The sequence below is a fragment of the Triplophysa rosa genome, linkage group LG9, assembly GCF_024868665.1.
Source record: "Triplophysa rosa linkage group LG9, Trosa_1v2, whole genome shotgun sequence".
Taxonomy (NCBI): Eukaryota; Metazoa; Chordata; class Actinopteri; order Cypriniformes; family Nemacheilidae; genus Triplophysa; species Triplophysa rosa.
The window spans coordinates 22,963,361-23,035,449 of record NC_079898.1 but is presented as its reverse complement, the minus strand read 5'-3'; the positions used below and the strand labels follow the sequence as shown (position 1 = coordinate 23,035,449).

General features: G+C 38.6%; 2 protein-coding genes across 3 annotated transcripts; both read right to left on the bottom strand.

Annotated features, from left to right (window-relative positions):
• Nucleotides 1-22,370: 22,370 nt before the first annotated feature.
• On the bottom strand, nt 22,371-24,723 carry dkk1a (dickkopf WNT signaling pathway inhibitor 1a). Its single transcript, XM_057342552.1, has 4 exons — nt 24,305-24,723; nt 23,853-23,994; nt 23,614-23,763; nt 22,371-23,340 (listed from the first exon to the last, which is right to left on the bottom strand). Exons 1-4 carry the CDS (start codon nt 24,485-24,487, stop codon nt 23,090-23,092), a joined length of 726 nt encoding a protein of 241 aa, XP_057198535.1. The 5' UTR covers nt 24,488-24,723; the 3' UTR covers nt 22,371-23,089.
• Nucleotides 24,724-26,889: 2,166 nt separating this feature from the next.
• On the bottom strand, nt 26,890-67,117 carry prkg1a (protein kinase cGMP-dependent 1a). Of its 2 annotated transcripts, none has more exons than XM_057342846.1 (18): nt 66,654-67,117; nt 59,333-59,499; nt 53,000-53,113; nt 42,656-42,761; nt 40,437-40,500; nt 37,576-37,653; nt 37,390-37,484; nt 34,759-34,824; nt 33,963-34,037; nt 30,815-30,911; nt 30,149-30,288; nt 29,877-29,966; nt 29,619-29,760; nt 29,343-29,506; nt 29,130-29,252; nt 28,975-29,037; nt 28,604-28,670; nt 26,890-28,466 (listed from the first exon to the last, which is right to left on the bottom strand). In XM_057342846.1, exons 1-18 carry the CDS (start codon nt 66,905-66,907, stop codon nt 28,368-28,370), a joined length of 2,004 nt encoding a protein of 667 aa, XP_057198829.1. In that variant the 5' UTR covers nt 66,908-67,117; the 3' UTR covers nt 26,890-28,367. The 2 variants fall into 2 exon arrangements, with proteins under 2 accessions (XP_057198829.1, XP_057198828.1); XM_057342845.1 differs by lacking the exon at nt 66,654-67,117 and adding an exon at nt 63,504-64,088 and having other exon boundaries at nt 27,200-28,466.
• Nucleotides 67,118-72,089: the final 4,972 nt, after the last annotated feature.

Genomic DNA, 72,089 nt, shown 5'->3' with positions numbered 1-72,089 from the left:
TCCGTGGCGTCATACAGAATCAGGCTGTAATTTCACAGTCTTTGATGTGCCGTGTGTAGCATTACCTGACTGCAGTCGTCTCGTACTCTTCGTCTTCCCATCTCTTCCGTCTTCCTGTCGTCTGTTCCGTCTCTGTCTTCCTCTGCCCGACGGGTCTTTGATGTCATCTCTAGCGTGACCTGTAGACTGCTGAAGGTTTTTTCTCCATCCAGCTTTTTCTGTCTCTCTTTTCCCAGTCCTCGTGGCTTTGATGTTTCGTGCGCCATTACCTGTTGACGTTCTCGTTTTGTCACGTTTTCTCATTCACGTCGGCTCCATTCCTCCTATAAGACGTATAATGATGTGTAATTACGCTGTTATATAGTGAAGAGTGGAGACTGTGTGTGTGACAGAAAGACATGTGCCCAGAGGAATATTTTATTGCTCTGAGGTTGGTGCTTCATAGGTCAGGAGACCTAATTGAGTTTGACTATTTTAGCTTAAAGATTTTATGAAATGTTTTTTTAGCACACTTTTTCCCCTGTTTTGATGTGTGTTAACTCATTCGAACGATTTTATATTTTTTATAGATCTTTGTCCTATTTTGTTCCTGATTTAATCTAAGAGATGATGATATTTTTGTCTTCCAAGTAGTGTGGTTAGTGTTGTGTTAAGGGTCTATGCATCTCTGACACAAAAGAGATTATCCCTTTCTAACACACAAAATGTACAAAATTTCCATGTAACACAATCATCATTTAGATCACACTCTCAGCTGACCTTTGACCTCTAAGACTCCAATTCCACAAGACCCATTGATGACCTCAATCCAGTTCTGAACTCACACGCGCACACACACACGGATTCCGTGTTTTATGAGGACATTCCATAGATTCCATTGATTTTATATCAGGTGTTATGATATATTCTTTCCCCTAACCCTACCCCAACATCATTAATAATCAATCATTTTCAATACATATCATTCTGTATGATTATAAGCTGTTTTCCCTCATGGGGACTTAAAAAATGTCCCACAAGGTCAAAATCTACTGGTATTACTATCTTTGTGGGGACAGTAGGTCCCCACACAGTGATGAATACCAGTCCACACACACACAAATGGCAGACCATTAATTTCTGTCTGTGGCTCCAGTATCACAGCAGGATGAGGTCACCTGTTTCCGTACAACAAACAAGAGCTTCTGATGATGTCATATGACATTTGGACGTTTAAGCTTTACAACATCAAAGGCATAGTTTACCCAAACATTTTTAATGTGTTATTTTTTATTCAACCTGAATATTTTTTTTTTCTGTAAAACACAAAAGATGATATTTCAAAAAGTGGTTTTGTGTCCATACAACGCAAGTCAATGGAGGCCAGTGTTGTTTGGTTACCAACATTCTTCAAAATATCTTCTTTTGGGCTCTGCAGGAGAAAGAAAGTCATACAGGTTTGGAATGATATGTGAATGAGTAAGAAATGGCAGAATTGTCATTTTTGTGTGAACTATCCCTTTAAGACAACTTCTTGCGATCTTTAAAGACAGATTTAAATCTGTCCTGCCCACACCATGTTGTCTGTGTGTTTGTACAGTTCATGTTAAGTAACATGCTGCATGGATTCCAGACATTCCTCAGATGTTACTGTCCTGTTTTCCTGTGAGTCACCTGCATATTTCAGACGTCTGTGGCCGGGAGGGCGCATGCAGGAAATGACAAAACTAATGTCTCACAGGGGGTGTGATATCACCACAAAGACTTTTAAAGGTATTTCCACCAGTAATCTCCCCGTTTTGTGCAAGCAAAATTGTCCCTTTTGCTGCATCTACCACAGTTTTTGCTTAGACATTTATTCAACTACATTGTATTGTACTTTCTGAAACATCCATCTTTGCGTAATGACACTTTTCATATACATTTGGGGCACGAGGCACCCATTTATTACATTTACGGATTTGGCAGACGCTTTTATCCAAAGCGACTTACAGTGCATTGTACTATACTATACATTTTGCTAGCGCCATACTCTAACCACTGAGCCACAGGAAAGCTGAACGTCATTATTGTTTAAAGAGAGAGTTTATCCAAAAAGAAACATTTTGTCATTTATTCACCCTCGTGTCATTCAAAGCCTGTATATGACTCGGTCTTCTGTGGAACACAAAAGAAGATATTTAGAGAAATGTGTCAGTGGTTGTTTCCATGCAGTGAAAGTCAATGGAGGCCATGTTGTTTGGTTACCAACGCTCTTCTTAATATCTTCTTTCGTGTTCTGCATAAGAAAGAACGTTCAGGTTTGGAACAGTGAGGGTGAGTAAATGATGACAGAATTGTCATTTTTAGGTGAACTATCCCTATATAAACTTGAATCAGCTGTTTATTCTTTTATTTATTTTTGTTTGTTTCTCACTGACACAATCTCTTTCTCGGAATGGTCTCGAGCCCTAAAATTGACAGCAAACTAGCTGCGGGCGGCTTAACGCAAGGACAGAGCGAGGCATGTGAAATCCATTATCATGAGGTTTTCTGCGGTTTGTCCTGTGAGGAGTCTGGCTGCTCTCGCTTCCATTATCGCTCTGATTTTAACTTTCCCAGATCCCAAATCACTCCCTATGTCTTCCTCCTCGCTTTTTTCTCCCCATAATTATCAGGAATCCTTCTGCTTTTATTGAGTTTCCCTCCAGGGATCAATAAAGCATTTGTATTCTATTATTGCATGAATTACACATCACGGCTTATTCAAACATGTTTTAGTGCTTTAGACGAGAGATCTACTAAATCTTAAAGTTAAACTATAAACAGGGCCATTTTAGATGTTAATCGAATTGTCCACGTGCTGCAAAACTATATCTGTGTTATATCTTGTATATCTGTGTTAATTTTGCTAAGTCTAAGATGTTTTGAGTAGTTTTAATGTATTTCTATGGTTTAGTTGGTATAGTTGAAAGGGTGTTCTGGGTGGTTATATGCACTTGGTGTGCTTAGAATGCTGAAAGTTCCTGCCGTCTGAACGTTGAAGACAAAGGTCAAGTTGTTCTGGTCTCAAGACAAACCACAGACAGAACTAACGCTGCATTGTGAGCGCAGAGTTAAGCATCAGTCGTTTGCCAAGGGTCACGGCAGACCGCTTTCAACACACGCCGGTTAGGGCACGTGTGCGTGACAGGAAATGACCGCAGACTTTTCAAAGGGAATGTTATAGTCCATCTATTCGGAGATGAAAGAATGAGCTCTCATGCAGACTGCAGGTGATTGTTGCAGCGTTTCTTCAGACAAGTCCGTTTGGAGATGGATTTGTTGGGTTAAGTTTTTCTTTAGTATTGTTTTTCTCCAACAGGATTCATTTAGGACAAATCGAGATGTTCTTTCATTTTTCATTTCACGTGTGTCCTGCCAAGGTCGGAAAATCTACAATCATGGGTCATATATTTTTAAACAAACCCTTAGTAAGTGTGTGTGTGTGTGTGTGTGTGTGTGTGTGTGTGTGTGTGTGTGTGTGTGTGTGTGTTTCTTTCTCCCAAGAGAATTTAAGAGAAACATCTGAGATAAAGTGGATAGTTGCACTAAGTGTGCTGAACTATGAAAGTGCAAATACAATATTCCACCGGGTTTAAATGGCTAATGGTGTTGATTTAATTGTGGCTTGTAAACAGGTGACGATAAAGATTTTCCCCACTCACGTCATTGTTTTCTGGTAATGTAATCCACTGATGTAAAACACTGTTGTCTTGTATAAGCCACACATAATGAGCTCTTATCAGATTCTCTGTAAAGTGCAAATGTTGTTCTTAATGATGTGTTAACTAGAAAAGCTGTCGATGGTTAATGAGAACCACACGCTGTTGATGTGGTGAATACAGTAGATCATATTAAAACACAGCAGATTGAAAAGATAAAGAAGCGTGACGTTATGTGAAGTCCCAGAATTAAGTACCTACAGTTCATAATGTTGTACCAAACACAACAAGCATGCAAACAGTTTTGCAAGTATGCAAAAGATAAACTCGTTCATTCTTTTGAACACAAAGAAAGACATTTGGAAGAATGTTAGCAACAATTTTTCCGCCGTAGTAGGAAAAATTAAAATGGTAGTCAAAAGTGCCCTAGAACCATTTGCTTTCCTGCATTCTTCACAATATCTCATTTTGAAGGGAAGGATAGTGAACGGTCAGTCTATTGTTATTGCCTTTAATAAACCGCATTAGTTCTGTTCACTCTGTCTGGGTTTATTTTGCGTTAATGACCGGCTGACAACCAGAGAGGATTTACATGCCGACATTTCCACAAGTGGAAAAAGTTATATAGAGACATTAACCCAGAGTTCAGCAGTGTGAAAGACCTATTGTGGTAAATGAGATGCTTGCAGTTTCTCTGCACCTCATTTCAGTCTCGAATCGATTGAAAGTGATTATGATGAAGCTTTTATCCCAGGTCAAACAGCCCATCACGCTGAAGGGTCTGCCGTGGCCTCCCTCGGGCTGACGGTCGCAGAGTCGCCATGGCGACGCTTTGCCCCGCTGGTTCCGGCGGCTGACTGGCGCGTGTGCGATCCAATGGGGTCAAAAGGGCAGGATTTAAATGAAACTTTAAATAACTGCCAGGCTCTGTCATTACAAAGTATAACGGGCCATGTGCGAGCGGGGCCCGAGCCACAGTAATGACTACATTTCCTCCATGTGACGGTCTTAAAACAGGCCGGACTAACCTTTAATAGATCTTCTGTAATTACACTGCGCCGTGTTGTGCTAACAGTCACATCCTCTGGAGAAACATGAAAATCATACTGTCTGTGTAAGCGTGTGTCTCTACAACTCAACTTTTCAGCCCTTTGGAAAGATGTTATATATCTCGTCGTGCATTGGATTACAGTGTCAGGAAAGTTGTATTGCTTTTTCACTTCGCTTCAGATGTTTCTCTTAAATTGTTCCTGTATCTCAGTCGGTAGAACATTGCGCCAGCAATGCAAAAGTCCTGGGTTTGACACCCGAAGGAACACACATACCGGTAAATACCTTGAATGGACTGTAAGTCACTTTGGATAAAAGTGTCTGCCAAATTTGTAAATGTCAATGCTGTTGAAACACATTAAAGAGATGGTTCGCCCAAAAATGAAAACTCTGTCATCATTTTCTGAGCTTCAGATTGTTCCAAACCTGTATAAATAAATAAAAATTCTGATAAACACAAAGGAAGATATTTGGAAGAATGTCAGTAACCAAACAGATTTCATCCCCCATTGACTCCCATAGTATTAATTTTCCCTACTATGGCAGTAAAGGGGGGGGTGACATCTGACAACCCGAGGGTGAGTAAATGATGACAGAATTTTCATTTTTGGGTGAAGACTATGGAGCTATAAACCTAACATAGTTTGGCATACTGTAGTGAAAGTAATCAGATTTTGCAGGCATTCGATGAAAAATCTTTGAGCTCATATTAAAATCTTTGAGCTCATTAAAATCTTTGAAATATTGACTAGATTGGAGACTTGGTTATTCTTTTAGAAGAAACATCGTGGATGCAGGAGACCTTTCATTTGATTTCCATTTAGGGGGGTTTCACATCAAGTTCGATTGCCTGGTCCGAACCCTAGTTCGATTGCTCCCCACTGCCCCCGCTAGACTGCATTCATATTATTTGATTTGGATCCGAACCGCAGTTCATATGCCTCATCAAGCCTGCAGCTGTTTACCCTGTCGCTTGTAACGACCACGCAGAAGAAGGTGGCAAAATGCATAACATTGCTCGCTTCACTTTTATACATTTATGTTTTTGAACCGTTTTGTTTCCAAAGCTTCAGTACATAATGGCACTTTCGTCTGTCGTACGAATGTACAGTTGATATATTAAACAGATTTCATCAGATTTTTCTTTCTTGACACTTAAACAGCAAACTGGATGTTGCTATACAAAAATACTAATCCGCTACGATTGCTGCATACTGACACACTTACTGACATACAAATAGTACATTTACCAGTTAGCCTAGAGGATCGGAATTATATTAAAACTAATTATGAAAAACATTTTTATCATAAAAATGTAGTTAATACTAAAGAATAAAAAAAGTTAAGAAACATATTCTGCTCAAATCCTAGTATTTTGAAAACAGCCAAAGTTATGAGTGCCTCTGAGAGACACCTGAGTCAAAGAAGAATCTGAGCCAAAGTGTTTTGCATGTTTCGCAGCGCTGTGGTCGGCCCGCTGAGCCATCCAGCTTCAGTACAGATTAGAATGACTGACTGATGTGTTGAGATTTTAGACACAATGGTGGTGGTTATTTCTCAGGCGTGAGGATTGCTCACAGCTGTCGTCGGTATGGGTTTAAGTGAACTAGTTATGATGTGGGAAATGTATGATGTCAAATCTTTGATATCTTTGGATTTGGTTTACATTTATCTGCCGTCTGTTGGTTGAAATGATTGGGGTTTGGGGAAAAATTGCAGGTGTAGGTGACTGTAGGTGACAGAAATGGCGGTATTAGACATTTTAAATATGATGGGGGAAAGTGTCATGTAGTGCATTACTCCCAATGTCTCTAGATGCAACCTTTCAATATTACATAATACGTCATTTTATTGCAGACCTCTCTGGGTTGTGTTGACCTGTTCCTGTCACATCACAGGGCTTGCTTGGCATCATGCGTTGAATGGCAAAAATGCTTCTTAAAACATTTCTACTTTTGTGTTTCACAGGAAGAAAATAAAAGCAAAGGAGTTTTGAACAACATGAGGGTGAGTAAGTGACAAAATTCATTTTGGGGTAACTACGTGTAATATTTTACACACTCTGATTACTTCAGTTCAATTATCTTCCTCTTGTGTGCTGATCTAGTTATTGTGAAGATTGGAAGTCAATGCTTCAGTGACCATCAGGAGACAGGGTAAAATGTTCCGCTCTCTTTGACACACGCACGCACGCACACAGTTTTGCAGATGAAGGAAGTCATTTCTCTAAATTAAAGCCACTCACGGCTGCTTATTTCATATCCACCCCGATAAGAGGAGAAACAAGAGGTCTTTTATTCTGGCACAGAGGCTCAAGCAGCGTCTTCAAGGATATTCACATGAAAACACTGAAAAGTCACAGTGTAAACACATTTCTGCTGCCTCATTCTCATCAAGAGAGAGAAAAACCTTTTCATCTTCAGAAATGCAACTCCAGCTATAAAGAAAGCTATAAACACTTACTATAAAGAAATGTAAGTTGTCTTGGAAAATCACCTTTTTACAGCCGTGGAAAAAATGAAGCGATCATTCCAAATTGTGATTTAATTAGCATTTCTATATGTATTGTGGACATTCCAGTCCAGTGTCTGTTGAATTGAAATAAAATCAAACCTCATCCAACAGCAATGTGAAAGACTGGCAGCATGACAAGACACAAAAAAAATGTAGGTTATCACACTTTTTTTTGAACTTTTCCTAAACGCGTTTATAAATAGTACTGTTGTGTTGCTTAAAAGTGAATATGAACTTGTTTTCTTTGCAGTATTTGAGGTCTGAAAAAACACAGAGCATCTTTTCTGTTATTTTCACCTGTTTCTCCAGTTTTCGGTTTCTGCAAATAAATGCAAATAGAAACATTTTCATTTGAAATTTGGGAGAAATATTGTTAGTAGTTCGCGTAATTAAACAAAAATGATCATTTTATTTTAACACAAACCTACAGTACAAATAGTATATTCTGAAAAACTGAACACGGTCTTTGAAATGGTCTCTTCATTTTTTTCCACGGCTGTATATTCTGTTCAATACATCACACAGTTCTCTTCACTTCTTGTGCTCAGCATTATAGTAAAAGTGAAAGTATATGTCGGATAAGTGCATCGCGGAGTTGTAAATGCGTTCCAGAGTGCGGTTCTGGGAAAGGTCCACATCACCCTGGTATGCTCGAAATGATCCTGGTAATTGGTGTGTGAAAATGAGAGGGGAGAAAAACGAGCGAGGGCAGGTCACATTCTGATTTCCAAAAACGCTGATCCCGAGCCCAGAGTAAAAACATTGACTTAGCACTTTTCATAACGCCGGTTTACGCAGCGCACGCACCGCATGGGGCCGAGGTAACACATTTTAAGTGCATCGGCCCTGCTGTAAATCACATGCAGGGAGAGAAACACAAAGGCGGATGGCTGGCAGTCGCCGTTATTTCAGAAAGCTGCATTGTGGCTTTCTTGGATAACTAACGGCTAAGTGTTCAGTAAAAAGCTATTGCCCTGGTATTCAGACCCAAACAATTACAGTTGAACTGAGGCAGCTGCAGTGGTCTGGATGGGTCCCAAACTTGCTCTTGGAGAGGTTAAGGACTGTGTAAACATGTTTGCGTGAACGTGCGACAACTGTATACAGACGACTACTTGAGATTCTGTCATGGTCGTGCCAAAACCTCTGAGTATTATCATTTTAAATACTAAATGCTTAAATCCCTGTTGAAAAAACCAGCATATGCTGGTTAGGTCGGTTTTGAAGCAGCATGGTAGCTGGTTTATGCTGGTTTAAGCTGGTCCTTAGCTGGTAATGTGCTGGTGTAAACTGGTCCTGAGTTAGTTTAATCTGGTCCTAAATCCATTTAGGACCATCTTAAACCAGCAAATTACCATCTTAAACCAGCACAAACCAGCTACCTAACCAGCATATGCTGTTTTTTTTTTCAACAGGGATCCTAAATACTATCAATGTACTGTATTATCAGCACAGTTTACTATAAACTTGTGGATACGACAGGGGCTGTGATTTGATTTGGCAGATTAGTTGTGAAAAATCTCAAATGTTCTCGCCCAATACAGCAAGATTATTATATTCATAACCCCCCGTAAAAACATGAGCTATACAGTTCTCACGTATATGGTTTCTATTAAAATGTCCAGAATGTTTGTGGTGCTGAAAACCACTTAGCAGAGCAAAATGACTCCGGCATTTCAACCCAGACAAAGTTACTGGCAGCTGAGGTATCAGTGGCATATTAGCAATTATACTCCGACAGAATGGACGACTTGGGGTGACCACACATTAAAATTCCCTTTGCTCAGCTACTGGACGATTACAGGAACAAAATTGCGACTTTTCACACCTCTGAACTGCCTGATTATTCTGGCCATTACGGCGTACTGTACCTGAAAACCCTGGCTGTGGTGCTGAGCGTTTGGTATGCGGAAAGGGATAGTTATTTATTTACCCTCATTTTGTTCAAAACGTGTATATACATTTTTTTCTGTGGAACACAAATGAAGATATTTCGAAAATGTTTCAGTGGTTTTGTGTCCATACAATGGAACTCAGTGGGGGCCGGTGTTGTTTGGTTATCGCAATTCTTTATAATATCTTCTTTTGCGTTCTGCAGGAGAACGAAAGTCAATCAGGCTTGGAATGACATAAAGTTGAGAAATGAATTTTAAAACATATGCGCTTAAAAATGTATAAGTCATTTTTTCATTGTTTGATAAGTCAGAGGTTGACTGTCCTAGTTTACGTCTTTATTTGTAGGAAAATGTTGACGATATTATACAATAATGCATCTATTGTGTTTCCCAGTAGAAAGTCAGGATATACAGGTTTGGAATGACATGAGGGTTAATAAATGATGTCCGATTGTGAACTGCTCTTTTACAATTCTTACTATACGTCTCATTTTTCAGGACACCTGTAAGGAAAAAGAATGACATGACTCAAAACATTTGCTTGCTGTGAGTGAGAAATTGCGATTGATATGTATCAGCGTGCCCGTCCGTGCGATAGTACAGAACGCCTCGCCTCTTGGCTCCCCGGTCTCTTTTTTTCTCATATCGCTCAATTCTAATATGGCTCTATTCTGGACATGTACGAAGCGATCGCTCGTGTTTGATGCTCCAGGGAAGAGCAAATAAAAGAACCAATCTGTCTGGCAAATGTTTCCATATGGACACTAAGAGCTGCGCATTCCTGTGGAAATGAAGGCAGTTCCTTTCATCACAAAGACATGATCGATTCATGATAAGGATGCCAGGAGCACTACAAAGCCAGGGAAGAGAGCGAGATAAAGAGAGAGGGATGCATGAGGAAAGATTAAAAAAGCGGGGCTTGAAGTATGAGGCCAGTGAGACAGTGAGAGAAAATAAGGGCAGGATTGAAGTGCTACTTGAGGGAAGAGAACAGGAAGAGAGAAATTGGCGGTGTAAAACAAGGGCACCCAGATGTGAATTAAAACATTATGCAGCAAGTTTCCCTCTAATCAGGAGATGCCATCAGCCCCTGAGGTCACTTCCTCTGAGGCCAGCTTCTCTCTGTCCACTGATCATCATTTTATCAGGAAGGAATGCAAATTGCTGTAAAGATCTACAATGGCACTGCTGTGGTATGTTAATGGCGGACAGCCGCGTGTCATGAGCGCTCCTCCGGATCAAGAGAGCTCTTCACTACCACCACAAGCAATGAGGCCTCAACGTTTCAATTGTAGCACATTTTTGATTTATGTATTACAAATTAAGGCAGTATCACGTAAAATACAGTGGCGTCTGACACAGCTAGCAAAAATGTGTACATTTTTATCACATTTCTTATAAATTATATTATCAGCATTATTAAGTACGTTAAACTACGTTAGGCTATTTATAGCTTTGTCTCGCTCTTTTTAATATCGCCAGGAATTCGAGCTGGCTTGGACTACCAAAGTTTAGGATTTGGATTGACATGAATGTGAGTAAATCATGACAGAATTTTTATTTTTGGGTTGACTGTGCCTTTAGTCAAACGCAGTGGCGGCTGGTCAATAGGGGGCTCACCAAATTATCCAGAGAAGAAGACTGTTAAACATAAGTTCAACGTATATTATAAATTGCAAAATGATTTTGAAATAAACAGATTTATTCACACTATATTCGCCTGGTAGTTGTGTTCACATTCATTTAAAGTATTATTTAAAATTGTATTTGGTTAATTTCTGTGACAGTACATACTATATAGATTCTACGTGCGCCCCGCCGGACAAATGAGTGTTTATGTAGGTACACAGACTTTTGACAGGCAGGTGACCTGAGGCTGCTCTCTAATTGGCTCTTTTCGCCCTAGACCCTCCTACTTTTGCTGATAGCGTATCAATATTGATTTTTCATGTTTGACCTCATGTGATTGGACGATTGTTAACCGTTTCACAGAGAATCCTTTTCTCACCCAGAACCCCGGCACGAAACATTATGAGGTTTAGAAGTATAGACTGCATGAACGTGATTTTCAAATTCACAGCAACAGTGATAAAGGATGAGCTTTACTCGCCCTTAGTATAAAGTGTTTACACTGCACGCGAGCAATGCAACAAAAGCAGAGAACCCACAATAATCAGTCTTAGTTACTCTCTCTATGATCATTATGAACAATTCCAGAGTTTCACTAGTGCATTGATAAACTGTAGAAAATACTGTATTATACCTTAATATTTACTATCGTACGGTTCAAAAACACGGTAGCACCTAGGAATTTTACTACAGTTTACTATAAGAAATAATCAAGTAAACTGCAATATTTTTTTCATTTGGATAATGGTTAATAATTTGGTTAATAAACACCCTTACATGCTTTGATAGTTAAACTTTTTTTTAGCTAAACAGTGATGATACGTTTTCATCACGTCAAATGGTTTGTTGCGCCAACAAACCATTTGAAAAAAATTGTGCACCAGCCGCCACTGGTCAAACGGTTAAAAATGTATGAATTGCATTGCATAAATAACAAAACATCAAACCAAGAGGCGTCTGGAACCAGATCGTTAATCAGAATTTAATTTAACTGTCTTAGCTATTTTTGTCGGTGGCGAGTAATTCTAATCTAATGAAGCACCTCACATCGCCACATGTTGCCACAAAATTAGCTGAGACCTTGACCATACGTTTCCCTTTGAAAACTGAGTTTTTGTTTTAAAACGGTTTTCGACCACACTAGTGTTTTTAAGTGTTTTCCAAACTGCCTATCCACACTGAAACGTGCTGAAAACGTATACATCACTGCTGCGCTGTCAAACATGACGCTACAGCCTGTGTACGTTTGTTTATTTTCTGCCTTCATGTCACGACAATGTGAAGCAAAGCACAGAGACTTTTTTAAATGTATGGAATGGGGCAGTGATGCTGCTGCAGGTAACAAAACTATAACATTTCGAGTTATGAAACTTCGCGCTCCGCTGTCAAACAAAAAGTAATTAAATATTCCGTCTCCTAAAATGCAATCTAAGTATGCACGAACTAACATTCCACTATCGCACTGGAAAGCAGTCAAAACATTAAGAGCACTTCTTGTTATTAAACTCTTTACTTTTTTGTAAGAAACTATGAAAAATAAGTAGTACAGATACAGTATGTCTAGCAGTTGTGAAGTTGGTACATGTCTTTAGAAGCATCATTTATTTTTAGACTTATTTGTTGACCAGTTGTGGTCTGTGCAATAAATAGTAAAAGTTCCGAACTATTCTGTTGTTTTTTATTGTTCCATTATAGTAATGATAATATTTACAATAATAATATATAAAATATTGAACTTAATAGGTGTCGCTCACATTGACCCACAGCAACAATCAAATAGTGTAGATTAGTGTACAATGTTTTATTTTATTTTATTTATTTATACTATTTAGTTTCCATTTCATTCATTCATTAAACATATTAAATATTAGTGGCATCCAAGTTATTTGACATATTTGAACATTTTTTTAAAAGGTAACGCAATAGTTACGTTCCCTGGTAATTAGTTACTTCTATAATATTGTAACTCAGTTACTAACTCAATTACTATTTGTGGGAAGTAACTAGTAACTATAACTAATTACTTTTTGAAGTAACTTGCCCAACACCGGTTATGTATATCACATTGCACTTCGGTCAATAGATCCTCCAAAAACCTTTAACTGCAAAATGTACACATGTTTTCTGTTTCGTCTCCTTTTTGCTTTTATGTCAGCTGGCATTTGAGCTGGCATGGACTGCCCAAGTTTATGGAAAAACCAGATGATCAATGTTATCCCAGCATGATTTGAAAGTGTTCCAAGGAACATCTTGTGTTCTTCAGTTGAAACAAGGAAATCTGACCTTTTGTAGAAGTGCTTGGATTTGATTAGCCACCTGCAATAAAATAAAGCAGAACCTTAAAGTTTTCTTCATTTTATGCCCTAACATTTATTTATTTTTTAGAATTCTTAAACTTATAACATTTTTAACACTACACTTGTTTAGTTGATCAATTTAAATATCACACTGTGGGATGCACCCTACTGTATTTCCTAGGGCACAAAATGAAGAAAATTTCAAGGGTCTCCTTTTTGATTTGTAAAAACAGCTGAGAAACTCATTGTCATTCCCAAAGGAAAAAAAAGAACCAAGTTAGGTTACAGTTTAGAAGCTGGAGCATCAGCTGCAGTCTGACTGGTTCTTCTAACTCAAAAGTGATGATGTGATGGGTGAATGTTAATTGTCTCGTGTTTGATCTGTGTGTGTCCCTCCGTATTGAGGTTTTGCCGTCTGTGTGTGTTCTGTCAGCTTGGGTGGCTTGAGTTTCATCTCTCCCTTGAGATGTTACAGTAAGTGTGGCCCATTCATTCAGAAAAGTGACGAACACACAAACCAAAGCAGACTGGAAAAGTTTCGCCCCAATTTAGGTTCTTCATTACTTGCATGGATTAGTACTTTGTATAATTTACTGACAATTCATTCCAAGCAACATAAAAAAACACTCTGCTGCCTCAAATGTTCTAATCACATTTTATTAATACATTTATTTAAATACAAATTTTCTCCTTGGAAAAAGACCCTAGCAGTTTCTCACTTATGTCCACATATGTCTCACATATTGCTGCCGTCCTTCTGAAACCTCGTATCTCCATATTTCATGACTTTTTTTGCCATATACTGTATCATTATTATTAGTCATCCTTTATGTTTGACACTGGGTTGTGCTTAAAAACACAGTATTAAATTATTTCTAAAGTACAGTGTTTTTCCATTTCCTGAAAAACAGCAAATTTGGACATACAAGGTTTCAAAAGGACATCAACTATATGTATTTTTAGTTTAGGAGAAACATATGAGAAAATGATTCCTAACCGAGACCTCTATTTAATCCTAAACAATGAAAAAGCATCATCTGGACTTGGTCGAATATGGGCTGTGCCCTTAACCAGTGGCCAACCTGAATGTTTGTCTAGTGGCACTTCTTTTTGATAGGATTTCTCACTATCTGACTCACTTAAAGCTAAGACTCATGGGAAATGCCCTCTGTCTGCTGAATTGGGCACCCAGGGGTCTGTGGGTATGAGTGCCGTGTGGTTTCTCTGAGGTTTTTTAATGAGCTCTGGGTCTCTGTGTGTGCTCTGGGTCTCCAGACTCATATGAACTTGTGGCGCCACTATTAGTCTGTGATCGTGCTTGACAGGAGCTGTTAGCCAGGTATTTCTGAAGCAGGTGTGAATGAACAAATGTTTTCACAGCGTGATGAGATCTCGATGGCCGCTCCGCGGATAAACGCCTCGAGTTTAACCTCTCGCTTCACCCTGTGGACAAGAGAAGGAAACCCAATCAGCTCCTCTGTGAGATCAAAGCCAGAATGTGTCTGACATTTCTCGCTGTCAAACAAGACGAAAGCTAATTTCTTGGAGGGGGGTGCATTATGATGTCATTAAGAGATGAGAGAGTAAAACTTGCTTAATTAAACGCCACCCCTGGACACAGAAATGACTTAAAGGGATAGTTCACCCAGAAATAAGAATTCTGTCATTCACCACCACGTCATTTTAAACATGTTTTTGACTCTTTCTGGTGTGGAACACAAAAGAAGATATTTTGAGAAATGTCACAGTGGTTTTGTGTTCTTCCAATGGAAGTCAATGGGAGCCAATGTTGTTTGGTTACTAATAAGATTTTGTATCAATATGTTCTGATTATTTCATTAAAATAGGCTATAAACAACTGAAATTCATAATATTTCTTATTGTTTGGTTATTTTTATTACACGTATAGATTGTTCTTGTTATGCCAAGCTGTGGAATATTTCATATTTTTATTGGGTAAAATTGTGAGGGGGGTTGGAGTGCTCCGCTGATGTACAGCATAGTTTGTTTAGGTTGACACGGTTATGAATTGTGCATTTTTTGCACGTTTGTTCCAGAATGCACATTTATGTCTACCTGCGAGTGAAAAACAGCTTTTGCGCTGACCGATATTGATATAATTAATGGCATATGGAATATCACGGCAGATGGCTTCCAGAATCTCCTGTCTCATGTTTTGGTTATACATCTGGATGTTTTTTTGGATCAGATGTGAATTATTCGCATATTTTCATAACTGCTGCAACGATGCATTTTAAAAGAAACATTTCAACACATAAACCAGCAGCACAATGTGTCTTGTTTCAGATTTATGTTGGTTTTTATGTCAAAACTAAGCTTTGGAGGGAATGCGCTGTCATTTAAATCTTTTTTAAACCAGTTTCCTTATTTTTGGGATGTATTGATGCTGACGTACACACATACCAACACACATTCACTGTATTACTGCGCATATATCATAGACTTCCACTGTTTTCATAGCAGGACATTTTTTACCCTCAAATCACGTATGAGCATCCGCTTAAATTTGAATGCTTCCTCGCATGAAGGAAGCTTGTTTCATGTCCACCCTAATAAGAGAAGAAACGAAAGGTCTTTTATTTTGGCACAGAGGCTTCAAACAGCGTCTGTTTGTTACGCCATATTTGGAACATAATGTTCCCAAGCAATTCTACTGACAGGTGATAAAATGTCATCGGTACTTCCTTATATCAATTCGAGCCCGGTCTTAGTCAAGTCATGTTACGAAGTGACGTACATTCGCCGGGGTGTGGTTACACGAGGCGTTTCAGGCAGGTCTGGGTGAGCATTCGCTTTTAGATACAATGCATCTTTTGTTCCCACACTTTCATTTTTGCTATTTTACGCGTCTAATACATGCATGGGCAACTTATAACACACCAAAGACACAGAAAAGCACGTATTCGCGCCATATGACCCCTTTAAACCAGCTGTTTAGAATAGAAGACCAGTTTAAATATAGCACAGAATGTATTTTAAAATACAGAGTCCTTTGACTAGGAACTAGAAAAACAAGTCATTTTCTCTACTGCTGTCACTAAAATGTTTCAGCGCAGCATATAGTATCACACCTCAGAAGGCATCGGCCTGCGCAGCCAGTAAACAGCAAGCTCACCAGGTCCTGGAACAGAGCTATCGTGTGTGAAATGAAGCTGAATTCTGTGGTTTGTTTTAAAGCTGGGATGGGCTCTTTTACACTAAATGTTGCTCTGCTCGTGGCCAAGCCAAAACAAATGCGAACGTGCTAATTCACAGCAGGCCTGGCAGCAGCGGACCCCAGGAGCTCCACGTTCGCTCTGTTTCGTCTGGCAGCAACTCCAGACAAAGAATATTGTTTTATTATTTCAGTAAACAATGTACAGATTGTTGCAGGGAACGAGGGAGCTAAACACGACCTTGGGCCATGCACCAAACTCACCTGAGGACAGCAGGTGGGACAACAGTTATGCTGCAGCCTTTTAGGGGAACAAAAGTATTTGGACACTTAATCCACACTTCAAATTTTAATACTTTAGATTTTAGTAATAGACTTTTAGTTTATTATATTACTGACTGTGGACAAGTTGTACTAGGTGATCAAGCACTTTTGATTTTTTTATATCTATATTGTTTTATCATCACACCTGCTGCTAATAGGGGAACATCCCAAATTCTTAAAGGGATGGTTCACCCCAAAATACAAATGTTGTCATCATTTATTCATGTTATTCAAAAACTGTATATTTAATGTCTCTGTGGTTTTGTGTCCATGCAAGTCAATAAGTCAATGTTGTTTGGACACGGACGTTATTCAAAATATCTTCTTTTGTGTTCTGCACAGGTTTGAAATGACATGACGGGGAGTAATCGAAGAAGGAATTTACATTTGTGTGAGCCATCTCTTTAAAATTCACAAATACACATAAAAGGTTTTGTGGTGCACGGATCAAACCAGCAGCTCTGCTGTCCTCCTGTTTTCCTCCTGGATGCCACATGAGGGTCTGATGTCAGAGACACCCGTCCAGACTGACATTCCATCACAACAGCTACACAGCGCGGAGGGTGAGGAAATAATTATTGTAAGTCATTCATGAGTAACAACGGCTTACTGTAAACGGTGTTCAAACCCTTAGGAAAGAAAGCACAAATCTCTTTAATATCTTAATTGTTTCTCCGAGACACCAGTAAGATTAAAGGATGAGACTTTTGCCTAAATTTCCTGCTCCTCCTGAAAAAAAAAGCAGCCCAGTAATGATTCACTTGTCGAATCTTAATAACGTCTCAAACCTCAGTGTGCTCAGACCTGCCAATACGCTTTTCAATATGACCTCAAAGAGATATTTTAGCCACATTAAAGCGACAGTTCGCCCCAAAATAAAAATTCAGTCATCATTTATTTACCCTCGTGCCATTGCAACCCTGTATATGACAAAAGAAGATATCTGTGATGTTTGAAATATCTTCTTTTGTGTTTTGCAGAAGAAAGTCATGCGTGGATGACATGAGAAAGCACTTTCTCTTTGGTTGAACTATCCCTTTCATCTCTATTGAATGCCAGAAATTGTTTCCTTTGCATCCATTTGGATTTCTCTCAGTGATCTTGAGACAATGTTTCTTCAGTAAATTCTTACCAACATCTCAATTAAACATAAGCGAGAACTCCACTGGGTCCAAGCGCTACAAGAAAACCAGTTCCCTTGTGAAATACAAGCACTCCCTCCCTAAGCTGTTTACAGTTCACGCCGAACAAAAGTCGCTGTAATTGTTTGTTTTGATAAGTAAGTTCAGACGGCTGTCGAATGAATGGGGTTTAATGAGCGACTCCATGTTCCGAACTGCTTTCCTTCACCTCCCTCTGACTGTCATTGAGACCACAGCACAAAGATGAATGGAGCGTATTGTTCTGCTGGGTGTTAGCATGACACCCGTCCTAATATTGTTTTGATATGCACAGTAAAACCCAACCTGGCCATTTCCACAGAGAACAAGACCTGCTTCTTCTGTTCAACACTTGTGTTTGTGTGCTATTCGCAGATCACAATGGCAGCTTCCTTAAGATTGTGAATTAGGATTGAATTGCTGAGCACCCGTGCCAACGAAATAAAGTGCATCAATTATTCAGCGATATACGAGATGCAAGGTTATCTCTGAAATGAACCGTCGTCTTTGTAATTTCTTGCCTTGCAGGCTGTAGCGTCGTACCGAAATGACAAAAACAACCCACCCGTGTTTTGCGGTCAGGTGAGAGGTGACGCAATTGTGTTTTGAGCTCCGGTGCTTAGAACTTGTCTCGCGCGGGTGAATGAGATAATTGTCGTCGTGTAGACCGAATATGATGCAGGGCTTTTTTCGCCTCGGTTTTGGAGTTCAACTGGTGTATTTAAGAGAAGATCCCTCCCGTTTCACCATGGCCACAAACACACTTACACACACACATGCCTGTGGCAGGCAGAGGTTTGTGGTCAGCCCAATAACAAGCAGTTCAGCGTAAACATGGTTTCTAGACTGCCCCAAACCCAAAAACCCTGCGCTGCTGAAATGTTACTCACAAAACCATCACTGTGTGCGTGTGTGTGCGCACGTGTCTGTGCTGTAGTTGCGATCACTAATGGGCATATGAAAGAAATATATAATACACAGAGTTGAGCAAAAACAGATTTCCTTAAACACCAACTTCATTTGTCAAGTGTCAACTTTTTTGAGAGCTCAGTCAAAAGTCAGCTGTTGTGCTTTTGGTTTATTTGCTTGTGTTGTTGAATTCGCTACTTTTCCATTTGTAATATGCTCACCTCGCACCTTCAGGTGTGCGTGAAGTCATCGGTAAGATTATGGCCGTTTCTCAATTCCAAGATCGCAAAGAACGGACGTGTGTTCTCGTGGAGACCGGTCTTGCGAGGCAGCCTCGGAAGAACGAACTTGGATGGACGCGCCGCAGTGACTTCTGGGACTTCAAGCGGGTTCCGTGCGCGCTCAACGTTCCGTACATTCGATGCATCCTTGAAAGCAAGAACACATCCGGGTACTTTCATGCGTTCTCTGTTCTTGTGTTCTTGAGTATTGGAACTGGACTTTGACAGCTATTGATGACGTAGAGCGAGAACGCGAGGACACAAGACCGCCGAAGAACGCATATTGAGAAACTCATGGAGCTGTTGTCCATACAATGAAGGTGAATGGGGACTGGGCCATCAAGCTACTAAGTCAGCGTACAACAACAGCTTACAACAATTATCCAACATTTAATATATTAAGCGGAAATGACATTTAATACGATTATGCTTAAAAAAATGAAGACAACAAGGACTTTTATAATGCATGAACATAAAAGGTTGTAAAGCAGTAAGGCAGATTTTTACAGTGAAGGTGAATGGGGACTGGGCCATCAGGCTCGGAAACTGAAAAGAAGTATATAAAAAGTATCCTTTTGGACTCTTGTTCCACATTTAAAGTCTTATGAACTGTCTCTTTAAAATTAAATGTAGTAAAAGGTGAAAATATTACACACACACGCAGTGTTGGCAGGCTGTGCTGAAGTGAAACAGAATGCTTTTCTGTGGTTTTGTTTGGACTTGCATTTGAGTAATTTGCTCATTTGGCTGAGATAGGAGGTGAGTAACTTTGACAGCACATAAGAAGAACAGCTCAGACAACCAAAGCTCAGCTTCTCGCTCTGAAAGTGGACATGTTGTCGTAGTGTGTGTGTGTGCGTGTGCGTGTGCGTAGGCCGTCTCCTCCTCTAGTCTCCATGCGCAGTTAAAATAGTCAGTCTTCGTGAGGCCTCGAATCTGTGACGCCTGACATCATTACACAGATCTGACTGTCTGTAATTTTCAGCCACAGTGTCTGTCACCAGAGAGAGAGAGAGAGAGAGAGAGAGAGAGAGAGAGAGAGAGAGAGAGAGAGAGAGACAGACAGACGGGTCAAGGGATGGAGAGAAAGGTTACGTTTTGCCGTAGGAGCATGAAGGAGTGGAAAATTCACTCTTTTATCATCCTCCTAATGAAGAGTCTTGTTCTGATGTTTGACAGCTGCTGCAGAACGCCATTGACTAACGTACAAATGACTTCAGAGAATGGACACTTTAGTCACGCTTAGTATGCACTTCATTGGAGATGAGAAAATATTAAACCAAGTGGCATCTGCAGACAGATTGTCATTTTCTTTGCTGTTTTTGCAATTACTTTCAACCAGCTCTGTATTTAAAGGTGCAGTGTGTAATTTTGTGGAGGCTCTATTGGCAGAAATGCAATATAACATACATAACTATGTCTTGCATAAAGACCCTACATAATGAAGCGTTATGTTTTCATTATCTGAGAATAAGCTATTTTTATCTACATACACCGCGGGTCCCCTTGGAATTCGCCATGTTGTTTCTACAGTAGCCCTAAATGGACAAACTGCTCTACAGAGCATGTTTCGTAAATAAGCAAAAATGTGAAGACATCTTAGTCGTGTGTCACCCACCGTTGTGTTTCGAAAGGAAGCGGGGAAAGGCGAAGTGAGCCGTTGGTTGCAATTCGCAACCTCACCACCAGATGCCGCTAAAATCCATACACTGTCCTTTTAAAATTCATTGTTGTGAAATGTTTTGCTTGAAAAGCTAGTGCTATAGTTTTTTCAAATAAATGAAAATAAACATTTGGCTATCAAATGCAGTGACATTAATATATTTTAAGTGCAGTTTAAGTAACCTTAATTTTTACTGGATTTTTATTACCTTTACATATAGTGACCAAATTCATGTAAACTGTTTTAGGTCTGGTTTTGGGGCCACTGTATTTCAGGTAAAACAATTTCATCTGTATTTCAAAAAAGAAACTTTTCCCCGTGCATTTACATCTAGGAGGCACTTCTATCCAAAGTGACCTATCCAAAGAGTGAGGACAACATGAATACAATACAGTGTCTTCCATTATGAGTCCTATACCTCCTTTTGATAGATAGATTGTATTGATCGGGTGTAGTTCAGCAGTACCAAAAACATGCAGAGCGCACATAAAAAGTTGCATCACAGTCAATAACTCTCTATCCTACTAAACTATTCATGTTACCTGCGTGCCAAACCGGCTACATAATAAAGTAATTAAAGGGTCAGATATCTATGATTAACCTGCAATTCAGGCCTGCCTACAGGACTAATTAGAAGTTAGCCAGACACACCAAAGCTTTTCGCAGATGATCCTCTTGTACTTCCTCGGGATCCGTCCCGTTTGATATTCTCCTGTTGGCTTTGTACTTCCCTGCTGTTATGGCCCATTCAGTCTTTCATGTGGTCAGGTGTTTTTCGGCAAACAGCGATCCAGAGGATCTCATGTCTTCAGCAGAGCTCTCAGCTTGTTTATGTGCCATAATAACTTCCGCCAGGGGTCAGAAAGCAGGCGACACGAAAGTGGGTTGACAGCAGTGTCAAATGAAAAAGGCTCTAGGGGGAAAATGTCTCGGGCTTAGTAGAAAATATGTTAAAAATGTGTTTGTTTTGTTGTAGTTTTGAGATTTTAAACTACAGTATTTGATACTAATGGATGATGCAGTGTTTTAATGGTAAATTAAAGGGACAATATTCCTTAAATGTCCAGTGTGTCATTTTTCAGAGGATCTATTGACAGAAATTCAATATTATATACATACAGTAACTATGTGTTCAGAGGTGTATAAAGACCTTGCATAATGAAGCGTTATGTTTTTATTAACTCAGAATGAGCTATTTCTATCTACATACACCGCGGGTCCCCTTACATAGAATTAACCATGTTGTTTCTACAGTAGCCCTGAACGGACAAACTGCTCTACAGAGCGCGTTTCGTAAATTTCGTAAATAATAATTATCTCCTTCGGCAAAGAAGCAAAAATGTGACGACGTCTTAGTTCTGTGTCAGCCACCGTAATGCTTTGAAAGGGAGGGGTGAAGTGAGCTGTTGGTTGCAATTTGCAAACTCACCACTAGATGCCGCTAAATTTCATACACTGTACCTTTAAGAGGAAACATAGGGGATAAGTGGGTATTCCCCTTTAAATTGCATTGTGATTGCACTTCTGTACACATTTTCTCCTTGTTGTTACAAACTATACTTTTACATTTCCAATTGTATGCATATGGCAGAGGCGTATCCGAAGTGACTTCTAGATGTGCATTCAAGCTACATTCAATCAGTGTGTCTCCTGGGATGAACCCATGTCCTTTGCATTGCTCTTTTTGACTTTTTTTGCCACAGAAGCACAGCTCACCGTGTATTTAATCCATAGTATGTATAAGGAACAACAGCTCATGTTTTCTACTTGAAATACATGCATTGAAGTAGGAAGGCACATTTTTTCCTCATTTACATTTATTCATTTAGCAAACGCTTTTAGCCAAAGCAACTTACAAATGTAATGCTACACAATGCTACACAATATATAGCGTATTTTTTGCAAAGTTTAGTGTCCCTGGATGCTGGAAGTTTAACCCGCGGAATATAGCGAACAGTGTAAGACATTAGATTAAAAATATCCCTAAGTGGTTTCTTTAGATTGCAGCTGTGGCAGTCTGGATCAGAAACATCCATCAGAGAATACAGAGCACAAGTCCGTCGGTTGTTAATATTACTTCAATGATATATTTTAATCACACAAATATCTTTACAGTTTCCTTAAAATAAAAAAACAGAGTACTGATAACAATTAAATCATACTGTTTGCACATTTACAATATGTGAATCATAAAATAGACTATTATAGAATCCATATGCGCAGTGTTAAGTGCAATTTCTGACTACGTATTTACAATACAGTAATTTACTGCAAGAAGAATAAAAAGTTCCTTATAAAGGGAAACAAAAGCAATCTGCCTTTTGTGATGATCCAGGAAATAAAGTCTTACATAGCAGAGTGTACAATAGAAACATCCATACGCTGCAGTTTCTCTGCGACCGTCCGGGAAATACGATCGGTCCTTTTAATGGCGCATCCTTCCGTGGAGTCAGTTCTCATTTGTCGCAGCTGCACATGTGTCTGCATGCATGTGTCGTGTGGCGCACAGAGCGGTTCTGCGTCTGCGGGGTCAGCGCGGTTGGCAGGTATGCAGGTTTCTAGTTTCTGCTCCTACTTTCTCTCTCTGGCCCCTGCAGGTCAGACCGACCCCGCAGTCGCAGCGCTGGAAAATCTCCAGACCGTGGGCCCCTTTCCTCCGGTGGCGCGTGCACACCTGCCCTTCCGTCAGCACGGGTTTACAGATGCGTGACCAGAAGTGCCGGGCGCAGCACAGCCCTTCCAGACAATCGGAGGACCGCAAACACGTCTCGCCCTCGCCACCTGACAGAGAGAAATGACACTGATGTCAGACCGGTGCTGTGAAGACTCACAACGTGATTCATGACAGCCAGAGTTTTGGAATCCCACTCGAAGAGCAGAAATGGAGACTGTGGTGAGAAAATAAGTTAAAAAAAGAACGTGAAGGCATGAACAGAAGAGACCGAGAAGACAAGAAACATGAAAGATGAGAAGAGATCGAGAAGATAAAAAAGGACTAAACGGAAACATGATGAGAATGAAGAGAGATAAGAGGTCAAGAGACAGATTTGTCACCTTTCAGTGACTGCTGCGGTCTTGTCAGGACTGTGTTTCTTTTTGGATGTGGCATCATGGTGAAGTTCTGCCCTCGTGTTACTGCTGCAGTAGGCGCATCCGTTTTGCCAGCCTGTTGAGTGGCATCTATATCAGCAGGTTGGCACACACCTGAAAAAAAAGAGATACATGTGGTAAAATTACACCAATAGCCAGCAGTCAATTAAATGAGGTCTTCAGAAAAATAAAACGGATTTTACCGTTAATGCATTTGTTTCCTCCGCAGCACATCCCGTCTCGTGCGCAGCGCTTCCTCCGCCGGCGACAGGACAGACAGACTCCCCGGGACCCGTTACAGAACTCACCGAGTCTGCATTCAGAATCAACCGAGCAGTACGGTAACTGTGAAAGAATACATTTTCACTTTATTAACCTTAGAGTCCAGAATGCACATACGTCACATTTTTAGATTTACGCGTTTGGCATGCTTCAATCCAATGCAGCCTATAGTGCATATTTGACATGTACATTTCAGTACACGCGTTCCTTGGATTTGAACCCACAACTTTGGAACATCTACTATATCCATGATAAACTACATAGACATACATGTGGAAACCACATAAAATGTAAAACGACAAGGTCAAAGTCTAAATTCATATATCTGTGCGTTCTTAGATCCTTTGAGCCTCAGCATCCAGTAAACACGTACCGCCGGCGCGGCGCTGTCCTCGGTGCCGGTTACGCGCGGGCTCGCGCTGACCGCATCACTCGGGTTGGATGCGGCGGGTTGATGTCTGATGGAGTTCCGTAACACAGATCCAGCTTGAGCATTTGCAGTGATTCCTCCGCAAACGGCAAGATAAACAGTCACAACGGCGAGCAACGAGACCATTCTCGTGTCCTTCTTTCACAATATATCTCAGAATATGATGATGATGGGTGAGTGAATATGTCCAAGAGCACTTCGTGCGTCTCCAAGAGTTTGTGTTGGACACATGAGTTTTATACACGCGGGACTGTTTGTATATTCCCGCCCCATCCACGCGCTTTCCACCTCCCCTCTTATCGCCTGCGCACACTCAGCGCAAACGTCTGCGCAGGCAGGTGGAATAGTTACGCAGAGGCGCGCTACACCCCCGGCTTATGCATATTCATTTAGTGGCTCTCCTGTTTTTGCCAAGTGGTTGATGTCCTTAGGGCAACATCATGTTGACCCTGGGGCAACATTTAAATCAACCAATCAGATTTCAGAAATAAGTTTACAGTTTGTTTTAAATGTAATCTTCCAACCAGGATTAGGTGCTTCTAGACCATTGTTTTTCACTTATCATTTCCCTCTGTTATGGTTAGGGTTGGGGTCTGGTGTGGGTTTAGGTTTTATTTATCAAAAATGTTGTCCTTAGGTCAACAAAATATGTTGCACTGAGGACATCAACCACTTGGCAAAATCAGGTTGAGCTTCATTTAGTCGTACGAAAGCTGTCGGTATCTGGAGCGTACAGTTGCGCAATCAGATGAATATGCTGCATATTCACTACTCTTAATATATTATAATAAGAATTGGTTAATTCGCATCATCTTTCGCAATGGTTGTGCGTAATTACCGCCGCGCCCTCTCCAAAGCAGACGGCCAAACAAAGCGCTTCAAGTGGAATTTAAAGGATGTCATTATACACGACGGGGCCTGTCAGCAGACCTCAAGTCCTGAGGCCTCATTTATAAAACGTGCGCAAAAAATCAAGGCAACGGTCATATTTATAAAAACAGTCTTTGACGTGGAAAAGTGCAGCGCCACGTCAGGGTCTGAGCAGACGTACGCACTTTTGCTTGTCCGAGTGCTGCGGGTTTTTGGAAATATAAGCCATTCGTATCGGATTTGGAGGTTGACATGTGCTCGTTCATATATTAATGACAATAATTAGACATCGTTAAAAGGCGGAGATCTGAAACTGTTCAGCTGCGCGCAATTTCAAGATCGTTTGTGATTTATAGATTTCACATCTGACAGAGAGGCCTACACGCATTTTCTATGAATAACACGTAGACCTACGCACTTTGCGAAATGACAAATTTAGGACGGTTTCTACGCAGCGTTTTATAAAAGAGGCCCCTGAACTCATAACTCATCGTTCACCTGTCAGCGCATAATGAAAATGTACTGTTTATGAGTTCATCCGATGTATTGCAAAGAAAATTCATTTCTGTAATGCATATATTGAAGGCAAAATTACTGGCTATCATTAAAATAGATTAAGATGAGTAAAATTCCTCAAGTCAGCGATTGCAACGAAAAGGTTCGCGCCCCGGAGAACACAGTAGACTGAATGCGTCTGTCAAATGCATGAATATTATTGTGAAATAGTTTTTTAAGGATACAAGTAGAAAGTAAAAATCCCAATGTCAGTTTTGTTTTACCACACCTTTGAGTAGACTACTCACAACACTTTTAGGCTATAAGTTCGGGAGATGCTCGATCAGATTTTCTTCAATGAAAAGGGTTTGATTTCGAAAGCCAGTGCGCGACCTGATTGTTCATTGGCTATATACTAGAGCTGAAGAAGTATTATTTTGAAATCAATCGTTTTCATAGTCAACGTCAGTCTGTGAGGTGAGTATTGTGATTTTCGTATAATTTTTGCGGATGCGTCTGTCTAAAATTACCTGGTGAACTGTCGCCCCCTACTGATCACATGCAGAGTTGCTCATCAAACAACTTCAGAAACACTTTATTTTAAGGGGCACTCGTGTGTCTTCATAGAAGATCAATTATATTTCGGTTTATAGAGCATGATACTTCCGGTGAAACTAAACAAAAAATCTGAATGTTTCTTTGTTGGTTTGTTTTTTTGCTTTGTCAGAGTTTGCATATGAATGCCTTAATAAGAACAGATGAATTGATTTTCTTTTACCTAGAGCTGAATGTATTTGCCTGGCTGCAGCAAGACATGAATGTCTCATGTACATCCTGCTATATATAATATCAAACCGAACACAACTTAGCTTGAGGTAATAGAGCAACATATCAAATTTTTGTTTGTCACACAGCAGCTTGGTTTATAGACTTGTCTAAAGGACTATAATATACACTACCGGTCAAAAGTTTTTGGACACCTCAATGAAACGTTTCTCATTGTCTTAAAAAGGTTTTCATCTGAAGGTGTATGCTTAAATGTCTGAAATTAATTTTATAGACAAATATAATTGTGCAAATATAAACTTTTTTCATTATAAACTAATACAATTTCATTTAATTAAAATGACTTTGAAATGGATGACTTTGACTAAATAATGAATAAAGAGCGTTCTGTAAAACCACAGAATAGATGGGAACTCTAATACTGTATTAAGCTGCTTGAGAAAATGGCAAGAGAACATTTCTGCAAATTTTAGACTACATTGAAGATGATAAATTATGACAAGTTTTGTTTTGTTTGAATGGAAACATAATCCTCATGGTTCCCTTTGTGTTATTCTACAGTTTTGATGAGCTTACTTTTTTCTAAAATGTAAAAAAACATGCGTAATAAGTCGGCGAGTAAGTGTCCAAAAACTTTTGACCTGTAGTGTACTTTGATGTAGTTTCCCAGCAACTTTAAATGATAAAAAACGTACAGTTTCACTGTTTTTGTCCTCAAGAGAAAACCATGAAAGTGATGTTGACAGACGTTTAATTTCCAGCAGCGCTGTTTCTTAAAGTTTCACAGGCACACAGAGGAAGCTGTCGTGAGGACACTGAGTGTCTAAAACAGTTGCTTTATTGTATAAAAAGGACACCGAGAGCGTCCGTTGGACAGCAGCAGGCTGAAGGGATTGTACTGAAGGCATGCAGCACGACGAGCGGTTCGGGATGCCGTTGGTTTAAGGCACTAATACTGTTCATATTCTGACACAGCCGAATCTCTGCAGAAATGTTTACAGTGTACCTGTCAGGAAACGGCCAACCAATCCAAGTTTTCCTTCTCTGTTTTAACTCTTCAGGTGTAAAATCTGGCCATTCACAGTGATTATTCCTCATTATAAATGCAACTAGGGCAATAAATACAGTACACTCTTATCAATGAAGCTATGATTTTGAGGCACGTCATTTCATAGAATAACAGTTTGAGAAAACCAGCCCTGGGCTCAGAACGTTATGAACCGTAATGGCCATCGTACTTGGCAATAAATTAACAGCAAAGACAGGTGAGATAATGCGTCTAATGATGCCGGTGTGTGTTTGAAGAGAGATGATCGCATGGTGAAACCGAGCCATACACGTGAAAGATGAACCGTTACATGTCGAGAACGCCAGCGTATGCGTGTGATTTCGGGGTAATGATACTATGCTAGTATGTACATGTGCTATAATGAATGAGTATTACTTTAAGAGTAACATTCAGGTCTGTCTGGACTCCTGTGACGTACGTCACGCGGTCTTCAGAGTAGTCTGCACACGGATTGGTGCATGAAGAGTTGCAGCCAATCAGGGAGAAGAACAAATCACTGAGGTCACAACCTTTTCCCTAAATGGACTGTCTCTTCAATTACCTCACAGTTGGTTAAACATGAGCACACACACACACAAACACACACAGGATTATGTTTTGCGTTACGGACAGTCCTTCTAGAGTCGCGCCACAAGAACATCATGTCACGGCGGACAAACTTCATTGCTTCTTCTTGTTTTTTTGAACAGTTCTCCTGACGTCCATACAGTAGTCAATCGTCCCAAGCAAATCCTATGTGAGCAGTGTTAAGTGTCTATGTATGTGTGGCCACGTGTGGAGGTCAGTTTAAAAGTCTATGTCCCATCCTGAGTTATCATCAGGCGGTGGGTCTTCGTTGTCCTCTGGAAAGCTGTCAAAGTTACTGGTGTCCGTGGATGACGTTACCTGCATGACACACCAGCAGTTAGTGTGTTAAAGGGTTTTTCTGTGTAAATTCTACGACACAACACATATCCACGTGTGGAACGTTTGTCTAACAGATTAAAATCTGTATAACATGAGTATTTACATTAGATACTTACATTAGGAATGATGGGGGGCATCAATGTCCCTTTCCTCAATCCATCCCAGTTGAACCCTTCAAACCATCTGCACACACATTTTTTGACATGGAATGATTCATAAAGCTATACGAGTGTCTTTATAAAGGTCATTGTTTTTAAGGTGATGTAAACAATTCCAATTTTTAACCATTAGACCACTTTCATCTCTTCAACTCAATAAGACATGTCAGCAAACCTGAAGGTGTAAAATAATCGAGAGTTTTTCTGATAGGCTAAAGCAGTGGGCCGCTCCAGACTTTTATTTAATTTGTTGCTGTTTATGGCATTTAATGTGTGGTGTTACAAAGAAATATCACTTGCAGCACCTTTATGGCACATCTCGAACTCACTTGTGCTTTTGAATATCTTTGACACCATTCTTCAAGTTTCCAAGTCTTTCAGAGGGAGCGTCTCTGAGAACAAAGAAAAGATAGAAATCATTGTGGGTACGAGTGGATAAGAGACAAATGTGCGCTATATATTTCTGACGTTTTGATGGTCATACCTGCATAGCTTTTTGATGAGATTGGCAGCATTTTTGGTAATCTTTTTTGGGAACTCTATCATGTCGATGCCTCTGAGAATTATGTTGTATGTTTTCATTGGATCAGGGCCTGAGAAAGGGGGACTGAGAAACAGAAATAAAAAGCTTGTTTTTGCATTGCTGGTATACACAATCATTTGTCATTTTTCGTAGACGTGCACCCCTCCGTCTTACCTGCCGGTCAGTAGCTCGTACATGAGGATCCCGAGCGACCAATAATCTGCTGATATGTCGTGTCCTTTGTTCAGGATGATCTCTGGGGCCACGTACTCTGGCGTGCCGCAGAACGTCCACGTCTTCTTGCCAAAACCGATCTTCTTAGCAAAGCCAAAATCCACCTTGAACAGATTTACGCAAGAAGGAAGTTAGTTTCTGTCACACCTCTTTGATACAAGGAGGCAAACTTAGACCTGCTCTAGTTTTAAGAGTTCATTCAGACCCTTTTCTCACCAGTTTGGCATAACCTCTGTGGTCCAGTATCAGGTTCTCAGGTTTGAGGTCTCGGTATATGATGCCTTTGGAATGCAGGTAAGCGAACGCCTCCACCACACAAGCCGTGTAAAACCGCGTTGTTGAATCATCAAAGTTGCCCCTGTGATTATAAAAAGGTTGTGAAATTCTATTCCAGTCGAATATATATCAATCATGACAAAATGAGAAAACATACTAATAAAGAGTTAACAGATTTTTATTATTGTAATATCGCACCGGTCTCTGAGGATGGTCCACAACTCTCCACCCAAACACGCTTCCATCAGCATGTAGAGGTATTTACTGTCTTTAAAAGTCCTATAGAGTCTACAAAAACAAGAGGAAAACATTTTCGAATGCTGATAATACAGCAGCTACTGTAGCTTTAGGAGCATAAAATAACATTCTATAAAAGAGTAGAAGTTCACAACATAAACAGAAACACTTGACGTAAACCAATGAGCATCTGTTGCAGTTTAACAAAGTGCCTGGCGCTGGCGGGACAGTACCTGACAATGAAATCTGAATGTGCCTCCTGCATGATGAGCTTCTCAGAGCGGATGTGCTCCTGCTGTCTCGTGTCTACGATGTGACGCTTCTTCAGGATCTTCATGGCAAACGTCTTCATCTCATCACTCTTGAGCTGCACCTGAAAACAACATTTTTGAGCTTTTAGCTTATTTACATATTAAAGAAGTGTTACTGGTAACAATGAATTTTAATTGACAATTAATTACTTAATTAAAAAGTTAATTTTATTAAGTATACTTAAGCACAGGTCAAGTACACTTTTAAGTACATGTATAGCTTATGTCGTAAATATACGAATGTATCAATGTACTAGTAGTATAACTTGTGTTTAAGTGAACTTAACATAATTCTTATAGCTTTTTTTAGATATGATTTTTTCACTTTAATACTATGTTCCTATTTAGGTATACATTTTTATAAAGTATACTTAGGTGTAATTTCATACCTAGTAGTACATATATACATATACGTATATTTCTGAATAGTGCATACAATTTAGAATGAAAGCATACTTATTTTTAGGCATGCTAATAGCACACTTGAAAAAAGCCTTTTTTATAACAGAGTAATAATAATAAAAACAAAGACACTTATTTATATAACAAAAATAAATATATATATTTAAAACTAAAATTTCATTTTACCAGTTCAACACGTCCAAATCCTCCAACTCCAAGAGTGTCAATGATGTTGAAGTCAGAGAGGTTTAGGTTGGAGAAGAAGGCATTCTCTGCCTCATATCTAAAGTTTAAAACAGCAGAAAAACAGTAAAGGTTCAACTAAAGAACACATGGACGTTCTTTCCTTTTTCTTCATGTGGGATATTAACTAAATCTGAAATTCTTCCCAAAAAACTCCCCAGGAAAACTCTACAGCGATATGAAACAAGTGATATATGGCCTTCAAAAAAACCCTGTCCGCTACTGGCATCAAGTGCTTTTTAAGCAAGTGAACACTGCTTTTAGCTTCTCTTTCATTGCTTTTACTCTTCAGATTGTGAGCCAGAGATAAATCTGTCATAAAATATATCATAAATCATCAGGAGAGGTTAAGACACATAAAACCTGATACTATTCCAAATAAAACATTGCTTAGTGTTTGTTTGCAAACTCAAGCTTGTTCTAGTGACCAGTGAACACAGCCGTGTATTGTCCTCCACTTAGAACCCATAGAAGGGCCCACAAGGCAGAACCGCCAATCAGATTCCTTGAAAATAACTCACTTGAGTGAGTTTATCTTGTTGGCTTGGCAAAAATTGCTTCCCAGTGTCAGAGGTTAGGATTTTCCATACACACTACCAGGTGTCCCAAAGAACAGCACAAACACATCAGTTATTAGCCAGTCCCTTTCACATAATAAGTTGCTTGGCTAACCAATAGAGGAGAAAATCTTTTCTGGGTCAGAAATGTGAACGCGGGCTGTTAAACGCTGGAACGATCTGCAGCAAATAAAGCAAAGCAGAATTCACAAGAGTAACACTGAGTGCACACTGGGAGGGAGGCATGGACACAAGTCAAAACAGCTGACCGTACTGACCCAAAGAAATTAAGTTCTTAGCTGAAATGAAAAGACGAAATGTACGGTCTGGATTAGGAGAGAGAACAGCAGGATACCTGGATAACAATAATGTGAATTGTACATAAAGATAAATTGATAATATTCCATGAAGGAATATTAAACGAGTTTGTATTTGATGGCTGCAGGGATCTGAAATTACCTTCCAGCTTGTTTTTTGCTTTCCTGGTCAACTGATATTATGTCCCCAGGAGTCAACAAAGTAATTGGTTTATAAATTGCTTTGATTAGAAAATAAACCCTGGAGCCCCCGCTGACTGTGTCTGACACTGCCCCAGGCTTACATTCCCACGTTTCATTATTTATAAAAAGAAGCCTCTGCTAATACACGAAAGTGAATTTAACTGACCACAAGGTGGCACTACAGACCTTTGTACTGTAAAAACAAAACCAAATAGTTGAACATTGACTTTTCTGTTAATGTTAAAAAAGGAAAGAAGATTAAAAATGCATATTGCTTTCCTCGAGTGAACATACAAGGTCATGGATTTGTATTCCATGAAATGTACATACTGCTAAAATGTGTAGACTGAATGCACTTTATGTTGTTTTAGATAAACATTTCAGCAAATTGCATAAATGAAAATGTCTCAACAATCTCTTTTTGCTGAAACAGAGCTGTTGTGATCAAGACTGTGAGAATTCTGGCAGTCATTGTGCTACCTTCATGTCAGGATGCTGCCATCCTACCGCTGAGATCTGAAGAATAACATCATAGCTGTTTAATATGTCAAATATTCAATATTCACGGGCTCTTTATATCCTCTTCCTTAAACTGTAAATTTAATAAGCATCTATTATAAAGCGCGATTTAACATCCTGGTGCTCTTCGTTTAGGGTTCACACTCGTACTCTTCTGGGCAAACTTGATTGAACTAACTTTGATTATTTTCACTGTAATTAATGTTATATGTTATGTTCAAGAATACTTTTTTAACATTTTTGGATTTGTAGGATTTTTATGGTTAAATGTAGTATTTATTAATTAAGGTCCAATGTGTAATTTATTGGAGGATCTATTAACAGAAATGCAATATAATATACAGTACATAACTGTGTCTTCAGAGGTGTATAAAGACCTTACATAATGAAGCCTTATGTTTTTATTACCTTAGAATGAGCTATTTCATATACCGTGGGTCCCCTTGCATGGAATTCACCGTGTTGTTTCTACAGAGCGCGTTTAGTAAATAGGTTATCTCCTTCGGCAAAGAAGCGTAAACGTGATGACATCTTAGTCCTGTGTCAGCCACCGTAGTGATCCGAAAGGGAGGGGTGGAGTGAGCCATTGGTTGCTATTCGCAACCTCACCGGTTGCTAGATGCCGCTAAATTTCATACACTGGACCTTTAATAAATTACTTACAGTAAATAATTATGATTTTTTTTTTTCAAAATGCCCCAATAAGTTGTTTAGCCGCTTTAGGCATATATATATATATTAAGAATATACATTATAGAATAGAACAGAATATAGAAATACCATACATTGCTTTGGCGTTTGATGGCAAGTTCAAATAAAAATAAAATATTTCCAAAAAAAGCAACATTATGTGAATAAAGTTGTCAAGTATAATCTTATAACAGACCCTATACTAGAATAGAATAATCAAGGAAAACTCCTAACATAGTAAACTGTAGCACTGAGATGTGTGTCTGTAGCGCTCTGTATGTGTCAGTGAGGCAGCTGGAGGTTCAGGTTTGTAGTTTAGATCACAGAGGAAGCAGAGCAGGAGTTGACAACTGCAGATGTGTCTTAATAAGCTTTAATCTGTGACAGTCGCACGCTAGCTTTCTATTATTTATCAGCGCTGATTTACATTGCAAATCAACAGATAGTAGGAAAATCCCTCGTTCTGTCTGTGCATGTCTGTTATTCTCCCTATGAATTCTCGCCGTGATAAGGTTTCATATTTCTCAAAGCGGATTATTTTCTCATCGCCAATCAATGATAACATCTCTCTCTCTTATCGCGTTTCTTCTGATTATAAACAGTTGCCGGCTGCCCTTACATAACATGTCCTCTGTATATGGTTCTATAGAGCTAGAGTTAAAGTACAGTACATCTTTTCCTGTAAGGGGAAAAATTGGCTGACGTCACCAAAAATTGCTGCGACAAAACTAACTTATAGTGATCAGTTAAAAATAGATTAAGAATAGTATGAGACAACATTAAAAATATTGATTCGTGCAGAAAGTCAGAACAGATTTTACTCACTTTGCATTGGCTTCAGCATCCTCACTGGTTTTATTCGACACGTCCTCCAAACCTCCAATCAGGTGTTTATATGAGCTGCAAAGAAATATTTACAACATTTTTATATATTTAATTTATTTAATTTATTATATTGACTGATTTTTAATTAAAAGTAGGCCTACGTTTTATATTACCAACATGTTTATGGACTGCACACTACTTTTAAAAGGACCTTATTTTTCACTGTAAAAATCCTGTAAAAAATCTGAACGTTTCTGGCAACTGGGGCATTAGTAATATTCCGTAAAATAATTTTTGTAAAAATGTTTTTCTCAAAAATAGCCCGTATTTTCTGCCAGCTGCGACACCAGAAATATACTGTAAAAATAATATTTTTTCCTGTAAAAAATTACATGTCTTTCTTGTAAATTTGCAGTCTTTTTATGTAATTTGATGGTTTTTGACCTTTTGACCGTATTTCAAAAATATGTGAAAAATCTAAATCTATAAAACAGTAAAATTACTTAAATTACATTTACATTTGTTTTGGACAAATAATAAACTATGGTGAAACTTTTAGTACAAAATGAAATAACTCATAAAAATGAAATGATGGTTTCTTTAAGACTAAAAGAAGCCTTTACAGTCTCGCTGGTCACATGTCTGTCTCATATATACTGACTTTTACATCTGCGCAGATAAGCACCTTCATACCCACAGATTCACAACTACAAAATAAAAACATTATAAAAACTGCAAATTCAATGCAACAGAGAACCTTAAGTGGAATATCTCTGCAGGTGTGATATGTACTCACTCTCTGTCAATCACAAGACAGGTGACAGTCTCTGATGCGATGAAGTTTGCCGTTCTGATTTCCTCACTAATGAAAAAGATACAATACAATATTGTGATACAGTGCGAATAATATGTGTGTACATCCAGAAGCATAACTGGACAGACAGACAGATATAGAAGTCATAAAAGTTGCATGAATGACCATTAAAAACGGAGAAAAATGCAATTTTAAAAAGAGTAAAAAAAACAGGGCTAAGAAATATTATTATATTCAAACCTAATAAACTATGAGCGATTTACTTGTGCCTCAAAGTTTCTTCATTCTCTTCTTCCTCACTGTCGCCCCAGTCACAGTCATCAGAGTCTGAATCCCAATCTGACCTCATGATGCTCTGCACGTGTTCACTCGCTATCTGACCTAACTTTACATACTGTACACTAGTAGCCTACCGTACAGTAAAATCTCACCAAGACTACAACAATCACTCTGTGACATCCGTCCCACCACTGAAAGATCTGATCAGAGAAAGAACTCGCACACATCGACTGTCCAAAGGCAAAGACATTAAATGCACAAGTACGCCGCCGTCTGCACCCGTGTCCAACAGCAAATAGTGCAGGACACCACACACACACACACACACACACACACACACACACGCATGCGTGGTGATGGATCCATTTCCAGCTTAGCACATGTGCAAGCAGAGGTGAGAATTCTTCACAACACAGCGGATCTAAAGCTGTCACAGCACAAATACACAATAACACTACAGCCAAAGGTCACAGCTGCTTCACAACAGAGAAGACAAGAAGAAAGGCGAGGAAAAGAAGACGAGAAAAGGTCATGGGTTCAATGCAAAATGAGTTCAATGTTAAAGCTTCAGACAAATGAATAAACTGCAATGTGTGTCTTTACTAAAACACGCCCACTTGCTTAAGAAATTACAGCACAAAAAGGAAACCAATATAGCTGCCAAACATTTGTCCCTGATCCGATCATTGTCAAATGCTTTTAAATACACATACATACATACACGTATGAAATTAATCCTGGGATCAAGAGATTCTTTTATCAAGTTCTGGTCGGTAATGATCTCCACGTGACACACATACGCACACAGTATCAGGGCACTGTCTCTGCTCCTATACGAAAGTGTTTAATTGGTCTCTGAGGAATGGTGCAAGGAACCCGAGTGACCGTGTAAAATGTTCTGATCTTCAGAACCGTGGCCCATATTTTACCTCAGATCACACCCTCACAGCTCCAGAAGAAGACTGTCGAGCAGGACACCTGATACACCAGAGCATATCAACACACTATCAGGATCACTGTTTCCCGGTAACACAACTCAACGCAGGATTATAATCGGGGTAAACAGTCCCCATACACCAGAATAGAATAGAATAGAAATATAGAATTAAGCAAAGCAGAATAGCCTTTATATAGGAAAATATAACAGAATTCAGATCTATATAATAATAGAATAGCATGGAATACCGTTTTACATAGGCCTAGGATTTATTTTTAGTCATTTTGAAACAGAAATGATCTCATTACAATAGATGCTATTTGTGATGGATTTCTCATATAGAATAGAATTATGCAACAACTGAGGGCAGTTGTGGCCTAATGGTTAGAGAGTTGGACTCGTGACCAGAAGGTTGCCGGTTCGATTCCCAGGGCCGGCGGGTAACAACTGAGGTGCCCTTGAGCAAGGCACCTGACCCCTACTTGCTCCCCGGGCGCTGCAGTGATAGCTGCCCACTGCTCCGGGGGTACGTGTGTTCACTACTCTCTGGATGGGTTAAATGCAGAGGTCACATTTCGTTGCCTTGTACCTTCGTACATGTGCAATGACAATAAAAATTGAATCTAAATCTAAATCTAAAAAAAAAAATAAAGTACATCACCAACCTCAACGTTATTTCTAATATCTCTGTAAGCTAACTAGCTTTCATTAAGAAAACCATATGTGTTTTCTGTGTCTTAAAGATTATAGGAACAGATGAACTTTGAGTTTGGGGCTGTAAAAACAAACTTGCTTCGTCCAAATAAAACACAGGTGTAACTGAAATCTGGATCATGGATTCACATGTTCAGCACTTTATCTGAACTGATAAAGATCAATGAATTAAAGGTATCCTAGAAAACACTTACTTTGTTTAGAGTAAGAATGAATATGCTTTAAAGTTCATTTTAACATTTTGTTTTTGCTCCCCTCATAGAAAGTGAGACTAATCTTTTTTAGATGGTTTGCATCTATCAGGTGATCCGGTGGATTTGTTACAAAAACTATTTTAATTGTGTAAACATGTTTATGTTAATATAAATGTTATAAATTCATGGCCATGCCTCACTAAATAAAAAGCAATGCTTTTAAAGAAGAATGAGATGTCAGTGTTTGCTTTGAAAGTGCAAACACCAAACTGTGTGTCACGACTTTTTTAAATTCCAAGAGCGCTTCTTCTCAGCTGCCACAAGATGGCAGCACGTCCTTTAAAAGCTTAGAGACCTACAGAACATACCTCCAAACATTCCTGTGTATTTTAGGTTTTGCATTAATTTCAATTCGTTTTATGCATTTTATTTGTAAACGAGCAGGAAGGTAAGGGATCATAACAGTAGTATAGTAGAAAGCAATCTCACCCTTGTAGCGCCTTTTCCCCGAACGAGTCACCTTTCCCCAGAGCACGCAGGTAGACGGGTTCCTGACCAGGACAGTCCTCACGAGTCAATGTCACCTGAATGCAGACAGCATGGACATTAGTGTGATGTTAACATGGAGTCATCTTCATTTCATCACAACCTGCATTCATCTAAAAACTGACTTACTTTTCCTTTACTGATAATAAAGAAAGTGTCTCCTCGTGCCCCCTGTCTGATGATGTAGTCGCCGTCCTCATAGTGCGTCTGTGAGAGAGAGAGAGAGAGAGAGAGAGAACAACATGTAGAGATACAGATGAGGGAGAAGAAAATTAATACTCAGAATTCATGTTCAGCTGTGTCCCTGCTAAATCTAAACAGACTACATTTTGTAACCAGACCGTGTTATATTGGTCTACATGCAAAAACGAAAGAAAGTGTGGCCTGTAAAAACAGAAGATGAACACGTCGACGTGCAAACACAAAACCCAGCTGATGTAAACGTCTCGCTGGAGAGACAGCAACCCCCAGCTGACATCCAGCATCTCTCTGATCCCCAGCGTGCTAGCCGAGACCTCGACCTCCAGACGTGTCAGTCTGAAATCAGATATGACCAGCAGCACGGAAACTGAACCCCACCCACTCCGACACAAGCAAACACTCTGTTCCAACATCACCTCCAATCTGACCTCCAACAAAACACACACACACCTCCTGCAGTGTGAGATCTGGGGGAGGAGAGAGAGAGAGATGCTTGCGACGTCTCCTTTGGTTAGGGTTGGGAAAAGGAGCAGAGGTTAAACGGCCATGGGATGAATGTTTTTGTATTTTTTCTTCCGAGTCATTCCGAATAAAAGCCTTTCTCTTATATATTGAATAAGATTTACAGCAACCCCGAACGCAGCCCGAAATGTATGAATGTCAATGATTTACACAAATGTGACTGAGTCTGTGAACATTTTGAGCTAACAAGAATCAAAGTTTGCTATAAATAAATAAATGGATAAATGAATACATAAATAAAAAAATTGTCAAAAATATCCACCATTTTTGTAATACCACATTTATTTATTAATTCCTACATTTATTTTTACATTTCTACATTTATTTATGTCTGTGTCCGTATGTTAATAAGGTAGGCGGTCCTTCTCAGTGCAAAAGCCCTTGTGGTTTCGTGGTTTGATCGATTTAGGCAACCATAAACAACGCAAAAGAGGCATTTTGAGCTTATGTAATTCCTATGTGCAGTACTGTAGAAAGCACTGGGTGCTACTGAAACACAGTAACTTGATGTCAGGTGCAAACAATCTACCCTGCATTGAGAACGACCCTTATTAACATAGGGACACAGAAATAAATACATTAAGAAATGCAAAAATAAATGTAGAAATTCATAAATAAATGTAGAAATACAGAAATAAAAGTGGTATTACAAAAATGGTACAAAATTGATATTTTTGACAAATATATTTAATTAGGTATTCATTTATCCATTTATTTATTTATTTAATTATTTATGCATGTATTTATATATTTATTTATGCATTTCTGCATTTATGCATGCATTTTTTGTTCATTTCTGCATGTATTTATTTATTAATTAATTTATGCATGTATTTATTTCTGCACCTATGCATGTTTTTATTTATGCATTTATGCATGTATTTATTTATTTATTTCTACATTTCTACATGTATTTATTCATTTATACTTGAGTCATTTTTTGTCTTCCATATACTGTACGTATGATGTAATTTATTACATTGAAAAATAGTAAGATCCATAACGTGTCTAAACACTTTTTGTCTTCATTTTAATGTGTAGCATATGTTCTACAACTTAATGTTAGAAAAAATATATTTTTACAACTTTTAATGTTTTAAAAGTGTGTAGTGTTCCAGGGACAAAAATAAATGCCACTTGGTTTGCAATTTTGATATCTAAAGCCAATGACATTAATACATTTTTAAGTGTGTCTTAAGCATCCAAATGATTTTTGGTGCCACTGCAGCTAAACTGTTTTAAGATAAGTGATGAACTGAAACGGAAAGTACTCAGGCATGTCTGATATTTTAAATGGCAGTCGGCTATACAGTGATTGTGGAGCTGCTTCAAATATAAGTCCGTGTTCAGAATAGCACTCCCCAAATCAATGCAAGGTCAAAATTTCAGCGTCTCATTTAAAGTCGATTATGAGGCTCTTGACTCCACACTTTCATAACATTTATTTTAAAAATCATCCGTGGAATGAGAGTTTGGCTGGTGTTTGATGTGACGTTCTGTAATATATTAGCCAAGGTCTGGACCACAGTCACAGGATTATCAACAAATCCACAGACTGGAAAACAACAACCTTTCACCCTTCAACACACAGAACGGCTGGCACAATCCCCAACGGTAAACTTTCGGTTCTGATGGGGTGAGATAAGGTGATGTAGACCATTATGTCTGTGAATGACAGACTGAATGAGGACTAAGATATCCACAACGACTATGGCCCATCCTCCTTTGCTATACTTAGTTTAAAACATCGATTGTGTCTTTTTGATGCCTTGTGCAAAGTACAAGTGGACGCCAGACGCCTGCTATCTGAGAAGTCATAAAGGGAGTAAAATCATCTCCAAATTGAGTTATTGAGACAATGAGTACAAGAATCCAACAGGTCCCAAAAAGTACACAACATCTCGTACACTGCTATCTGGGAAGTCATAAAGGGAGTAAAATCATCTTCAAATTGAGTTATTGAGACAATGAGTACAAGAATCCAACAGGTCCCAAAAAGTACACATCTCGTAGCGCAGCCTAAAGGTATTCACAGGTATTACGCTATGCTAAGAACAAACTAGGGTTATCAAAATGTCTTCAAAGTAACCGAGTGTTGGTTCTTCTGTCTAAACAACAAACATACAGACAGCCGATACCCACAGAGTGAATAAACAATGATCTATATCCGCTAGAGAGCTGTTTGCAGAGTCCGACTGTTCGGAGATCAGTTCAGGCTTTGGTTTAATAACGTCTGTGTTTGCTCAAGGATCAGGAAGATCTCTTACCTCCTCAAGGACGTCAGCCAGCTTACTCAGTATTTCCTCTGGAAGTCCTCGAAATGTCGGGACACTGCAACCGAGACAAACCTTACATTATTACGGAGGAAAAATGAATCTTAGTTTTTGTAAATGTAAATGAATGAGGACAGAAGTCCTTGTTTAAAGATGGAGTGGTCTTGTTATATTCGGGTTTAATTGGTCAGACACATGTGAGAATGTGAGCAGGACACGTTGCAGGCCAGACTTGAACCCAGACGGTCTTTATTCCGTTTGAAATAATGTTAACGTCTCATTATTTCACAGACACATTCAGCACTTTTTATCTTTTCTCATTCTCTCCGCATTGATTAATATTCCGAGCGGCGGGTGAATTTCCTCTCTCGCCCGAGACAGTGGACACAGCTGGTCACCATCACATTTCTGAATAAACCCAGAGCCACAGAAACAACCATATCACTTAATCACCATAATATAAAACTTCTAAACGCATCCGGTTACTTACGTAACAGAGGACAAGGTTTGTGTCTGGCTAATCTGTGCGCACAGAGAGTATAGACCTTACTTACATGACCTAATACAAGCTGTAATTGATAAAATACTAAATTAATCATGTTTATCATCAGACAGCAGGACAGGGCATCTGATCTGCCGTCCTGCGGGACTCAATTGTGCCTGATGAGATTTGTACATGTTTGTCTGTTGCATCAGTGAATGCGGGCACACTCGCAGCTGCATCTCGTGTGTCATGAGATCCTCATACATCAATAAGAGCTCATGCATAAATTTTTCACATGTCATAAAAAATTCACGAGTCCATTAAAATCTCCTATTACAGTATGTAAGAACTGAAGCAGTGCAGCATTAAGGTGAGCTGGAGAGGCACAGGTACCAAAGCTGTTGCAGCCAAAGGGAGGATTCATTTTTAATAGCTGGTGCTTTAACTATTATTGTGTGAATTATATACTGTATATTGTTATATATAAAGTGAAATTTGAATCATAAAATGATTTAAAGTTACAGTTTGTAAAAAAACGCCACTAGAGGGCGCACGATCAAAACAACAACAATGGCGTAGCTTGTTGTCTTCAACTCCACCGCTGATGGCCATCAATCAGACGGGAACGAGAAATCATGTTAGCGGATGAGGTAAAGTAATCAAGTTTTATAAATGTTGCGTGTAATTGTGGTCCACCGCTCGAAACAAGCTAGTGGCTTGCTAGACGCTAGACACCACTTCCGCATATGTCCACAACACTGTTGTCATGCGGTTTCTGCGACTGCACAGACCCGTGTCACTGTTTAGAATGGCGATTTTCTCACGATTTACAAGTTAGTTGGAAACTGTTGAGGTATTGTAAGTACTCAGCTAAACAAAATATATAACACTGGCCTAGTGGTTTTTGGATATTTTACTCTAAAATTGTTACAAACTGCACCTTTAAAGGGATAGTTCACCCAAAAATGAAAATTCTGTCATGAATTACTCAACCTCAAGTTGTTCCAAATCTGTATCAATTTCTTTGTTCTGTTGAACACAAAGAAAGATATTTGGGGCCATGAAAAACACATAGTGTTACATCACAGGCATGTTTGCCTGACAAGATTTCCTTTGGGCTAAAACCGAGTCCGAAATGACTCAGCAGACACACAAGCTTGACTCAGCGTCTGACGCTTCCACATGCACTAAGCTTTAATGTGAACAGCTGGTGAAGCGTCAATGAAAAACATAAAAGTCCTGCTTATGCATTCAAAATAAATAAATATAGCAGCAGGAATATGGTAATATTAACATTAAAAGAAACCGCATTAGTTGATTCATTGAAAATGGTTTCATTACTGTTCATTTTAATTATTTCATACGCAAGACTGACAGCAAGCTCATGAAAAGAGACGGAGGAGACCTCAGGAGCTTAAGAGACTATTTGTTCCAATGAATTACTGACGCCTCCAAGAAACTCTTCTGTTCCATCTCAAAGTCTTTGATGAAGATTTCTTTCATCCAGTTTTGGCTCAGGATCCAGACAATGACGAATTCCATCTTTAATATGTAAAATGTGCCTCGTGTTCTCTAGGTGCCATTATACAAACTATATCTGATGATAAAATGAAAGAAATGAAAAAAGAAAGGAAGGATGGATGGATGGATGTGAAGAAGGAAGGCGGGGGATAAAGAAAGGGGAGGCGTTTCAGCGAGCACGCACTTTCATGATGAGATATCTGCTCACCTTTTCAATAACTCCATGTATTCGGCGTGTTTGATGAGTCCCGTTCTCATCATGATAGTCTGGAAACACTGTCTGTCGATGGCCCATAACTTCACAGCGGTCACAGCTGAAACACACATCAGAAACACACAGCATCAGTTCTTTGCCTTTAGTCTTCTTTCTCATTCTCTTCAATATTTTGTAACGTACTTAAAAAGAATTGACTTTTGAAAAGATTTATTTCCTCAAGAAACAAAACTGCATTAGACATTTAGAGAGAAAACCATTAAAAACACATTTTAGTAAATGTTATGTTCAAGCAAGAAAAAGCCAATGGGTACGATAAATAAACTTTATTTGACATATATTCTCAGACAGCAAATCTTAGCACTGTTTTGTTTTTCAAGTAGCTTGTTTAAAGAAAGTTTAGATATTTTACTGCAAAGACGACACAAACAATATTTAGAAAACATTTGCTGTATACTACACATCAAACAAGGTCTAAAATAAAAAAATAAGACTCATTCTGAACCAGTTATGGAGATGTTACTTTGAAGTTGTATTTCTTACTTTAGTGTATTAAAAACATAGTCCGAACTATGGCCGTTTCTCAATTCCAAGAACGCAAAGAACGGACTTGTGTTCTTGAGTATTGGAACCGGACTTTGACAGTTATTGATGACGTAGAGCGAGAACGCGAGGACACAAGACCGCCGAAGAACGCATATTGAGAAACGGCCTATATCTACCCTTTTAAAGTGTACTTTGCTAACATGCTAGTATGCTAATAATAAAAAGTAGCATACCACAATACATTAAAGATAATTGGGAATGGTAACGTGTTAATTATTTTAATCAGATATATAATCTGGTTGTATGATGTTAGTAATAATTTACACTTACACTACATATAACCAATTAAAGCTAAAAAACATACAATCAAATCAAAACAACAAACAAAACAGTTATTCCACTAAATATTTACTGATCTAAAATAAAACGCAAAAAGCCAGGCAGGGAAATATTAAGTGGCGACACATTCAATCACTTTCAGTCTATTGACAAGAAGAATTTTTCATATCTGCAGACACAAGGTGACATTGATGTATGTGAATATGACTTTAGAAAGCTGATTTAATACCATGACAAAAGTAATAGTTTACAGTACTTGAATATGCATAAAAAAAGATGTGCAAAACACAGCACAGGGACAAACGTTCCAGCGTTAGGGAAGAACCGAAGCATAAATAAATAAACAGACGTGTGTTGAGATGAACCGATAGCGGCGCGCCCGCATCAGAACACAGTCACTGACTCACCTCATACAGCACAACTCATCTGACTTTATGATGGGCTCAAATCTTTTAACAGAGTCTGATAACGAAAGGAAATAAACAGGCTTCGAAACAAAACTATGCTGCACGTCAGTTATTTATCAATTGAGGTGATAACATTCATCATTTATCACACTGACACACACACAAGTATAAGGATTCACAAAGCAAGTAACATTAAAAACCCTGGTGACAACACAATATTGGCAATATAGCAATATTGGCTTGCAATATGCCATTGACCACCAGGTTTCTAATCTAGCATAACCAATGGGATTTCTATGGTGAACCAGCTTCCCCGGCTGTGTTTTTTCCACCAGCACCAAACCAGGACTAACTTGCATGGAAATTCATGGTGGTCTTTTTTATCAGGGCACCCAGGTGGTCTGTCTGGACTTGAGATGATACTTTTTACAATAGCTTTAATAATCAAAATAGCAGTTTGCTGATTGTTCCATGAGATAGGCCTGTTATATTGGCTCTACTCTCAATAACCTTCAAAAACAAAACCTAAATCTCTTTAAATACACAAACAGATGAGGAAAGATCATCACATACGTGCGGAGTATGGTCATGTTTTCTTTTTAAAGTCTTAAAACTGCTGCTGTTAAGATATTTAGGGATTCTATATCTTATGTGTGTTTTGAGACATCTGAGGTGGTGATTTTTTAAATAGTATTTCTAAAATACAATAACAAACTACCCTTTTGGCTACGTCGACTGTCCTCTTTTCCTCTCTCTGTTCACAGCAAGCCAATATCTCTAAACAAACCTGAAATGAACTCAAGTATTTTACAGTAAAGCCCATTGCACATTGAGTCCGAAATTTGCGTCCGAAATTTCCGCACGTTAAAAAATAAATACGACCTCACGTTGTGTCAATCACATTTACACACTGCCTCCGATATTTTCGTCCGTCATAAAAAAATTCGGACCGGGTTCGATTTTCTGCGTTTTTAGCAAAAGTCAAGCATTTTGAGTGGCCTTTTTTAACAATTCAGAGACACCGTACAAACGAGAGGCAAATACGAAAAAACGCATACGAAAAATTCGGACTGTATGTGCAAAGACCTTTAGACTGACAACTTGCGCCAATAGTTTTAATGACAGACAGAATGACTGAGAGCTTTTTATATTAATACCAGATAAAGAAATCTGACATTTCATAAGAATAAGAGATAAAGACAGCAATTAGTCAGTTTTCAGGTTGAGCACAGAAAACAGGACAGAGCACATACTGCAAAAGTTGATCTAACAAGACTTTATAATCAATTCAATTCAATTTTATTTAAATAGCGCTTTTCAATAATGTGTTTTCATTGTTCCAAAGCTGCTTTACAGGAGAAAATAAGAAAAACACAAAAACACAAAAAAGGTAAAACACAGCACAGTGCGTGGTGTTTATAGAACAAGCAAGATTATTCTAGTAAATATGTAATAAATGCATTCTCCCGGTGGTTTATTTAGCATATTATGCATTTAGTGAATGCTTGGCTGAAAAGATGCGTCTTTAATCTAGATTTAAAATTTGGAGAGTGTGTCTGACCCTCGAATAGTATCGGGAAGGCTGTGGCTAAGGATGTGTTATCAGAAGTCCGGAGTTTTCAGATTTTAGAGAGCGTGGTGAGTTGTAATCACAGAAACAAATCAGATTTTTATATTTACTAAAATGTCAGCAGTGCCTAAAAATTTGCTTGAAAACTCCATTTCTAGTATATTGTAACAAAAGGCTAAAACTTTGTAGATGACTGATGGACGATTTTCCATTCAAAGGTTGACCAGGAGGGTATAAACAAAATTCCCTAAATCCCTCAATTCGTCTATCATGAGGGGTAGCTATGGCTGGAGTTTTCTGCCAGACTGACTTCAAGCAGGTATAAACTAAATACATCAGACTTTCTTCTGACACCTGTATTATTTTCTGCCTCTGGGAGTGACAGAGAAAGGGAATGAGAAAGATACATGATAAAAAAGCAAGACAGAAACCTACCAATGCTATCCGTGTATATTGTGTAGCTCATCGTTCATTGCTTTTTCTTTCTTGCCTCTCTGGCAAACAAAGAAATTAGCAAGGACCAAAAAGAGACGAGCCACATAATGGATAAACAGATATCCCCAGTAGATTTAGCTATTGTTTAGTGCAAAACCGCCGTTGTGCAGACGGGTGACTATTTACCCTCTGAAACACCCACTCAGCGCTGCGTATTAAAGAGCAAACTCAGAAAATCGGCTCCTGTTTGGACCCATAATGACATTCAGCCCCCTGGCAGAACAGAATTTATCAAATGTACCCATCAACTAAAAAACATCCACCTACACAGCCACAATCCAACATATGTTCATAAATACAAACATTGCTTGTGCTGCATTTCACATTTACTCCATATTCATCTGAATCTGAATCCCTCCATACAGGTAGATCAAATGTCCATTTCACTAAGCCTAACACAGCTACTATCCATTAATTTACGCATGCATATCACACCCGAGGAAATTCCGGCCATCACTGAACCTGGAAGAGATCTTATTTCTAATCAAAGACTGTGTTGTCAAAGAGAAATGTGACATTAAATGTGATGTATGGATGGTATATGATTGAAATGGATTAAAAAGGTGGGCTTGATTTTTACATAGTTTTCCATAGCAAATACAAAAATTGTTTAGACTCATTTTATTGCCTGTGTGATGTAGGACATTTTTAAACAGTACACCATCAGCACCCAGCGGCGCTGATTAAAAGATGTTCTCAATTAACATAGAGTCGTAGAAGCTCTGTGGTCAGAAAGGACGCATGTCCCAGCATGCTCTCTGATAGCACATGAGTTAATATTATTCATGAGGGAGAGGGAATATTTCACTACAGAACCTGCCCTGACACGACCCGTTCTCTCCCAATCCTATAGTGACAGATTCATCTCTCCCCCCAAAATCAGTTATGGTTTACTGGTGGTTTTGTCACATACACAGACCTTTTAATTTACAGTGAGATAATTCAAAACTACATTCGGACACAATGTAATATATTTTAAACTGATGTGCAATTTGTGAAGTAAATACCAGTGCAGAAGAAGAATAGTGTTTAGTTTAAATATATATGCATGATAATTGATCCAGAAGAGATGGGTCAGACAGACAGACATCAGCAGCAGCCAAAGCAGACAGGCCATTATGATGTCATCACTGCCGATTAGATTTTAAATGCTTAAATCCACCAGCTGTGTCCGACCGTAAGACTCCATGGTCAGTATCTGCAGTCATCAACGTTTCGCATCCTTATGCTATTACTGAAAATTGACATGCAGAAAAGGATTCTGGAATTGGGCTGTGATTTAAAATCAAATCATAGGGTGCTCTAATATTCCCACCCTTAGTATGAAGAATCACTATAATAACCAGGAAGTCCCTTTGTCTTATCATTCAGATTCATAAACCTTCAATAAGGACTGCAATCGTCAGGTGGAAAAGATTTTAGCGTTCAAGTGCAGCCTGCCTCCATCATGACAGAAACCGTAAACCTCAGGGAAAGAGAATACGAGCACAAGATATTCTCAAAGCACAAAGCCACATCAGCAGCAGTATCCTGGAAACAGAGAGATTTCCATTCTGCTTCTTCTCCGGAGAAATGCTCCCATCACTTTAAACTTTACAACATTTCGCAAGGACAATTTCTATTCATTTCAATGGTAAGAAGAAAAACAAATCGATGCAGTCTTGATCCAAAACATGATAGGAGAGTCATTCTATTAGAGAGAGAGACAGGCGGGCAGCTGTTACACACCAATGGCCATCTGTGCCATATAGTTTACAAACTATAAAACAGAATACTGCATGTAGATATAAGCTTTTGAGTAATTTTACTAATAACCTCTCAAAATAACAGACATTAGAGAGAAATTTTCAAAGGGATTTTCAGAACAGGGCAAAACTAAAATAAAATAAAAATTAAGACTGTAAGGCAGACTATCACTATTGCTATTAAGCATATTCTTCAAAATTGACTCATTTGGATAAATCCACTGACTAGTTCTTATTTTGACAGCCTAAGAATTTATACAAAATGGCAAATTGCACAAAAGCCAATGAGAATGTAAGAGTAAAGCTCTTGCCATTTCTGTCTACATCATACGGCCAGTGCTTCACGATGGCAACACTACAGTGCCGGCGGCTCATTGGCTAGAAGTTTCATCAGGGGCCAAACACCTCCAGCATCGCTGCTCAATTCTACGCTGGATTGTTTCAAACAGAAATCGCCCCCGAAGAAAATCTCATTTCTGGTCCGGACTGATGGGCTCCGCTAAATTCGACTTGACCAAAACAAGTTCAGTGTGAAATGAAATGCAAACTTGACCCCTAATGGGTATTTTCTCTCAGCCAAACAGAGAAAAGCACATATCAGAAGTAAAACTCCAACTGTTTTATGCAGTCCTCATCATCATGACTGCTGCGGGGCGGCAGTGTGATATATCGGCTGCACTGACATGAAGGTCATATTCATTCCTCAAACTTACTTTTTCTGTTTCTCTTGCTATCCACGCCTCTATGATGGAAGCAAACAAACCACAAATCTAAGGCTGGTAATGCAGCAAATTGAGGTAAAATGTCAAACTGTCTGACTGATGAAGTAATGTTGGACAAAGGACCTTAAAATCTCCAAATTCATCCACAATACATCGTTGGTATACAGTATGTTAGATCAACAGAATCTATCCTGCCAGTAACTATGCTAATATTAAAAAACATTTCACGTTCACATAAAAAATGCGAAATACTACAGATCCACTCGACTAGTTCAAACTGTCAGGTCTCGGGTCTAACCACCTGTCTGCCTTTCTCTGTCTCTGTGTGTGTGCTCGTTGTCCACGTGCTCTCCAGGTGTCTCTGCTGTCTGCACGGGCACTGGTCTCTCGGTTGCGAACTGTGTCTCTCGCTTGGGGGAAATCCTCTCCCAGCATCTCCTCTCCCCTCCGCTCGGGACCGGCACCCCAGAGGGGGTTCCTCAGCAACCGGCAGTCAGCTCATTCCTCCTCGGGCCGATACCACCTAGCCTGCTGTCCCCCACGAACTTCCCATTGCACTCCCTTTCTTGACTTTGCCCAGCTGCATGTTTCTCAATAATCTGTGTGCTCTATCCGTGACACTAACTAGATCTTTCTCCCTGAGATTGTCAGAAGCACAGGGTAACTTTTGTTATTGAGAACATGTTTCCAAAGCATTCTGGATGTATTAGAAACTTCATGAAATAGGGTTGTCTACACACATTGTTTTTCTATCACTCACAATTTTCTCTGCACTCACTTATTTACAGACAATTTCTTGATGTCTGTTGTAAACCCATAAGAAAATTAGCATTTTCAGGAATTGAGTTCCCTCTGGAAATTATCATGGAAATTATTACGCTTATGTTCCTCAGCACAAAGAAATGATGCCAAGTTGTCAAATAAGCATCAGTGCTACTGCTCGCAGACATGAACACAGACAATTACAAAAGAACCTGATCTCAGGTGAATCTCAATATTCATGTATTTGCTGTGAAACTTTCTTAAAGTCAGAAGTGCTATTTACAATACAGCCACTGAAAAAAATAAGTTTTCCTGATTTTAAAATGTACTACTTACAGGTATGTGTTTAGGTAAGATGATCGTTTTTGTTTCATTCTGTGAACTACTAACAACATTTCTCCCACATTTCAAATAAAAACATTGCATTTATTTGCAGAAAATGAAAACCGGAGAAACAGGTCAAAATAATAGAAACGATGCTCTGTATTTTTTCAGACCTCAAATAAGCAAAGAATATAAAGAAAACAAGTTCATATTCACTTTTAAGCAATACAACAGTAATATTTCTACATGTATTTAGGAAAATTAAAAATATATATATTATATAGATGATGATTTTTATCACAGTTTTCCATGTGTTTTGTCATGCTGCCAGTCTTTCACATTTGCTGAAGGTTGTCCTGAGGTTTGAGTTTGTTGAAATTCAACAGACACTGGACTGGAATGGCCACATCTAGAAATGCTGATGTGAAATGAAAATTAGAAATGGTCTCTTAATTTTTCCATGGCTGTATATGCCTTAACGTTCTACTGATAACAACTAACCAAACAGATAGACTTAATCTTAATAAACACATAAAAGCAAACGCATCATGATTTTCACATCGTTTCTTAAATTAATATCACCAGCAATGACAGCAAAACATTTGCAAATATATTGTAAATAATTTATATATCACCCAGCTGTTACACAAAACATAGTACAGCAGCGTTTCATCAAATTTGTCAGATCTTATTTTTCTCTGTTACTTTTCATCTTTCAGCTTTTATTGTCAATCCTCATGTTCCCTTTAATCCACTAAGATGTTCCTTGATTCCAAACGATCACCGGCACTCTATGAAAACCATTACAATCACTGATCATACACACATACACGTGCACACACAGGTGGCACACAACTAAGGTGGTTGTACACGTTTGTTTGTGTTAAAATTGTTTGTCTTGTTTAGCAAATAAGAACATAAAAACTCATTTAAACATTAATATACTTATAAAGACTTATGAATATCTGCAGTACAGACTTAACTCTCTAAAGCACATGCATGCCATATTAAACTTTTATTTTCATAGTGTTTGTTTTCCTGCAAGCTTATAATAAACTTGCTTAGATGTCTCTATGTTTCGCTTATAATATCTGAAGAGCATCCACTGGGGTTACAACAATGCAATAGAATGTGATAAAAAGGCTTCCTAGTCCTTTTAAAGGAATGAAATGTTTATGGCAGTGAAAGGATGGGACAGCGGCAGGGTGTGTGAGATCACTTCAGGTCAACACCACTTTAAGCGATGACACATTTGTGCCACTTGCCCTGCTCGTCCATAAGCCACGGCTTCTACAGAGAACTCATTTACATGCAAACGCCACTGGAAACAAACTACAACAATAGGTTTGAAAAAGATGAGTGAGAGAGACTAAGCAAGAGAGAGAGAGTGACCATACAGCTATGCAAACACAACTACATTTTCCGAAAACTGAATAAGCATTAGGGATCAACAGGTGCTTCAGGATGCCATAGAAGAACCTTTTTTTGTCTAAATGGCTCTATAAAGAACCTTAAACATCCAAAGAACCTTTCTGTTTCACAAAAGAAAGAAAGACAAAAATTCTTTAGATTATGAAAAGGTAAGAAAGATATGGTGCTTTAAAGAACCTTTGACTAAATGGTTCTTTGTGGAACCAAAAAATGGTTCTTCTACACTCTTAAAAATAAAGGTTCTTCACCGTGATGCCATAGAAGAACCATGTTTGGTTCCACAAAGAACCATTTAGTCAAAGGTTCTTTAAAGCACCATATCTTTCTTACCTTTTCATAATCTGAAGAACCTTTTTTCACCACAAAGAACCTTTTGTGAAACAGAAAGGTTCTTTGGATGTTAAAGGTTCTTTATGGAACCATTTAGACAAAAAGGTTCTTCTATGACACCAAAGAACCACCTTTATTTTTAAGAGTGTATGACATCGCAGTGAAGAACCTTTGAAGCACCTTTATTTATTTATTTTTCTGGAGTGAGATTAGAGCACGGCTGCACTCATGCAGGTCGCATGTCATGTTATGTATTTGGCCGCGTGTAGAGAGATCAGACACATGCATGCCTTCTAATCCCACGCCAGCTCACTTCCTGTCCCAGACGCTAACCAGAGACAAGGAACCGTAAACACAGCCAGTGGAGAAGAGCGAGCAGGAGAAAAGAGGACGAAGAAACAGAGCCAAACAGAGGAAAGAAGAAAATATCTATAAAGGACACAGGGGACAAAAAAATGAAATGAGAAATGGGATAAAAAATGAGGGGAAAGACTTGAAAATGGTTTAGACACAACAGCACACAGGCCTGTGCATATGAGATGATCTGGTTAAAAGGAAACAATAGGAATTATGGGATAACAGAGCTCATTATAGCTAGAATTTTGCATTTTGTGAACAACAGGCGTAGCCACAATACAGAGGTTTTTGGAGGTTGTTTTTGGCCTGTTTTATTGTCCACCAAGCAAAAATTCTGCATCCTGATCACTTAGAAAGTAATATCACACCTCTCCTAAGCAAACTCCTAATTTGAGATCATTCATTTTCATAGTGCATATAAGCCAAGGTACATACTGAAGCTTAATACTTAGGGTTTGTTTAAATGCATAACAGCAATAATACTACCGATGCTTGTCTCAGCACATACATTACTTCTGTTAAATTCACTTCCACATACAGACACACAAAACCAGTAATGTGTAAGTGTTGTGTGTTCTCTCTGAAAGAAAATCTTCCATTTCTTTTATCTTAGTTTTGCTCAACCCTCGTGAATCTCTCAGACTGGCCTCCTTATTGATGAGAGCACAATTCACTATCACAGCTGGAGCGAAGACACTTTTGTCTTCAGACACATCAAGAATTATTTGCCCCAAGAGGGAATCCCACAACAGGAAGAAAGCAAATGTGTCCTGGGATGAACTCTGAAATCTAATCTTTTTAACTTTAATATCATATTTTTTACTATAATAAACTAACAATTAAGACAAATCTATCTTATGCTATTTTATATCAGAAATATAAATAATATAAAATAATATATTACTAACAGTTTGTTTTCTAAATTTTTGCTGATACACCACAGGACACATGGTACAGTTTATTTGTCAACTACCCGCATAATGGATTTTTCTTTAGGTCTACCAGTAGATTTTGACCTTGTGGGGACATTTTTGAGGTCCCCATAAGGGAAGAGCTTATAAATCATACAGAATGATATTTATTGAAAATAAAATCAAAAATGCAGAAAGGTTTGTGTGATTATTAGGTTAACTGTAGGTGTTGGGGTAGGGTTAGGGGATAAAATATATCATAAGCCTGAAATAAAATCAATGGAAGTCTATGGAAAATCCTCATAAAACTAGTGTGTGTGTGTGTGTGTGTGTGTGTGTGTGTGTGTGTGTGTGTGTGTGTGTGTGTGTGTGTGTGTGTGTGTGTGTGTATGTACTCACTTTTTACTGTGGCCGTCCTGGTGCAGTTATAAAGGATGGCAAGCTCTCCAAAGACCTTTCCTGGTCCCATAGTGCACAGCTTCAATCCCTCCTTAGTCACTTCAACTTTCCCCTCTAAAAGTAAATAAAAACAAACCACGGCTATTAATAACACACTAAACTCAACACTTTATCAATTTATATACACGTTTAGTCATGAATTATTTAGTAAAGTTTACACACAAATACACATAGAACAAATTGTTATTCAACATTACTGGCTTAATTCAACATAGTGGAGTCACTGGAAGTTCACAGTTCACTGAAAACAATTCATTTTCATAATGCAAATACTTTTTTGGTGGGGGTCGAACAACAGGAAGTTTAAAAGCACTTCTTACTGTTCAACACATGTGATAACAGACACCTGTCTGTCACTCTCTGACACTGTCAGTGGCCATATAACACAAGAAAGGTCACCTCAGGCATTTAGAGATGAAAGACTGAAGAAATCAGATTGTTGGAGGATAGAGAGAGAGAGTTGATGACCCTTATCTCATGCCGACTATATTACTATTATCATAAATATTCAGCTCTGGCAGGAAAGGATTATGGGGTAGAATGACTTTAATGTGCTCTTGACCCAACTAAACCTTTGACAAGGGTCTGAAACGGTATTTTGCATTGTTTTTTGTTTTACAAAAATATGTTTTTGTCTTAATCACAATGAATGTAAACCACCGATTTTTCTGTATTTGTGACAAAACCAAATGCTTGCAGATTCATTTATAAGATAAACCTTTCTATGTAAAACTGTGCCTGTCAAAAAAAGAGCCTAATCCATAGTTCCTCATATTTTTGTTGGATGAAAATTTCCATGTGTCACCACATCGTAAAAGCATTCAAATGGACCTCTCTGATCACAAGCTTAATGACTGTAGGAACATACAAATGATCATATTTTGAATCTTATCAATATTCAAGTAGTTAAGATAAAAAGTGCAGGAACATTTTGCAATGTATGTGTACATGATGTATAACCATTAAACCAAATGCTGTAAGATCACATTAAATAAGTGGTCATGGCATGCAAATAACCCTTGCGTTGTCAGTGCACAGACAAGATAAAATTCAAAGCAGGCTAAAAATTCATTAAAGTTCCACAACAAAGCCATAAAAATCCAACATCACTAACTGAGCCATTGAAAAATGAAATATGAATTGTGAAAACAACTTATCAGCACGGCAAGGCATGATTAAACATTTCAAACATGAAAATTAACCCATGTCATAAATCTTTTAAACAAACATTTATGGAGTTGCCCAGCAAGTATTTTAGTCAAAAGGTTAAAAAATTAAACTCATGGTCTGATTCAAACTGAATAGCTGAAATTTAACTGCCTCAAATGTTTTTCCCCAGCTAATACACCCACAGCAGAAACAGGAAGTAATAATGTACAATATAGTGTGACCTTCAGTTCCTCCTCCAGAACAGACAGGAAGTTATGACCCTCATGGTCAAGGGCTTTGCTCTGAACAACTGATTACTTTTCCCAACATGTGCTGATGTTTTTCTTGGGCAAAGAATGGAAAATTTCACATGATGCAACATCGGACACACACCACACACTGGTGTGTACAGGGCTGGATATTTTAGATGGCAGGTGACCCCCTCCCACATTTGTTCTTAGTGTTTGCCCTGTCATGGTTATTAAGCGGTATTGTTCATGGCAGCCCAGGCGTAGCTTGAACTCCTATTAATGCCCTACAGCTAATCATCTATTGCCCGTGATTCACAGAGATAAGAAGGCAGAGAGAGATGTTCCTCTGACATGGGCTGTACTACACAAACATTATTAACTCGGAGACAGATGCTAAGTGATCAAACAGGGAGGCAAGAAATAATGCATGAAATGAAATAAAGAGAGCGGGTCGCTGATAAGCCCACTGAAGACAGATATTAAATGATGGGAGATTGTCTTGTGTTCGTTCTGCTGGCTGCATGCTATACGTCTGAGCGAAACAAAACATTCGTCAGGAAATAACGTACGGTTAGGACTTGATTTAACACATTATGGTTTCAGATTGTAAAACTTAAAGGTTGTTGGTTTTTATGTTTCATGTGGCAATTGCAAATGTCTTTTTAGAGTAATGACATTCTTTAAAGTTTGGCAAAAAGGTTGCAGCAATTCCAAAATGTTAAAAGCTTTTGCAACCATCTGATCCAAAAATTTGTTGTTTCCAAAAAAGAATAAAAGATTTAAAGCTGCAAATAAAACCAGTTAATGGGCAAGTACATAAAAATGTCATAAATCCAAATCATTTCACTTCAAAGAAAAGTATGTAAGGCATGCCATTTATGATGCAAACAGATAGCGATAGAGAGGCTAAATGTACAGATTTGCAGATTTAATAGAAAAGACAATTTGGTCATTTTTGATTTGACATCGTCTTCAAATGGTTAAATAGTGCTAGAAGGTTGAGGGCACGTTGAGGGCAGAACTAGCGGTGTGCTTCTGGATCATGACTGTAGGGCAGTGGTTCCCAAACTGGGGTACGCGCACCCCGGGGGTACGACAGGTGACGGAGGGGGTACGTGAACAAAATGCTGAAATGTACTGTTTACTTAATTATAACGCACCTGACATTCAACCATGCATGTTTTTCTCACAAGCTAAATATAAAGACGTGCTCCCTCTAGTGTACACACAGCAAAATAGTAGTCAGGTAGTGCCATAAAAGGTCAAATTCATGACATCCAATCAAAAAATATGCGTCCACTCAAGTGTCATGCGTAAGCACACGTATTAAAAAATATATATATTTTTAAAAAAAAATGAGTGCTGCAAAGATTTAAGCCCGCAGCCTCAAAAAGAAAGTCGACTCCCCCGCGGCTCGGATGATCCACAGTCCTCTGACTTCACCCCGGGTCCCTCCAACAGCACTTCAGCTGCAGGTGTAAGTCCAGCACCCACTCGCACGTGATGCATCGGAGATTACAGCGTCAACTCAGGTTCAGCAGTTTACGGAAAGACGATCAAAAAGACGTAAATATGATGAGACTACATTTCAAATGGATTTACTTGCATTTGCAGTGAAGAAAATCCCAAACCACAGTGCGTTATATGTGCAAAAGTACTCTCTCATAACTGCATGAAGCCAGCGTTTTTGCACAGGCATTTAGAAACAAATTTATCTTGTTATAATGTCTGGTATATTTATGATGGTTCAGTTATGGAAGATATACTTTTTTGCAAAGCGCTGGAAGGCAGAGCAACTAGAGAGGAGATTTTCAAAGTTTTCGATGGCTTTGTAACATCACACGGACTTCAGTGGACAAAATGATTGGGCATCTTTACTGATGGAGCGAAAGCCATGACAGGCAGGCAGAGTGGGCTGGAAACACGTGCAAGCAGTTGCACCCTGCGCGGTTTGGGTACATTGCAGCATCCACAGAGAAGCGCTGGCCACCAAAGGAATGCCTGAACATCTTAAAGAAGTTTTGCAAGATGCTGTAAAACGAACTCAGCCTTACTAACAGCGTTAAGCGTGACATAATGAAACACCTTTCTGAGCTGTCCTCACAGTTGTGCAGGTACTTTCCCGAGACAGACAGTTCAAACACCTGGATTCCCCATCCATTCTCTGCAATCAGCACAGCGCACCTGCATGTTTCGAGCGAGAGAGTCTCATTGAAATCTGTACGAGTGGCGCTTTGAGAATTGACTTCGCACAAAAATTACTGACAGATTTCTGGATAGCCTTGCGTGCAGAGTATCCTGCCTTAGCCGAAAAACATTACTGCCCTTCTCCACAACGTACCTTTGCGATAGTGGGTTTTCAGCACTTGAATTCATAAAGAACAAATATTGACACAGACTCTGCATAGAGAATGGTTTGGGGTACGCAGAATGATGTTAAATCCCTGGGGGGGTTCACCATTGTAAAAGGTTTGGGAACCACTGCTTTATGGTAATGTAATCTACTGAAATTATGCATCAGATGCACAAGCTGCAATTTAAGAGCTGACATTATCTGCAGTCATTAAGCGTGTCTTTATTTATTCAGATTCGGGCTAATTAACATGGCGACTTCAGCGCACACACTAAAACAATAATGGCGTGGCATCATCATTTCCTACTTGGCTCTCCTTTTGTAAGGCCAAACTAATTATTTTAGCTGAAACATCCATCTTGTGTGACTGAAAGCCTAAATGCTCACCAGCCCCTAATACATTTCCCCAACAAGGTCTTTAAGACCAAAAATACACGACTCACCTAATGTGATTTTGGGCTTAAAATGGAAATGCTGGTCAGATCACTATTATCGATCTTTTGACCACCATCACTGACCTTTGCTATAAGATCCAGACTTCAGGTTGGATAAACGGATGTTTTCTTCTAAAGCTGAAGTCTGAATGGAGGATTCGTTTGGCATCAAAGTCTTTCTGAATCTCAAACTTGTCCGCCTTTGCAATCTACAGCATTTATTTCTGCTGCTCTCAGATGTAAACAATTCAGCCCAGAGGACTGAAGCCCTGCTGTTTGTTTTTGCTTTCTAAACAAGAACCTCAAAGGAACGGTCATCTTTTTTCTTTCTTTCTTTCGTAATCCTCTATTCTCTCTGATCTTCTGTTATACTCTCTGGTTATATCTGCAAATGTTAATTCAATAGAGTTTTGGTTTTATACTCTATTTTCTTATTATCATACAGAAAGAACATACAATGAAATGTGTTCTCATTGTGTATAGCAGATATCTCTCTCTGCCAGGATTAGGTTTGTTGGATGAATGCCTAATTTGTACCACAAAAGCACTGAATCTCTTGAGTATGACTAACAAAAATTACTTAATTCAAAGCAAGTGTGCCTTGTTTTCTTCAGGAACACAAACAAATCTTCTGGTCCGGTTCTCCCAAAAATTATTGACATGTATTGACAGACAACGTCCAAGGAAAATTCGAACCTGCTTGTTATAAGTGTCACCAAAATATTTACTGAAAATTGTGAAAATCTGAAACATGTCAAAATCAGCGATAGATCGAAATATGAGCTATAGGGCTCATTAACTATCATCCTGCAGAACACAATCCGGCCTGTCAAACTTTTTTATGTGGCACTTTCATTGTTTACAATGAAATACATCAGCAGTGGTCCCTGTGTGTAACTCTGCAGTGAGTTCAAAAGCACTCAATGGTTTAGTCAGTCACACATATTCAACTGCAATGCATTTATGCAAATACCTTCTGAAAAATATTTCGAATATTTGTCTAAAACTGAGCAACAGCAATTAAAGCATTGATGAATAATGACAGTAATTTATTTGAAAAGAAGACTAAACAGAAGACTTTGCTTTTATTCTCATGCTTCAAAGCTTTCTCATAGCAGCCTACTACATGCACACATCCTGTCTCCTACAATAAAACAACTGTGAATCAGCATTCTCAAGCTGTACCATCATCGAAACATTCTGATCATCTGTACAAATATCTGAGATATCGCTCCATTTGTGCCAAAGTTCAAATTCTTTCAGAAGTGGCTCATTTTTAAGAGTTGCCATTTTCCTCTGAATGGAAGTTTTTAATTGAAAAAATGTGTGTTGATATTCACAGATATCGAGTTTAGTACATTTTGAATGTCTTTTAGCTGTGAGGTCTGATAATTGCTTAATTATCTTTGTTCTGGGGTGAGTGGTCACCCTAACAGCTCTCACAGGATTTGGTTTCTCTGACTATATCAATTTAACAGGCACCTAAATCAACACAATTTAATCAAAGCATCAAAATCATGGATCTGCTCAGAGATCAGTAGCACGAACCCTTGTGTGACAGTGTTTGACCTCTTACATTAATGGTACACTATAGACAATTTTCCAAGACGTGAACAACATTGGTCCAGAGGCACTTCCTGTTTCTGTTTTTTATTTTAATTTAGTTTATTTCACATATATAATTAATTCACAAATATGATTTATTTCGAATCAATTTTAAATGTTCTTTTGGCTGTATTTTGTTGTAACGATTTTGTGGTGTAAAAAAAATGAAACAGGAAGTGCCTCTCGATCAGCATTGCTTATATGGTCTATACACACAAGTTTAATGGCGGCTTTGAAAGGATATTACGAGCCAATAAAGTACTAGATATGTATGATGTAAATGTTCTTCCTTTCAGTCTATTCTTTTCACCCAAATTGATATTCTTTGGTTTGGTTCTCACGCGACGTATTTTAAACATCTTAGAATGTAGTGCATCTGTCATATGAACTTCTTTAATTGTTTTTTTTATATTGGCGTAATAACACATAATTAAAGCTCAAACTCTCTCACGGCTTTTTTGACAGCATTCCTGTCCCTCACCTTCCAAGACGTAGACGAGGGAGCCCACATCTCCTTCTTTAATAATACAGCTGTTTTTGTCATAGTCCACTGGATACATACAGTCCACTATCTCCTGGATCTGGGACATCTCCAGGTTCTTCATGAAGTCATTGTCCAGGATAGCCGCCTTGATTAGTTCCTTAGACCTGCACAGTGAGGAAGGTTAAAAAGCAATGGGTTATTCAGTAAAGAGAAGGAGACGCTTCACTAAGACAACACATTTCACAAGAAAATATTTCACGATAAAAGTAAATAGTCTCAACAAATAAACCTCAGTAGACAGATTCCAAAGGTTTGCATCACAGATGCGCACATCACATAAGCACACCAATTTAGCTAATTACATTTTTTCACATACTATGCTCAGATTTGCCACTAAAGTCTGAAATCAAAAGTCAAGATTATAAACGATTTGGTTTGTTGATACTTAAATTTTGAACTCCAACAAAAATATGAAAGGGCTACGCCTGTTCTCTTTATTTTAAATCCCATTATCATAGCAGACATACAACTAACATACTGTATATAAGACACTTCCGAGCACCTCTAAATGTTTCTCGTCATCAGACACTTTTATTGTGACAGCAGCTCTCCTGTTTTTATGGACTTAGCGATGCCAGGCACATGATTTTGCTGCTAAATCCCACAAAAGCTTACATATGATCCCCACTTTGTTTACATTCCATTCCACAGACACGCACCACCATGAGCAGAAACAGGGACTTCTCAACATCTCTCCAGTACTTTCTGCAGTGAATTTTTCATATTACTGTAATGCAATTTTTAGCTAAATCAAACGAAATATACATTGTTGACATACATGACGAGTATAGCACTATAAAACTTAAAACCAAATAACTTGATCAATGAAGAATGTAAAGATAAATGTTAAAAAAAAATTTTTGCAAATTTGAGCACAGTTTGTGACACTGTTGAGATCTCTTTTAAAACATCTGAGGACTGGGGTCTTTTCTCTCAAGAGAAAATATGAAAGGCAGAGTATCTTTCTGTCTGCTTTCTATTTAATCTCGTTAAATCGGATTTAAATTTAAATCTAAATTCTTATTCCTACAGGCAGTTTTACATCGCAAATATGAATCTTATGAACATAAATATAATTTAGGCTAGATGTGTGTGGCTGGACTTATGTAATCATGCTAAACTTTTGTGGCATTTTTGTGACATCAGCTCTCTGGAGGAGAGTCAGGGGAGATGTTTCATATCCTGTGGAAACGAAGGGATCGCTTGCCTCATTTACTGCCAATGACCCTCTAAAGCTCCCTGTGACCGCCTACCCCAATATCCACAACACGTCAGCCTCTGTTTGACTTAGATTTTAACTCACTGCCTTTTGCAGGAGGATACTCACATCACACATGTCCACAAACTGCCTCCCTTAAAAGGACAAAGTATGCTGAGGCTGAAAGCTGAGAAAATTTTGAGAAAAAGTTGTGGACGTGGAGACGTAATGTCTTAACAGCTTGTCGTGGTATGTAGACGTGTTAATGGATCTTGCATCTGAAACTATAATAATGGTATATAGAACTTTTACCAGAAAATGCATCGAAAATGATAAGACATCTGTCAAATAATGTCACATTGCATGCAGAAATTGACAATCCTTTGACAATTGACCATGACTGCCAATTCCCGTAAGACACAATTTAAATATTGCATTAGAGTTGGCTTTTATGTCTTGCAATATTTTTCCTCAGTAGAGAACTAATAAAAATCCTTAAGGCTATTTGGACAGCCATACTCTCAAACATGATGCTGGGTTGTTTGAAGGCATTGTTGCGTAAAATATGACTCACTTCCATAGTATTTTACCCAACAATGGGTTGAACCAACCCAGCATTTCTATGCACTGCTGTTTACCAGCATTGATTCTCATAAGCTGGTGTCCCTATCAGGTTTCGTTACTAGCAAGAATCCTTGGTCACCCAACTTCATCAGAAATACCATCCTGGTTGACCATCGATGAAAAGCACAACAGTGACTAGCTATGAGATTTAACCACAAGACCAAAATAAATTACATAAAATATCCAAAGGTCAAAGACTCAATTCCAGCCATTCCTTTTAAGCACAAACCCTCAGATCTTTGATATTTCAAACTACATTCAGCTGTCAGTTTCAATATATCAAAAACCAGCTCTGAGAAAATATTTCATTCAAAAATATTAGATCAAAAACTTCTGGTCTTTCATCATTTCTATCCTATCACGTGCCACTGCAAAGTTAAATAGCTTGATAAAATAAAAACGGGATGAAATTACGGGGGAGAGAGACTGCACGGGTGACATTCAAATGTTAAGAATCTCAATAATTAAATTTTAGGTGAAGGGTATTTGTGTTTACCACTATGGAAAAGAAAAGCAAAGAAAGCGACAGGACAGATTCATTCTTGCATTGGCAAAGAATGACAAGCAAAATAAGGACAAATGGATTTTTCATCCAAAAACAACAGTTATCTCCCTGACCAAAAATATTAAATCTTCCAACACGTTCTATGGTTCCAGACTAAAACAATATTGATGTCAGTTCATTCCTTTTTGGCCATTCCACAAAAAGTTCTGGCAGCTTTTCTTCTGTTATTTTTCTTTAAACGTTAATATTCTTTCAAAGCTCACCAGTTCAAGACTAAAAGAAAGACAAAAGGCAGAACAGTCTCCACTCCGATGGAGCTCAAAGGCTTTTTACAAATCAAGGTTATGTTGTAAATTAATACAGCGTTGAGCTGTCAAACGTCAGATGCACAGCAGATGGGGAAAACCATGCTGGTCTGAAACAGAACAATGATGTAGCTGTGATGCCAAACCACTAGATGCAAATGAATTGACAGAGAGCAGTTTGTGTTCGTGGCAGGAGGCTGTCACACAGAGATCCTTCGTGTGTTTAGTCTGGTGAGGTCCACTTCAATTAAAGCACAACACGACACGTTGTTATGTGTATAATAAGAGATGATCATGTAAATGACATGAGCCAAATGATCCACCTGCTGCACGGTATCACGCTGCTTTGATAAGCAAATAAATGTTCAGTCTGTTAAACAAAGCAGTTATTATATGTCCTTAGTCAGTGTCACTATAGCTCAGTACTGGCACATTATTCCTGGTTCGGTTGGTTCTTTGGGGAAAATCTAAGTTTCTTGGAGTGTCATCCATGATACGCTTCCGCAAATGTCAACGAATGCCATTTTAAACAGAACATAATGAGTTCGTTTGTCTTTGTGAGTTTTTGGATTTACATGATACTGCCCTCCTTGTGTTACCATGGTAACTGTATTTCCAGCCATTGTAACAGTTATTGTCCCCGCAGTAAAGATGCACTTTATACTATCATTAAATAAATCACATGGGGTAAAGTTTCTTACACAATTTGAATGAGATGCATTAAATAATATTAAATATTGAGAAAGAGGAAACAATAAGAAAGGGCTACTTTTGCGTTTTGGCAGACACTAAGGTTACCATGGTAATTTTATATAAGGGTGTTCTCATGACCAGCAGGGGATTCACTCAAAGTTATCAATCAGCTCTGGCAACTAAAATTTTAAATGTGTGCCATTGAATTTAGCCCTGAGATGAATGTATGATTTAAATATGAATAACGGATTACTTTAATGCTGTCTTTGTAAAACTTAAAGTGGTATTTAATGAACGCAACTGAATTATTGATCGTAAGCTGGTATTGCATGAATATAATGCTGTTTCAGGGATAGTGCTCCCAAAAATGACAAATTTTTCATGATCATTTACACAACCTCATCTCATTCCAACCTGCCTCTTTCTTCTGAAGATAATCTTAAGAATGTTAAACAACATTGGACACACTGACTTCACCTTACTGACATTTTTCAAAAAATATTTTTTGTTCCACAAAAGAGTCACGGGTTTTTAAGGACATGAGGGTGAATAAATGATCACATTATGTATATTTTTGGATTAATTACCCCTTGTTGTGTTATTCTTGTTGTGGCATTGGACGATTTTAACGTGGTAGACCAACTTAAACTTTCATTAATAGTTTAAAATGGTATTTGATAATTGCAATGAAATTGTTGACATTAAGGTGGTACTATGTGAATATAATATTGTTAAATGGAAAAATAATAATTGTGTATGCTACATTGTATTACGTTAACCTACTTGACGCTCTTGGGAACGTTGGGGAGTGTCACGTGACTCAGTTGCTGGACGTTGGCGGGTTCGGCGCTGATCGCCTGTCGTTTGGTGCGCTGATGCTCCGGTAGCTCCGTGCGTCTCTGGACCTGTTGGGTCGCCGGGCGGATCACGGAGCGGTACTTATCCAGCTCGTTCTGCAGTTTCTGAATGAGTTCGTCTTTCTGGTCTAGTTCAAGCTCCAGTTCGTCAATGAGCGCGTCTCTCTGTCTCAGTTCTTCAATCTTTTCCTGAAGCGCGTACTGGAGGTCGCGTAAAGTCCCCATCATCCTCCTTTCTGAACCGAGTAAAACCGAACACAGCCGAATACAACCCAGCAGATCTCCACCAAACTGCACTTTTAGTAACTTTACTGAGAGGAAAGAAATCCGACCCACTAAAACAGACCCTTTTCTATTCGTTTCTGCTCTCTTATATGATCTTATATTCGTTTCTGTTTTGTTCTATTCTAGTCCAAAATTAACTGGAACTACCAAACCAGACGAACAGTAGAAAAACTCCGTCAGTGCATCCGTGTAGGAAAAGAAAAGAAACAGCGCTCAAGTCCTCACACCGCTGACAGAGCGCATCCGTGCGCATCCGTGCGCGCTCGCGTCGCGCGCGTGTAGTGACGTGATGAATGAGCGGAGAGCCCGCGCGTGCGTGCGTCAGAGAACAGCACGGAATTCCTGAACAGTCAACCCCCTGTGATGTTTAACTACCTTGTGTCAACCACACAATATAACTTTGATGTGGCTTTTAACAAATCCGCTGTACATCAATGACAAGTCAGATTGATGTTGTGCTTTGAGGAAAAATATTTTAAATTACTTAATAAAATATAAGAAGAATATATATTTTCCCTATATTTTAATGTAATGTCATATCAAACATGTAGGTTTAAAGCACTAAGCTTATGGGTTTTTTCAGTATGTTAAAAAGTAAACTTGAAGAAAGCAAATTAAATTAAATCTTCGATACAGTGAGTAAGGGGACGCTCAACTATATTATATAGATTTTATTTTGAACTATATTCTTACCCTATTCATTAATATCAAACAGGTTGTCACATTTTTATCGAGGCATATTAATCACATGTTATAAGATGACTATAATATTTGAAAACCTTTTTAAGACCGTTTCTGGGAGCTGGAGGAGATGTTTCATGTATATAATGGGTATTAGGTACCAAACCCAGAACTTATAAGGCACTTATAAGGACATAAGGCGCCCTCTGGTGTCAGAATAGACAAGACACGCAGTAGAAACAATAAAGCGTTATATGAAATGATGAAAAGTAGCTACAAAGCAGGATCAAAAACCTGTGATGTTACATATGCATGTTAACCTTCACAGTCCAGTATGGAATCTGGTTAAAGTGAGACAAAACTCTCATCTTTTGTAACCGAAACGACTTTGGCCCACTACAGCACCCAAATATCTATCATGCATCCATTCCGTTGAATAATCATACAAATCGACATCTACCAAAAATAACTTGAGAATGTATTTTTCAGGAATGTATTTCTTTTCTAATGCAATTTTGTCCCTCCATCTCTGTTTTGCTGTCAATGCCCTTGAAAGCACCTCTCCCAGGAAAACAGGCTTTAAATTTCACCTCTATAAACCTTCCTGCAGGGTTCTTCCTCTGTGGATCGATGGAAAGACGATCTGTTGTAACATGACTAGTGTGGCTGTTCTCTTCTGCCACAGACTCTCAATTGCCACCATGTTGTCTCTTTAGAACCCTTACAAGTGCACCAACTCTTTTTAGACGACACCAGCAAGATGTGACTAACCATAAGCACCATAAGCATCTCCTGAGCAAACATTTGCTCAGGAGATGCTTATGGTGCTTATGGTTAGTCACATCTTGCTGGTGTCGTCTAAAAAGAGTGAACCCTTGAAAACTCTAATAAAATAACATTGGACATTCTCTTGTGAAAATCTACTTTACTTTTGAGTTCACAGAGCTTGCGTGGATTTAAATTCACTTTATAATTCCATATGATCACTTCAACATTATGATTCTGAAGATGCTAATTAAGTGATTGTGATTAACAGTATCTCTTCATCACTAGCAAGGTGCTCAAGTAACATAAACATAGCCTGGCTAAAACTTAAATTGTTTGTAATTTTTCTTACTATTAGTAAAACCGAGGGTCACAAATGCACCACTTGTTCATCAACTTGGTTGGTCTCAGAGCCCATTAAGCCACAAACTCTCTGCTTCTTCCTAATGAAATCATTATGGTGGAAATCATTAGCACATCTGTCAGCATACAATACTACCACAAATACATAATTGCACATCCTCTGCTCAAAGTGTGATTATTCCTAAAATGCAATTTTAAAGACTACGAAGCTCATTTGGTCGTTAGATGGCCCTCAAGTCAAGTGATGTAAAGATAACCAATAACAAACGTCTGCCCTCTGGTGGCCATTACTGCATGCAAATCAAATGTGAAGTGATGCTGCTAATGTGTTCCACAGGGATGTGTGAGCTTCAGCAGAATAGAATTGATGCAAAGAATAAAGGAAAGAGCCTGAATATGCTAGCTGTGACTCAAAGCAAAGTTGCTTCATATTATAAAGATGAAAACGCACTCCAATGGAATTTACTCATTCAAATCTGTTGATGATGAGTTTAAAGAATCAAAGCAAAAACTCTATATTTTGTGTGTAAAATGTAGTAATCCTACCGAATCTTCTGATAAAACCTCACAGAATCAGAGAGATATATGGCTGATGGGAGGGGAACCATATGGTCAAACAAAGCACTTTCTAATGGCGTATTAAATATCCTCAGACAGGCTCTTGGGCGCTACACGTTCAAACCCTAAAAGCCGATAATGCACAAGGCTTCCTGTGCGCCGAGCCCTCTGGGAGCTGACGATGACGATGATGATAGTTCAGATCAATGATACTTTCTCTCTTCCACCTCCTGCTTTTTTTGAAGCTGCACAAAGATGCTCTGTCATCATGAGTTTCTCCATTCATGCCCTGAAACCTCCAGCTCAAACGCGCACCGGTGCCACCAAATAACGCCAAGTATGAAACTATTAAAATATTACATAAGAAACGTGCAAAAACAACAAGCATCAGGTGCACACGTTTAACACTTCTTGTATTTCTCACCTGTCAGATTTGGCAACTCTCCGAAAGCTTTGGTTTGATATATCCTGGTGCGTTTGCGGTTCGGCTGATATTCCCTGCGCTCGGTGCGTCCGGCGTCCGATCTGCGCGCACGGTAAAACCGACTGACATTTGTGCAGCTTTCTTTTCAGCTCGTTTATTTCGTCTTCTCGCTCCGCCAGGCGCCTCTCCAGGTCTCGTATCCTCTCCTCCTTCAGCATTAAAATCTTGGCAAAGTCTTCCTCTAGGTCACTCATTCTGAGGTAGTTCAAAAATAACTTTATTCCTTGAAATCAACCAGGCGCACTGTATCACGCGTCCAGATGCGCTCAGGTTTTGGAGATCCAGTGTAAACAGCTGATCTATCCACGTGTTTACGGTTGAAGACGCGATTCTGTGTCCGTCCCGCTGTCGGTCACCTCTGTCCCAAACATTCCCGTCAAAAAAACACGCACCGGGCACGGGCTGCCGCCTCTTCCACCGGGTCTTCAGTATAGGCGGAGTTTCACTTTTGTGCTGTGGGTAAAGTGTGTGTGTCTCTGTGGTGGGGGGAGAGGGGCGGGGGTGTACATAAACTTAAAGGAAACGACATATAGCCTAACATGAAAAGCGTTACTGACATTTAAATGCGCAACGGCTATGCACATTTATAAATATAGACTATAGAATAACTACTAGTTTTAAGATGGTCATCAAAAACAAGTTTACAACTACACACAAATTACAACGATAACAATGAATCACCTTTTTATTCACATGCTTTGAACATCGATGAAACAATTAAGACCCCGGCGCCCCTCAAAATCAATGTGGGCCTCTTTATCACGGTCATGTGATTAAAGGATGACGTAACTTTGTGTAACCCGACACGAACATCACAAACAGGAATATTTAGACACCTTAGATCATTCAATCCAAGATGACAAAACTCTCTGTTTTAAGATCATTTTTATCCTGGACCCTGTGGAGAAGCTGAATAATGTAATTTATCATATTAACATCACTCTATAGGGAAATACAGTAGGCTATTGTGCATTCATAACTAGCCACCCATGAAACCATCACATTCATGAGAGTGAGTTCTAAATCAGTTCCAGGAGAAAAGAGAGAATAAATAGGAATTTAATTTAAAACTTCAATCATCATGAAAGTTGTTTATATGACTTGTTATATTCTGTCTTCTAAAGCAATATTTTATTGATCAAAATAATGTATTATTTATTTATTTGATAGGCAAGCAATATGATCACAGAAATTAAATATATTAAAAGGTTTGGTAAAACTTTAAAGAATAAACTCACTATGAACTCTCTCAGTGGTTTATTGCATTGTTTATTAAATTTTGGAAATAAAACAATCTATTCAGTTATTAAAGTAACAATTCGTCCAAAAATGAAAATTCTGTCATCATTTACTCACCCTCTTGTCATTTCAAACCTGCATGACATACTTTCTTAGGCAGAACACAAAAGAAGATATTTTGAAGAATGTTGTTATATGGCACCCATTCACTTGCATTGGTTTTGTGTCTATACAATAGAAGTGAATGGGTGACGGCCTTGTTCGGGTACCAACTTTCTTCAAAATAGGGTGAGAAATGATGATATTTGGGTGAACTTTCCCTTTAACTTTTATTGTCTTAATTTAGTTTACATTATGCCTGCCTAGAACTGTAGTTTACAAATATATAATACAAGTATGTTTCAGATGTTATTCGACTTTGGTGTAAATCACAAAGATGCAATATGAGTTCATTCTCTCACTCTCCTGCTGTGTGAACGATGACAGGATGATTAGCACAGGATTGCTGTGCACCTGAGGGACCGATTGGATTACAGGCTAAGGAGGGCGGGGCTTGTGGGAGGCGCTGGGGGTAAGAACAGGGACAGACATTACTCATCTCTTTCCTGCTACACTGTCTCTTTCTCTCTCTCCCTCTCCCATTGAAACCAAATAGGATACATTCAGAACCAGAGGTCGTTCTGTCAGTCATTGATCAGTTATGCCTCTGCACTCTGAAATCTGGGATACAGGAAGTCAGTAAGGAGACACGGTCAATATGATGGACCCGATCAAGGGCTCAGTTATCAAGTAATCACCATATTTTATGTGATGCAAATCACCCAAAAATGAAAATTCTCACATCATTTACTAGCCCTGATGTCTTTCTAAACCTGTATGACTTTCTTTCCTCTGCAGAATACAAAAGAAAATATTTTGAAGAACATTGGTACCCCAACAACACTGGCCCCATTGACTTTCATTGTATGGACACAGAACCATTTCTCAAAATATCTTCATTTTTGAGCACCGCTCAAATTTTCTACATAAATGTAAACATTACGGCCCGTTTTCACAGACAGGACTTAGCTTAAGACAGGACTAGGCCTTAGTTAAATGATGATATTTACGTAGCTTTTATAAAAATGCCTTAGTAAAAACTTTGCTAGTGTAAATCTTGAAACAAAACAATAACACTGACATGTTATACACCAATTAGTGTGTCTCTGCCTGTTCACATTTGACTGACTGTCAGTTCACAGGACCTGGGCTCACATTCTGTAAATGAGGAGATCCGTCCTGATATAAACCAAACTGACTTCTGCTTTCATCTCGCTCGCTCGGCTTCTCACTTACTCTTTTTGTTCCTCACACTGTCGTCCCCCCTCAGGTTATACACGTTGTATTTTTAGAGGAGTGGTTTTACACAATGTTCTCAAAGGGGGTGATCATTTTCACATATTCAGCTGTCATGCCTAGGAGTCTTATAAAAAAATATGGTCATAATAGGACATGATTGATCAACCAATAGACTTGAGCTGTTCGTCTCTTCTAAACTGATGGTCTGTTAAGAAAAAGCTATTCCCCACTTGTGTCTTGATGACGTTTTTTGTACGTGGTGTTAAATAAACAGGGCTGGGTTTTAACCTTCTTAACGCTACGTCATTCTTAAGTTATACCTTAAGAGTGGTAGCGATATATTCTTAAGGACGACGTAGTGATACGAAGGTTTCGGGAAACCCCATCCAGATCTTTAAGTCACTCACCGTCTGACTCATTCATTTACTGTCAGCGCTATCAGCATGCAGAGGCATTGCAAAACCATTGCAATGTTTGGATTTTTTTGTGTTTTCACCTCCAAATTTCCAACATCTGGTGGAATTTATGGGCCGTAGCATTGGAGACTTGGCCTTATGTCGAATGTGGTCTTTAATTCTTGACCTGTTCCTCAAGAGTCCAACAACCAACGGATGCTGGTGTCCATTAAGTTGTAAATAAAAATAGAAAATAACCATTCCTTTTGTGAACATCTTTACTCGACTGAGTTGTATAATAATAAATATGACCATAGATAAAAGATGAAGAGTATATGTCCAAAAACAGATAACTCGTGATTTTAAATTGTGCATTCCAATCAAACTACAGTTGGGTTGTTTTGATTAAGTAATGATAACTCAAAAAATACATCTAGCTAACACAATAAAAACACGATTTGTGAAAAGGAGTTTATCATATTTCATAATATACTGATACTGTGATATGAGATTCTGGCTACTGCCATACAGACAGAGACAAAGACAGACCTACTGTACAGACAGATACTTCAGATGTTTTTGTGTTGACACTGGCGCAGTGTATTTGCAGAGTGATGGTGTGTGTACACATGTGCACAAGGAGCGCAGCGGGCCTTAAATGGTTGGGCTGGCTAAGATCACGCAGCGGAGAGACCCTCTTCCTGCCATGAGGCTAAAGACAGCAAACATATCTTCCAACCTCGGAGAGCCACAGCAAGAGCACAGACACAATCCTTCCTCTGATAACCTGATCTAATTGTAGCTACACTGGAAAACAGCATATCTGTCTGGCTGCTCCTTCCTGTGTGTGGGCGCTGCAGTGTTTAGGGTGAACGCGTGTGTATATGTGTATGTGTATCGTTCAAGTAAGAAAAGAACTGCTGAAGAAAGGTCAACAGGCAGATGTCTTAGTTAGCAGGCAGGGCAGAGAAGCTGTCAGGGAGCATAAGCTGATGTGTATTTTTAAGGAGCGGAAAAACACATGGAAGCTAACAAACGCTCAGTTCTTTTTGAAGACATGTTGTGCGGGCATCAAACAGGGATATTACTCCATGTTTATGACTAAAGAAAGCACCCTCATGATAACTGTACACATTCAAAGGCTTATTTCTTCATGGAATTTTAATTTTGCTTGCTAGAACTACAGGATATCTGTTCGTTTTTTTCTTGTATACAGTATTTATCGTGTTGCTTAAATCAAGCTGGGCAGCTCAAATGAAAAATGATCAAAATGAATAGAAATAAAAAATATATACTTGTTTTTCAGACTTCCCAGACATGGAAAAAATTAAGAGAACATTCCAAATTTTCGTTTTAATCAGCATTTCTAGATGTATTGTGGTCATTCCAGTCCACTGTGTCTTGAATTTGAACAAAATCAAACATCAGGAGTGACATAAAGTCATCCAACAGCAATATGAAAGACTGACAGCATGAGAAGACACATGAAAACTGTGAAAAAAACCACATACAAATATTAGAAATATTACTGTTGTGTTACTTAAAAGTGAATATGAACTTGTTTTCTTTGCAGTATTTGAGGTATTTGAGAAAACACAGAGCATCTTTTCTGTTATTTTGAACTGTTTCTACAGTTTTCATTTTCTGCAAATAAATGCATACAGAAACAATATTTTTTTAATTTGGGAGAAATATTGTTAGTAGTTCACAGAATTCAACAAAAATGATCATTTTACCTACTTATAAAAAATAAATTCAGATAAATACAATAATATAAAATGACAATAATTTTGATACTTTTTTCGTGGCAGTACGTCGCTTCTCCGTAAAGTCTTGGGCCCCTTCTTAAAGTCCCAGTGAAATAAAAAATGACAATGCCTATTTTTTATGACATATTGCAGCGTTTATTGTAAATAGTTGGGTCATTCTCTTTTTAAAATTTGTGTGCCCTCATAATCTTTAGTTAAAATCTGAAAATGCACTTACTTCCTGTAATGACTATCCATCTTAAATGACGTATGTTAGACGGCTTGGGCGGAGCATCCGTTAACTCCACCCCTTCAATTGTCAGTCTACTGCCAGTTCGATTTCAAAATGCAACGGTTGTTATTATACTACATCCAATCAAATCGCAGAGAAAGCCACGCCCAATATTTTTCTTATTAGAAATTCCATTTCACTCGGAAATGTGTCAAAATACGGAAGTAAAAACGATCGCAACTTCAAGTTCACAGGGACTTTAAATCTATACAAATTTACAGCCCATTTAGAGTCTGATTAAAAGCAAAAATAAATAAATACCAATACACATTCCCTAAGCAAGCCTAATGCTAAAATCACTGTTATTTGTGTTTAGTGTTTTTTTAGAACATGTATATAAAAATGTTTCTGTTTTTTATGCCCT

What these genes read in the sequence shown, in the direction of transcription:
- dkk1a (XM_057342552.1), bottom strand. Translation starts at nt 24,487, where the DNA reads ATGGTCTCGTTGCTCGCCGTTGTGACTGTTTATCTTGCCGTTTGCGGA. An exon ending in AGGAAACAAATGCATTAACG is followed by an intron (nt 23,764 to 23,852) that starts GTAAAATCCGTT and finishes CTTTTTTTTCAG; the next exon opens with GTGTGTGCCAACCTGCTGAT. An exon ending in ACCGCAGCAGTCACTGAAAG is followed by an intron (nt 23,341 to 23,613) that starts GTGACAAATCTG and finishes TCTCTCTGTCAG; the next exon opens with GTGGCGAGGGCGAGACGTGT.
- prkg1a (XM_057342845.1), bottom strand. Translation starts at nt 63,805, where the DNA reads ATGATGGGGACTTTACGCGACCTCCAGTACGCGCTTCAGGAAAAGATT. An exon ending in TACATGGAGTTATTGAAAAG is followed by an intron (nt 40,501 to 42,655) that starts GTGAGCAGATAT and finishes TCTCGGTTGCAG; the next exon opens with TGTCCCGACATTTCGAGGAC. An exon ending in CATTCAGATTTCATTGTCAG is followed by an intron (nt 29,967 to 30,148) that starts GTACTGTCCCGC and finishes TTGTTTTTGTAG; the next exon opens with ACTCTATAGGACTTTTAAAG.